At 38.5% G+C, this 72,089-nt stretch overlaps 1 pseudogene; it reads left to right on the top strand.

Moving 5' to 3' along the window:
• Positions 1-38,803: 38,803 nt before the first annotated feature.
• On the top strand, positions 38,804-40,020 carry Rpl3-ps4 (ribosomal protein L3, pseudogene 4; annotated as a pseudogene).
• The last annotated feature ends 32,069 nt before the right edge of the window (positions 40,021-72,089 follow it).

Raw genomic sequence — 72,089 nt, 5'->3', positions numbered from 1 at the left:
CTATCCTTCCACCAGACAGACTCCAGGAAGAAAACTCAGCTTGCCTGTAAAAACTTGCTCATTAATCTCCAACAGATACATTTGAGAAATGTTTTCTTGCTGGTAGATTATGTTCTCCAAATTAATACTCCATGCTTCTTTTTTCCTTTCACTTTCACTTATGTCTTTATAATTCATAAAGATATACACTTCTGAATCCTTCCAATAGTTTTCATACTAAAGGGCTTCAGTTATTATTTAAGGAATCCTATTTTCTAAGATTTCTTTGAAAATACCTGCAGGAGAAATTTATTTCCTTATTTATCAACATGTTCTAATTTATTTAACTAAAATTCATTGATTTTACACTTTAATGACAATACCTTTTATCTTGCTATAGTTCAAATCCTACTTTAGAAATCCATTTGACAAATTAATAATAGATTAGAAGCTATATGAGATATTAGAAATTTAGCAATTAACTAATATGAAAGCTACCTTAAAAGACTGTTGACCATACAGTTAAAAATACAAGTAATAAAATATTTTTTTCCAATAAAAATTATGTGGTAAATCAGATGAGCACATAACTATAGAAGAGTATAACATGATGTGACATTCTAGAAGTTGTCCTTGAATGGGATTCTTGAACAAACCAAGTTAAAGTCCATTATGGTAGAGAATTTAATCTTTTTCAGCCATGGATGCTTACATTGACCTCTTCAAAGATAAATGTTGAGCTCATAATTGAGCTTAATTCAGAATTTTGGGGAAAATGTGGCCTGTAGAGTCATGTGTATACTTCATTGATTAGAACACATCCTTTGACAGTATCATAGACAATGTGTATATTTAAAGTAAATTAAGCAAATACAACCTATTTTCCATAAAATCCTGGTAAAGGTTTTGAAAGAGTCAAATCACTCTTTTTATATGGCTATGAATTCGGGAGTTCTGAGATATTAGTGTGTCCCATCATATGACCTGATGTTTCATTTCACTGTCAACCTGACTGGATATAGAATTACACATCTGGCTGTGTCTATTAAGCATATTAGCCATATATATTTTCTAGTTACAATTAGTTTAGATGTGGTAAGACATAGTCTAAATGTGGGTGACATCATGCCAAAGGATGGGGTCCTAGAGTGCATTAAAATGGGAAAGACCCTTGAGCAGTGGGATTCATTTCCCTCTGCTTCCTGACTTGTAGATGCTATGTGATCAGGTGCCCCCAGTATTGCTGCCTCCATACTTGCCTTGATGGCATGAACCATGTCCTCCAATTGTAAGCCTAGTAAATCCTTCCTCCTTAAGTTGTTTCTTATCAGATATATGATCTCATTAATAAGAAATAAATAATACACATATATAATGACTGAATGGCATATTGTGTATATAACAGGCTCAAGGAACAAAAGGAGGACATTAATGAAAACTTGATAAAGCATATGTGAGCTACATTTAAATACCAATGTTTACACAGCAATGTAAAACCAAGACTATTAAAGATACCCCATGATGATACAAGGTATCAAATGTAAGGATGAATGAATAGAAGATATATATAGGTTCTATTTTGTATGTGCAAATTTTCTGTATATCTCACATTATTCCAAAACAAAATCTTTCGATTTTTGACTAACATACAAGATACATATAATCACAATACACAACTAAAATTGATGTTTAAAAAAATTAAGTGAATATCAAATCTTAGAAAATGGTTTGGGCATGGAAAAGATAGGTCATCATAACAGTTAAACCTTAATCCTAATTTTTAATATTTAGTTAAAATATAATTCCATATTTTTCTACATCTCCTGTCTTCTGCACCTCCCATGTCCACCCCAAAAATGTATGTTCTCTTTTTGCTATTGTTGTTAAATATGCATATAGACAAATCCTCATATAAATGCAATGTGCTGAGTCTACTCAGTGTTTCCTTGTTGTAATGATTTCTAGGGAGGACCACTCAGTGCTAGATAAGCCCAGGTAATCACCCGGGGAGAAGACTGTATCTCCATCATTCAGCAGTTGTTAACTGCCTGTAGCTTCTTTATCAATAGGTGGGGCCCTGTGGGAAATTCCCCATCTCCATCAAAATGTCCTCCAAACCAGCACAACAGTCTCTATATGCTAATAAAAGAAGCAAGTCTTGGAGAGCACAGTTGCTCAGACATTACAAGATCTAGAAGAAAGATATCATGTATTTAAATTAGAATGACATTGTTTGTGTTGATGATATCAAGACCTAAATAAATGTCTACCTACCCACCAAACTTATATAAATAAAGCAAAATTTTCCAGGGCCAGAGAGTCCCTGGTTTATTGTGGTTGACCTTTATCATGGAATATAAATTGGTCGAATATCATTAAGGAAGTTCAATTTTCTTTATTGATTTTGAAGAAGCTCTTAAATTCACCTTTAAATATTCGTCTCTCCTTGCATTATAAAATTCTAAAGGTCTTTAGGGCTTGATTTTCCCCTTCTGTGTAGCATTTAAAGTCTAATAACATTCAGGCCACTGACAATCCCACAAAAACTAACCTATTATCACACATGGCTGTTTTTCCCCAAATATGTGCTCTGAACAGGATCTGACTGCAATCCAAGAACAGTTATGTCCTGCAGTGTAAATCTGAAATGCCAGCCCTGTTCTCACAGCCTGCCTTCTGTAGGTCCTTAGGTATTCTGATCAATATCTGAGTAATTAAAATTACTCATGATCAAAGTTCTGACCTGTGACTTGGTCTTGCTTATCAGTAAAAAACATGTCTTGATCTTGTTGTCCACAGACATAAGAAGGTTTATATAGCAATATCACTAAGCTCCTGCCTCTTCTTCCTGTCCTTGACCTTGGCTCATGCTGTGTCTGCAGCCAAAGCCATGGTGTAAGTTCTCTTGGCTGCCTCAGCTGATTTCCATCCAGCTCTAACCTCCCCTTCCTTAGCTTCTGTTTCTAATTTTTTTCCTATCATCTTAAGTTTGCAAATATTTTACTACTTCAGCCCTATCTCGTTGGCTTCTCCCTTTTAAACGCTTAAAAATTGATGACTAAATTCAACCGTTTATTGGTACATTTCAAGCATTTGTAAGGAAAATGTGTCTCTTGGTTTACTCAGAGTCTCAGAATCATCATTGTCCTCTCCTGTTCAGTGAGTCACATTGGTCTATGAGCCTCCACTTTCCCATCCATAAAAAGTAATAAATACAGTGCAAAATGTCTCGGATTACTGATTAGGGTTCCATTTCTTTCGCTTGCATATACATGCCTATCAAGTTACTCCACCACACTATGAATAATGCAACATGAAGAAGAATCAAATAGAAAGACATTCTACTGTTATAACAAGTCTTAACCTAGTAGGGAACAAAAAGGACATTTTCAACAACCACAACAAGAAGTCACTTAAGAGAATGGCTCACGGCTTTATGCTGACATGAAAGAACATCCTACTTAACAGTAAGTTGAAAGAAACTTGTCTGTTTTGAAGTTCAGAGGATCTATTGCTGTCTGGAGCACAAAGCACAAAAACATTCAGTAGACTAGTGTCTTAGGGTCTCTACCTGATTCCTAGGTACACAAAGATCACAGCTGTAATCCTTAAAACCTAAAAGCCTTTCTATGACCACCATTCAACAAAAGTGAGAGAGGAAGGAAAAAGAGAAGGGGATGGAGAGAGAGAGAGAGAGAGAGAGAGAGAGAGAGAGAGAGAGAAAGGAAGGAAGGAAGGAACAAAGAAAGAAAGAAGGAAAGAAAGAAAGAAAGAAAGAAAGAAAGAAAGAGAGAGAGAGAGAGAGAGAAAGGGTAAAATCATCCAGTGTCTGACAGTTTCTTAGAGAATTAAATTCAGTGTGTCATCTAGACACCACCAACATGTATTGCTTCTAAGAGCCAAGTGCTGTGGTGGCATATCTATCAACTTCATTCGTTTTCTCATCTGTACTAACAAGAAATATCACAAAAACCACTAGTTGTATCTCAGTCACCAACGCGTGTCTCTTTCATTATACTCCAACTGACTATGTGATAGATATTTAGAATACTATGAATGCTTAAGTATTATATCATATTAATGTAATACTATCAACCAAATTCATGGTAACCTAAATTTTTCAATCAAAGCAAAACTGATAAATGTAATCATTAATGCACCCTGTAGAATCATGAATGCCAGAAAAAACATTGTTTATAGCCTAATCTGAGAAAGTGATACAAGCCCCCCCCCCAAAAAAAAGGTTTTAAAGCTATTCAGTGTCACATACTCAATAACACTCCAGAAACTAAAATCATTATACCCCCCCTTCCCAGGTGTTAAAGGGCAAAAAATGAAAGTCTCAAATATTTTCTAGGTTATTCCCCTAAAGATACCATTCCATATATGGTTAAACTATGTAAGCTATTATCGTGTGTGTGTGTGTGTGTGTGTGTGTGTGTGTGTGTGTGTGTGTGTGTGTATGAATCATAGCATAACTTGTTCAGCAGATAATAGTGTTAAGTGTTATGGTAGCAACTAATGTTTTACTTCTTAGATTCATTCATGTCTGTCAAGGTGAGATAGCACAAAGTTTGCTAAAAATGTTACTGAGTTTATAGACTTAGAAAAGAGAAAACAAAAGTGTGCCAATTTGGAGAGCTGGCAATTCCTACCTTGTTTAGGTTGCTTTTGCATTTCAGGATTACTGAGCAGGCATTTTACTGACATCAACTTTTCACTCAGAATGAACTTGCATACTGAAGCATCATAAATAATATAGAGTTACTTAATCATATCATAGTAGCATAAAGATCAAAGCCTAAAGAAAGATCTGTCCAGAATTCTGCATAATACTATTAATCAAAGTTGAAAATATAAGATAGTTGTGTTGATAAAAGAAGCAGAACTATATTCATATGTTGTATTCCATTTAATCAATTATATATTTTGTCTTTTAATCCAACAGACTTATACATGGAAGAAAATCATAACATGCTACCTTTAAATACAAGATGGGAAATAACATTAATCAAGTTTACATCTAGGAAGATAAGTTATGAAGATGTTCAATAATAGTCTGTAGTTAAATAAATAACAAAACAGTTATCCAAGAGGGAACACAAATCAGACCAGTTCCAAACTCATTGCTTAAGCATTATATCAGACCATGGCACTTATTATTTCCCAGTTTCACAGCTTTATTTTTTACTTTGTTCTCTTTAGTCTGGTCTATTTGGTGTTATGTATGCTTCTTGTATATGTATGGGTGTGTCTTTCCTTAGCTTCTATGATCTTGTGGAAGATCTGGCCTATGGATTCAATTGAGATTTTTCTCCCTTAATCTATGCCTATGTGACAAAGGTTTTGTCTTTTCATGGTATCCTACATTTCCTCTATGTTTCCTTCCTGTATTTGTGGGCTTTTTTGAATCTTTCATATTCCCTTTTTATTGGTTCTAAATCTGCCATATAATCAAGTCCTGATACTCTGTCCTCTCATTGATTGATTTATTTTATTTCCAAGGCTTTCCTCTCAGTTTTCTAGGTCAACTATTGGGATTTTTAATTCTGTTTTCATTCAAGCTTGAGTCCTCCACCTCGTTTCTAAGATTCTATTGAATTCCATGTAAAGCCCTGGGTTGTCTTTTTCCTTTCCATCAGTTTTCTGTTTGTGCTTTCTGGGGCATTGCTCACGTGTTTATTCCCCTTCAGTCCACTGAGCTGCTTCACTGTACTGTCCTTAAACTCCTTGAAGTCTTTGATGATGTTTATGAGAGTTTTAAACTCATTCTCTGATCAGGTTTCTATCTAACTCTCACTAACAAACATTTCAATAGGACGAGTAGATTTTGGAGAGAAAATAGGAGTTTCATCTTTCATAAATTTTTTTGTAATTTTTCTATGAGAACTGAGCATGTGACTTTTAAATTTTCTGAACTTCACCGGTCTTCTTGAAAGTGTCTTGCAAATAGGTTTAAAAATCAGTCCATAAAGTGTCAAAAACAATAAAGAACTGAAATGACAGTACTCACAAAATAGCAGTTATTACACTTTATGATAAATATAGAAATTAGAGGAGTTTCATAGATGATATCTGATTTAGCACCTTAACTTAGTGAAATAAGTTGCTTTATGTGAACATGTCATGGGAAAAGAAACAAAACTGCACAAAGTCATGCCACCTGTTTATAGCTAAACAGCTGTAAGTAGTTGCATGGGTCACATAGTATACTAAATATACTAGCTCAAAACCCAGGTACTGTATTGATAGTGAATTATGTTAAGTGTTAGTAATTATTTGTTCCCATTCTTAATTCCAACGCTATAACAATTTTTCTAGCAGCTTATAATGGCAGAGCCCCACTGCCTATTACTTAAAAGTTACTTAATGCTGAAATATGAGGACATCAGAAATCCCCTACTCCTTGTGTAAGCTCCTTACAACAGTCCCTATATGTCACTTTGTTGTAGTAGTTATGCTTAATAAATATATTTCAAATCTGTCTCCTTTTCTAATTGTATTACAAAATAACCTTGTTGTTATCATCCATAGACATGTGTATATATTAATTTCTTTTACTGTGATAACAAATTGACACAGATTTGGGAGCTGAAAGAAACACAGATTTTTATATGATTTTATGAATAACCCATTGGTTTATGGAAAGTGGCAGTAGTAGGTTATCCTGTATGGGTCCATAACTTTACCAGTCACAGATAATTTGCTAAATTTGTATTAATAAACAAACTCCCTTCTATTGAGTGGACCTTAAATACAACTAGATACAAAATCTTTCAGGAGTCTCCCTTAGTCTAAATCAAGTGATCAGCAGGACTATGTTCCTTCATATAGATTCCATTTCTATATCTCTTTAACCTTCTTAAGACTACTGGTATTTATGGATTGAGGTCTCCTTTTCAAAATCACAGGTGAAGCATCTCTAACTTGTTTTGTTCCTAGTGCATTTTTCTCTCACTATGGCCAAGAAAATTTCTCTACTTTAAAGTATCCATCTGATTAGATCAGCCCAGTGGAATTGTCTGAGACAATCACACATTCCAAGGTCCTTTAACTTACTCTTCTCTGAATTCTATGTGCAACTGCAACAGATTCATGGAATATGTCTTAGCTATGGAGAGGTCATTAATCTAGACACTGTATCTAGATTAGTCAATGGTCTCTTAATTGATATCTCCTCACTCCAATGTATGTACCTGCCACAAAATCCTCTTGCCTGCTGAAAAGAACGGCCTAAAGTCTCTCAGAAGGCTCAGTAGCTTTGGACTAATATCAAGATACAGTACCAAATAGAGCACTGAGCTCAGAAGGGGAGCACCCAGTGGAGTCATTTGGCCAACACTGCATAGTCATTCAAATGCTTAAATTTATTTTAAATGACCAAATAAGATGAATTCTGTTTTTAATTTGTCATAAGGTCATTATTTGCCAAAATGAAGCTCTTAAGTTAAATAGCACTTTGATTGTAGTTTTAAAATATTCTTTTTTTTTTATTAACTTGAGTATTTCTTATATACATTTCGAGTGTTATTCCCTTTCCCGGTTTCCGGGCAAACATTCCCCTCCCCCCTCCCCTTCCTTAAGGGTATTCCCCTCCCAACCCTCCTACCATTGCCGCCCTCCCCCCAACAGTCTAGTTCACTGGGGGTTCAGTCTTAGCAGGACCCAGGGCTTCCCCTTCCACTGGTGCTCTTACTAGGATATTCATTGCTACCTATGAGGTCAGAGTCCAGGGTCAGTCCATGTATAGTCTTTAGGTAGTGGCTTAGTCCCTGGAAGCTCTGGTTGCTTGGCATTGTTGTACATATGGGGTCTCGAGCCCCTTCAAGCTCTTCCAGTTCTTTCTCTGATTCCTTCAACGGGGGTCCTATTCTCAGTTCAGTGGTTTGGTGCTGGCATTCGCCTCTGTATTTGCTGTATTCTGGCTGTGTCTCTCAGGAGCGATCTACATCCGGCTCCTGTCGGTCTGCACTTCTTTGCTTCATCCATCTTGTCTAATTGGGTGGCTGTATATGTATGGGCCACATGTGGGGCAGGCTCTGAATGGGTGTTCCTTCAGTCTCTGTTTTAATCTTTGCCTCTCTCTCCCCTGCCAAGGGTATTCTTGTTCCCCTTTTAAAAAAGGAGTGAAGCATTCACATTTTGATCATCCGTCTTGAGTTTCATTTGTTCTAGGCATATAGGGTAGTTCAAGCATTTGGGCTAATAGCCACTTATCAATGAGGGCATACCATGTATATCTTTCTGTGATTGGGTTAGCTCACTCAGGATGATATTTTCCAGTTCCAACCATTTGCCCAAAAATTTCATAAAGTCATTGTTTTTGATAGCTGAGTAATATTCCATTGTGTAGATGTACCACATTTTCTGTATCCATTCCTCTGTTGAAGGGCATCTGGGTTCTTTCCAGCTTCTGGCTTTTATAAATAAGACTTCGATGAACATAGTGGAGCATGTGTCTTTTTTATATGTTGGGGCATCTATTGGGTATATGCCCAAGAGAGGTATAGCTGGATCCTCAGGCAGTTCAATGTCCAATTTTCTGAGGAAATTCCAGACTGATTTCCAGAATGATTGTACCAGTCTGCAATCCCACCAACAATGGAGGAGTATTCCTCTTTTTCCGCATCCTTGCCAGCATCTGCTGTCACCTGAGTTTTTGATCTTAGCCATTCTCACTGGTGTGAGGTGAAATCTCAGGGTTGTTTTGATTTGCCTTTCCCTTATGACTAAACATGTTGAACATTTCTTTAGGTGTTTCTCAGCCATTCGGCATTCCTCAGATGTGAATTCTTTGTTTAGCTCTGAACCCCATTTTTTAATAGGGTTATTTGTCTCCCTGCGGTCTAACTTCTTGAGTTCTTTGTATATTTTGGATATAAGGCCTCTATCTGTTGTAGGATTGGTAAAGATCTTTTCCCAATCTGTTGGTTGCCGTTTTGTCCTAACCATAGTGTCCTTTGCCTTACAGAAGCTTTGCAGTTTTATGAGATCCCATTTATTGATTCTTGATCTTAGAGCATAAGCCATTGGTGTTTTGTTCAGGAAATTTTTTCCAGTGCCCATGTGTTCCAGATGCTTCCCTAGTTTTTCTTCTATTAGTTTGAGTGTGTCTGGTTTGATGTGGAGGTCCTTGATCCACTTGGACTTAAGCTTTGTACAGGGTGATAAGCATGGATCGATCTGCATTCTTCTACATATTGACCTCCAGTTGAACCAGCACCATTTGCTGAAAATGCTATCTTTTTTACATTGGATGGTTTTGGTTCCTTTGTCAAAAATCAAGTGACCATAGGTGTGTGAGTTCATTTCTGGGTCTTCAATTCTATTCCATTGGTCTATCTGTCTGTCTCTGTACCAATACCATGCAGTTTTTATCACTATTGCTCTGTAATACTGCTTGAGTTCAGGGATAGTGATTCCCCCTGAAGTCCTTTTATTGTTGAGGATAGTTTTAACTATCCTAGGTTTTTTGTTATTCCAGATGAATTTGCAAATTGTTCTGTCTAACTCTTTGAAGAATTGGATTGGTATTTTGATGGGGATTGCATTGAATCTGTAGATTGCTTTTGGTAAAATGGCCATTTTTACTATATTAATCCTGCCAATCCATGAGCATGGGAGATCTTTCCATCTTCTGAGGTCTTCTTCAATTTCTTTCCTCAGTGTCTTGAAGTTCTTATTGTACAGATCTTTTACTTGCTTGGTTAAAGTCACACCGAGGTACTTTATATTATTTGGGTCTATTATGAAGGGTGTCGTTTCCCTAATTTCTTTCTCGGCTTGTTTCTCTTTTGTGTAGAGGAAGGCTACTGATTTATTTGAGTTAATTTTATACCCAGTCACTTTGCTGAAGTTGTTTATCAGCTTTAGTAGTTCTCTGGTGGAACTTTTGGGATCACTTAAATATACTATCATATCATCTGCAAATAGTGATATTTTGACTTCTTCTTTTCTGATCTGTATCTGCTTGACCTCCTTTTGTTGTCTGATTGCTCTAGCTAGAACTTCAAGAACTATATTGAATAAGTAGGGAGAGAGTGGGCATCCTTGTCTAGTCCCTGATTTTAGTGGGATTGCTTCAAGTTTCTCTCCATTTAGTTTAATGTTAGCAACTGGTTTGCTGTATATAGCTTTTACTATGTTTAGGTATGGGCCTTGAATTCCTATTCTTTCCAGGACTTTTATCATGAAGGGGTGTTGAATTTTGTCAAATGCTTTCTCAGCGTCTAATGAAATGATCATGTGGTTTTGTTCTTTCAGTTTGTTAATATACTGAATCACGTTGATGGTTTTCCGTATATTAAACAATCCCTGCATGCCTGGGATGAAGCCTACTTGATCATGGTGGATGATTGTTTTGATGTGCTCTTGGAATCGGTTTGCAAGAATTTTATTGAGTATTTTTGCGTCGATATTCATAAGGGAAATTGGTCTGAAGTTCTCTTTCTTTGTTGGGTCTTTGTGTGGTTTAGGTATAAGAGTAATTGTGGCTTCATAGAAGGAATTCGTAAGTGCTCCATCTGTTTCAATTTTGTGGAATAGTTTGGATAATATTGGTATGAGGTCTTCTATGAAGGTCTGTTAGAATTCTGCACTAAACCCGTCTGGACCTGGGCTCTTTTTGGTTGGGAGACCTTTAATGACTGATTCTATTTCCTTAGGAGTTATGAGGTTGTTTAACTGGTTTATCTGTTCCTGATTTAACTTCAGTACCTGGTATCTGTCTAGGAAATTGTCCATTTCCTGCAGATTTTCAAGTTTTGTTGAATATAGGCTTTTATAGTGAGATCTGATGATTTTTTGAATTTCCTCTGAATCTGTAGTTATGTCTCCCTTTTCATTTCTGATTTTGTTAATTTGGACACACTCTCTGTGTCCTCTCGTTAGTCTGGCTAAGGGTTTATCTATCTTGTTGATTTTCTCAAAGAACCAACTTTTGGTTCTGTTGATTCGTTCTATTGTCCTTTTTGTTTCTACTTGGTTAATTTCAGCTATAAGTTTGATTATTTCCTGCCTTCTACTCCTGGGTGTATTTGCTTCTTTTTGTTCTAGAGCATTTAGGTGTGCTGTCAAGCTACTGACATATGCTCTTTCCTGTTTCTTTCTGCAGACACTCTGAGGTATGAATTTTCCTCTTAGCACAGCTTTCATTGTGTCCCATAAGTTTGGGTATGTTGTACCTTCATTTTCATTACATTCTAAAAAGCCTTTAATTTCTTTCTTTATTTCTTCCTTGACCAGGTTATCATTGAGTAGAGCATTGTTCAATTTCCACGTATATGTAGGCATTCTTCCCTTATTGTTATTGAAGACCAGATTTAGGCCGTGGTGGTCCAATAGCATGCATGGGATTATTTCTCTTTCTATACCTGTTGAGGCCTGTTTTTTCACCAATTATATGGTCAATTTTGGAGAAAGTACCATGAGGAGCTGAGAAGAAGGTATATCCTTTTGCTTTAGGATAGAATGTTCTATAAATATCCGTTAAATCCATTTGGCTCATGACTTCTCTTAGTCTGTCTACATCTCTGTTTAATTTCTGTTTCCATGATCTGTCCATTGATGAGAGTGGGGTGTTGAAATCTCCTACTATTATTGTGTGAGGTGCAATGTGTGTTTTGAGCTTTAGTAAGGTTTCTTTTACGTATGTAGGTGCCCTTGTATTTGGGGCATAGATATTTAGGATTGAGAGTTCATCTTGGTGGATTTTTCCTTTGATGAATATGAAGTGTCCTTCCTTATCTTTTTTGATGACTTTTAGTTGAAAATTGATTTTATCTGATATTAGAATGGCTACTCCAGGTTGCTTCTTCTGACCATTTGCTTGGAAAGTTGTTTTCCAGCCTTTCACTCTGAGGTAGTGTCTGTCTTTGTCTCTGAGGTGTGTTTCCTGTAGGCAGCAGAATGCAGGGTCCTCATTGCATATCCACTTTGGTAATCTATGTCTTTTCATTGGGGAGTTGAGGCCATTGATGTTGAGAGATATTAAGGAATAGTGATTATTGCTTCCTGTTATATTCATTTTTGGATGTGAGGTTATGTTTGTGTGCTTTTCTTCTCTTTGTTTTGTTGCCAAGACGATTAGTTTCTTTCTTCTTCTAGGGTATAGCTTGCCTCCTTATGTTGGTCTTTACCATTTATTATCCTTTGTAGTGCTGTATTTGTAGAAAGATATTGTGCAAATTGGTTTTGTCATGGAATATCTTGGTTTCTCCATCTATGTTAATTGAGAGTTTTGCAGGATACAGTAACCTGGGCTGGCATTTTGTGTTCTCTTAGGGTCTGTATGACATCAGTCCAGGATCTTCTGGCCTTCATAGTTTCTGGCGAAAAGTCTGGTGTGATTCTGATAGGTCTGCCTTTATATGTTACTTGACCTTTTTCCCTTACTGCTTTTAATATTCTTTCTTTATTTTGTACGTTTGGTGTTTTGACTATTATGTGACGGGAGGTGTTTCTTTTCTGGTCCAATCTATTTGGAGTTCTGTAGGCTTCTTGTATGCCTATGGGTATCTCTTTTTTTATGTTAGGGAAGTTTTCTTCTATGATTTTGTTGAAGATATTTACTGGTCCTTTGAGCTGGGAGTCTTCACTCTCTTCTATACCTATTATCCTTAGGTTTGATCTTCTCATTGAGTCCCGGATTCCCTGTATGTTTTGGACCAGTAGCTTTTTCCGCTTTACATTATCTTTGACAGTTGAATCAATGATTTCTATGGAATCTTCTGCTCCTGATGTTCTCTCTTCCATCTCCTGTAATCTGTTGGTGAAGCTTGTATCTACAGCTCCTTGTCTCTTCTTTTGTTTTTCTATATCCAGGGTTGTTTCCATGTGTTCTTTCTTGATTGCTTCTATTTCCATTTTTAATTCCTTCAACTGTTTGTTTTCCTGGAATTCTTTCAGGGATTTTTGTGACTCCTCTCTATGGGCTTCTACTTGTTTATTTATGATTTCCTGGAATTCTTTCAGGGATTTTTGTGACTCCTCTGTATGGGCTTCTACTTGTTTAATTATGTTTTCCTGGAATTCTTTCAGGCATTTTTGTGATTCCTCTCTGTAGGCTTCTACTTGTTCTCTAAGGGAGTTCTTCATGTCTTTCTTGAAGTCCTCCAGCATCATGATCAAATATGATTTTGAAACTAGATCTTGCTTTTCTGGTGTGTTTGGATATTCCGTGTTTGTTTTGGTGGGAGAATTGGGCTCCAATGGTGCCATGTAGTCTTGGTTTCTGTTGCTTTGGTTCCTGCGCTTGCCTCTCGCCATCAGATTATCTCTAGTGTTACTTTGTTCTGCTATTTCTGACAGTGGCTAGACTGCCCTATAAGCCTGTGTGTCAGGAGTGCTGTAGACCTGTTTTCCTGTTTTCTTTCAGCCTGTTATGGTGACAGAGTGTTCTGCTTTCGGGCGTGTAGTTTTCCTCTCTACAGGTCTTCAGCTGTTCCTGTGGGCCTGTGTCTTGAGTTCACCAGACAGGTCACTTGCAGCAGAAAAGTTGGTCTTACCTTTGGTCCCGAGGCTCAAGTTTGCTTGCCGGGTGCTGCCCTCGAGCTCTCTGCGGCGGCAGCAACCAGAAAGATCTGCGCTGCCGTTTCCGGGAGCTTCAGTGCACCAGGGTTCCAGATGGCGTTTGGTGTTTTCCTCTGGCGTCCGATATGTGTGTGCAGAGTGCAGTCTCTTCTGGTTTCCCAGGCGTGTCTGCCTCTCTGAGGGTTTAGCTCTCCCTCCCACAGGATTTGGGTGCAGAGAACTGTTTATCCGGTCTGTTTCCTTCAGGTTCCGGCGGTGTCTCAAACGCAGCAGTCCTGCTGCTCCTGGGCCCTCCCCCATGGGAACCCAGCGGCCTTATACAATTTCCTCTTGGGCCAGGGATGTGGGCAGGGGTGGGCAGTGTTGGTGGTCTCTTCCGCTCTGCAGCCTCAGGAGTGCCCGCCTTACCAGGCGGTGGGGTCTCTCTCCCATGGTGTCTGGGAGCAGAGACCTGCTGCGGGCCGGGATCCGCTGGTGTGGGACTCCTGGTAAACACAGGAGGTGCCCGGTCCTAGAGGAATTCTGCCTCTGTGTGTCCCGAGATCACCAGACAGGTCTCTTGCAGCAGAAAAGTTGGTCTTACCTGTGGTCCCGAGGCTCAAGTTTGCTCTCGGGGTGCTGCCCAAGAGCTCTCGGCGGCGGCAGCAACCAGGAAGATCTTTAAAATATTCTTGCCCCATCCTGCTGGCCTTCCTGCCTAGGCAGACTTCTAACTAGTCTGCAACTCTGAAGGCACCACAACCTGAGGCATCTCAGGAGAGCAAGTGTACTGCACATAGGGCGACTAAGTAACGGATCACCAGCTCATTGGCTCACCTGGAGACACCATAGCTTGAAGGCATCCCAGAAGTTCTTCTGTACACATGGAAACTGGACAACCAGTACCACAGTCTGAGGTGCTCCCAGTGGCTGTGCAGCATGCAGGACACCTGTCCAACAGACTGAAATCCTCCCTGGTTTTCTGCTGCACACAGGGGAACAGAAACCATAGTCTGTAGGCTCCCCTGGAGAACAGATTCATACAGAACAAGAGCTTGACTGCTCCTATAAAGATCCAAATGTCTGAAGGCCTCCCATGAGATCTGCTGCAGCCAAAGCAACGGATCAACAGATTCTCTGCCCTTCTGAAGACCCCACAGTTGAAAGGCCCCACATGAGGTCTGCTACTGCCAGGGCCACAAGCCTACCAGGAAACCTGAAGCAAATTAGAGACAAAAAAGGAAGACTCCAGACAGAGTCGCCAGGACCAGGAATAACCAGATGGCTAGAAGAAAGCTCAAGACCATAAGCAACAGAAGCCAATATATGTGGGATTCATCAGAACCCAGTTCTCCCACCACAGCAAGCCATGAATATACTAACACACTTGAAAAATCAGGAAGCTGACATAATTCCTATCTCATGAAGATAATAAAGTCCTTTAAGGAGTGCATAAGTAACTCACTAAAAGAAATACAGGAAAACACAGGTAAACAGGCAGAAGCCCTTAAAGAGGAAACAAATAAAGTCCTTAAGGAAATACAAGAAAATACAATCAAACAGGTGAAGGAGTTGAATAAAGTGGTCTAAGACCTAAAAGTGGAAGTAGAAACAATTATAACACACACACACACACACACACACACACACACACACACACACACACAAATAAAGGCAAACCTGGAAATGGAAAACCCCAGAAAGAGGTCAGAAATTATAGAAATAAGAATCAACAAAAGAATACAAGGGATAAAAGAGAGAATTTCAGGTACAGAAGATACCTTAGAAGAGATTGACAGAATTGTCAAAGAAAATTTCAAAACAGATTTCTGACTACGTCTGGAGCTGAACCAGTCCCACAGCCCCCTAACCCAAATCACATGGGGAGAGAGCTGGACCCTCAGAAGTACAGGCAATCCTGAGAGCTCAGGGGAGATGACCACTTCTGCTCACATTCCTGGCCCAAGAGGAACCTGCCTAGTGCCCTCTGGATAAGGAATATAGGAGAAGTCAGCAGCAGGAACTTGCTGCCCCAGAACAGAACTGAACTAGTCCTACAGCTCCCTGCATCGAAATCCCATGGATTCTCACAATTGCAGGCAATCCTGAGAGTTCAAGAAAGACAACTACTTCTGCCAATATCTCTGATTCAAAAGGAACCACGTAATACCCTCTGGGCACAGGGACCTAGGAGCAGTCAAGGGAATGACCCCTCAGGTTTCTGACTACACCACGAGAGGAAAGCCAGCCACTAGGAGTTCCTACACACCTGAGATCAGAGGTAAGACAAATTCTTCTGTGTCAAGCAACCTGCCTAGAGGCATTAGGTCACACAAATCCAGGAGCAGCTCTCTTCCCAGATCCAGCTGAAAAAAAAATAGGTCTACAGGAGTGCTAACACAGGCCTACAGGAGTGATAAGCCACTGTCAGAGAGAGCAAAACAAGCTAAGACCAGAAACAACCTGATGGTAAGAGGCAAGTACAGGAATCTAAGCAAGACTATTTGGCATTATCAGAGCCCAGTTCTCCCACCAAAGCAAATACTGGATATCCAAACACACCAGAAAAGCAAGATTTGGATTTAAAATCACATCACATGATGATGAAAGAGGACTTTAAGAAGGACATAAATAACTCCCTTAAAGAAATACAGGACAACACAGGTAAACAAGTAGACTCCCTGAAAGAGGAAACAGAAAAATCCCTTAAAGAATTATAGGAAAACAAAACCAAACCGGTGAAGGAATTGAACAAAACCATCCAGGATTTAAAAATGGAAATAGAAACAACAAAGAAAACACAAAGGGAGACAACCCTAGAGATAGAAAACTTAGGAAAGAGATCAGCAGTCATAGATGCAAGCAATGCCAACAGATAGAAGAGAGAATCTCAGGGGCAGAAGATACCATAGAAAACATTGAAGCAACCATAAAAGACAATGTAAAATGCAAAAAGTTCTTAACCCAAAACATCCAGGAAAATCAGGACACAATGAGAAGATCAAACCGAAGGATAATAGGTTCAGAAGATAGTGAAGACTCCCAACGTAAAGGGCCAGTATATATCTGCAACAAAATTAAAGAAAACTCACCTAACCTAAAGAAAGAGATGACAATAAACCTACAAGAAGCCTACAGAACTCCAAATAGATTGGAACAAAAAAGGAAGTCCTCCTGTCACATAATAGTCAACACACCAAATGCACAAAACAAAGAAATAATATTAAAAGTAGTAAGGGAAAGAAGTCAAGTAATATATAAAGGCAGACTTATCAGAATTATACCAGAGACTACAAAGGCTAGAAGACCCTGGGCAGGTGTCATACAGACCCTAAGATAACATAAAGGCCAGCCTAGGCTACTGTATCCAGGAAAATTCTCCGTTAACATAGATGGAAAAATCCAAGATATTCCATGACAAAATCAAATTTACACACTATATTTTCACAAAATCCAGTCCTATAAAGGATAATTAAAAACTCCAACACAAGATATGAAATTACACCTTAGAAGAAGCAAAAAAGGGGGATAGCTAAACCTTCAGAGGGGGAGACACACCTGGGAAGCCAGAAGAGACTACACTCTGCCCACATTCTTGACTCTAGAGGAAAACACCTAACACCATCTGGGACCCCTGTGTACAGGGGCCCAAAAAAAGGAGGGGCAGGCCCTTCTGGTTGCAACCCTCACGGAGAGGTGAAACACAGCCCTCCAGGAGCAACTTCAGGCCCTGGACCAGAGGTAAGATCAACTTTTCTACTCCAAGTGACCTGCCTGGTGAACTCAGGACACATGTCCACAGGAACAATTAAAGACCAGTAGACAGGAAAGACTACATGCCTGAAAGCAGAACACTCTGTTCAAATAACTGGCTGAAAGAAAACAGGAAAACCGGTCTACAGCACTCCTGACACACAGGCCTATAGGACAATCAAGCCACTGTCAGAAATAGCAGAACAAGCTAACACCAGAGACAACCTGATGGCAAAAGGCAAGCACAGGAAGCCAAGCAACAGAAACCAAGACTAGATGGCATCATTGGAGCCCAATTCTCCCACCAAAGCAAACACTGAATATCCAAACACACCAGAAAAGCAAGATCTTGATTTTAAATAACATTTTATCATGATGATGGAGGACTTCAAGAAAGACATAAAGAACTCCCTTAGACAAATGCAGAAAAACATAAATAAACAAAGAGAAGCCTATAGAGAGGAATGACAAAAATCCCTGAGTGAATTCCAGGAAAACACAAACAGGTGAAGGAATTAGAAATGGAAATAGAAGCAATAAAGAAAGCACAAAAGGAGACAGCCCTGGAGATAGAAAACCAAAGGAAGAGACAAGAGGCCATAGATACAAGTATCACCAACAGAATACAAGAGATAGAAAAAAGAATCTCGGGAGCAGAAGATTCCACAGAAATCATCAACACAACTGACAAAGGAAATGGAAAATGGAAAAAGCTACTGGTCCAAAACATACAGGAAATCCAGGACTCAATGTGAAGATCAAACCTAAGGATAAAAGGTATGGAAGAGAGGGAAGACTCCCAGCTCAAAGGACCAGTAAGTATCTTCAACAAAATCATAGAAGAAAACTTCCCTAAACTAAAGAGATGCCCATAAACATACAAGAAGCCTACAGAACTCCAAATAGATTTGACCAGAAAAGAAAATCCTCCTGTCACATAATAGTCAAAACACCAAATGCACAAAACATAGAAAGAATATTAAAAGCAGTAAGGGAAAAAGGTCAAGTAACATATAAAGGCAGACCTATCAGAATTAGACCAGACTTCTCACCAGATCATGTGAAAGCGAGAAGATCCTGGACAGATGTCATACAGACCCTAAGAGAACACAAATGCCAGCCCAGGTTACTGTATCCTGGAAAACTCTCATTTAACATAGATGGAGAAACCAAGATATTCCATGACGAAACCAAATTTACACCATATCTTTCTACAAATCCAGCCCTACAAATGATGATAAATGGTAAAGCCCAACATAAGGAGGCAAGCTACACCCTAAAAAAGCAAGAAATTTGTCTTGGCAACAAAACAAACAGAAGAAAAGCACAAAAACATAATCTCATATCCAAATATGAATATAAAAGGAAGCAAGAATCACTATTCCTTAATATCTCTCAACATAAATGGACTCAACTCCCCAATAAAAAGACATAGATTAACAAACTGGATATGCAATGAGGACTCTGCATTCTGCTGCCTACAAGAAACACACCTCAGAGACAAAGACAGACACTACCTCAGAGTGAAAGGCTGGAAAACAACTTTCCAAGCAAATGGTCTGAAGAAGTAAGCTGGAGTAGCCATTCTGATATCGAATAAAATCAAATTTCAACCAAAAGTCAACAGAAAAGATAAGGAAGGACACTTCATATTCATCAAAGGAAAAATCCACCAAGATGAACTCTCAATACTAAATATCTATGCTCCAAATACAAGGTCACCTACATACATTAAAAAAAAAACTTACTAAAGCTAAAAGCCCACATTGCACCTCACACAATAATAGTAGATTTTAAGACCCCACTCTCATCAATGGACAGATCATGAAAACAGAAATTTAACAGAGACATAGACAGACTAAGAGTAGTCATGAACCAAATGGACCTAACAGATATTTATAGAAGATTCTATCCTAAAACAAAAGGATATACCTTCTTCTCACCACCTCATGTTACTTTCTCCAAAATTGACCATATAATCGGTCATAAAACAGGCCTCAACAGATACAGAAAGATAGAAATAATCCCATGTGTCCTATCAGATCACCACAGGCTAAAGCTGGTCTTCAATAACAATAAGGGAAGAACGCCCACATATACATGGAAGTTAAACAATGCTCTACTCAGGGATAACCTGGTCAAGGAAGAAATAAAGAAAGAAATAAAAGACTTCTTAGAATTTAATGAAAATGAAGGTACAACATACCCAAAATTATGGGACACAATGAAAGCTGTGCTAAGAGGAAAACTCATAGCTCTGAGTGCCTGCAGAAAGAAACAGGAGAGAGCATGTATCAGCACCTAAAAGTTCTAGAACAAAAAGAAGCAAATACACCCAGGAGGAGTAGAAGGCAGGAAATAATCAAACTCAGAGCTGAAATTAATCAAGTAGAAAAAAAAGTACTATACAAAGAGTCAAAAGAACCAAAAGCTGGTTCTTTGAGAAAATCAACAACATAGATAAAACCCTTAGCCAGACTAACCAGAGGACACAGAGAGTGTGTCCAAATTAACAAAATCAGAGATGAAAAGGGAGATATAACTACAGAATCAGAGGAAATTCAAAAAATCATCAGATCCTACTACAAAAGGCTATATTCAACAAAACTTGAAAATCTGCAGGAAATGGACAATTTCCTACACAGATACCAGGTACCGAAGCTAAATCAGAAACAGATAAACTATTTAAACAACCCCATAAATCCTAAAGAAATAGAAGCAGTCATTAAAGTCTCCCAACCAAAATCAGCCCAGGTCCAGATGGGTTCAGTGCAGAATTCTTTCAGACCTTCATAGAAGACCTCATACCAATACTATCCAAAATATTACACAAAATTGAAACAGATGGAGTACTACTGAATTCCTCCTATGAAGCCACAATGATTCTTATACATAAACCACACAAAACCCAACAAAGAAAGAAACTTAAGGACAATTTCCCTTATGAATGTCGATGTGAAAATACTCAATAAAATTTTTGCAAACCGAATCCAAGAGCACATCAAAACAATCATCCACCATGATCAAGTAGGCTTCATCCCAGGCATGCAGGGATGGTTTAATATATGGAAAAACCATCAACGTAATTCACTACATAAACAAACTGAAAGAACAAAACCACATGATCATTTCATTAGATGCTGAGAAAGCATTTGACAAAATTCAACACCCCTTCATGATAAAAGTCCTGGACAGAAAAGGAATTCAAGGCTCATAACTAAACATAGTAAAAACCATATACAGCAAACCAGTTGCTAACATTGAACTAAATGGAGAGAAGCTTGAAGCAATCCATTAAAATGAGGGACTAGACAAGGCTGCCCACTCTCTCCCTACTTATTCAATATAGTTCTCGAAGTCCTAGCCAGAGAAATCAGAAAACAAACGGAAATCAAAGGGATACAGATTGGAAAGAAAGAAGTCAAAATATCACTATTTGCAGAAGATATGATTGTATGTTTAAGTGATCCCAACAGTTCCACCAGAGAACTACTAAACCTGATAAACACCTTCAGCAAAGTGGCTGGGTATAAAATTAATTCAAATAAATGATAAACCATCCTCTACACAAAAGAGAAACAAGCTGAGAAAGAAATGAGGGTAAGGACACCCATCCTAATAGTTCCAAATAATATAAAATACCTCGGTGTGACTTTAACCAAGCAAGTGAAAGATCTGTACAATAAGAACTTCAAGCCTCTGAAGAAAGAAACTGAAGATCTTAGAAGATGGAAAAATCCCCCATGCTCATGGATTGGCAGGATTAATATACTAAATATGGCCATTTTACAAAAGAGATCTACAGATTCAATGCAATCCCCATCAAAACTGCAAAATCATCTGGAATAACAAAAAACCCAGGATAGCTAAAACTATCCTCAAAAATAAAGGGACTTCTGGGGGAACCACTATCCCTGAATTTTAGCAGGATTACAGAGCAATAGTGATAAAAACTGCATGGTATTGGTACAGAGACAGACAGATAGACCAGTGGAAAAGAACTGAAGACCCAGATATGAACCCACACAACTATGGTCACTTGATTTTTGACAAAGGAGCCAAAACCATTCAATGATAAAAGATAGCATTTTCAGCAAATGGTGCTGGTTCAACTGGAGGTCAGCATGTAGAAGAATGCAGATGGATCCATGCTTATCACCCTGTACAAGGCTTAAGTCCAAGTGGATCAAGGACCTACACATCAAACCAGATACACTCAAACTAATAAAAGAAAAAGTGGGGAAACATCTTGAACACATGGGCACTGGAAAAAATTTCCTGAACAAAACACCAATGGCTTATGCTCTAAGATCAAGAATCAACAAATGGGATCTCATAAAATTACAATCCTTCTGTAAGGCAAAGGACACTGTGGTTAGGACAAAACAACAACCAACAGATTGGGAAATGATCTTTACGAATCCTACAAATGATAGATGGCTTATATCCAAAATATACAAAGAATTCAAGACTGCATGGAGACAAATAAACCTATCAAAAGTGGGGTTCAGAGCTAAACAATGAATTCACAGCTGAGTAATCCTGAATGGCTGAGAAATACCTAAAGAAATGTTCAACATCTTTAGTCATAAGGGAAATGCAACTCAAACAACTCTGAAATTCCCCCTCACACCAGTCAGAATGTCTAAGGTCAAAAACTCAGGTGACAGCAGATGCTGGCCAGGATGTTGAGAAAGAGGAACACTCCTCCATTGTTGGTGGGATTGCAGACTGGTACAACCATTATGGAAATCAGTTGGAAGTTCCTCAGAAAACTGGACATTGAACTACCCGAGGACCCAGGTATACCTCTCTTGGGCATATACCCAAAAGATGCACCAACATAACAAAGATACATGCTCCACTATGTTCATAGCAGCCTTATTTATAATAGCCAGAAGCTGGAAAGAACCCAGATGCCCTTCAATCGAGGAATGGATACAGAAAAGATGGTACATCTACACAATGGAATATTACTCAGCTATCAAAAACAACAACTTTATGAAATTCATAGGCAAGTGAATGGAACTGAAAAATATCATCCTCAGTGAGGTAACCCAATCACAGAAAAACACACATGGTATGCACTCATTGATAAGTGCATATTAGTTCAAATGCTCGAATTACCCTAAATGCACAGAACATATGAAACTCAAGAAGGATGACCAAAATGTGGATGCTTTACTCTTTCTTTTAAAAGGAAAAGATACCCTTGGGAGGGAAAAGGTAGGCAAAGTTTTGAACAGAGACAGAATGAACACCCATTCAGAGCCTGCCCCATATGTGGCCCATACATATACAGCCACCAAACTAGATAAGATGGATGAAGCAAAGAAGTGCAGGCTGACAGGAACCGGATATAGATCTCCCCTGAGGGACACAGCCAGAATACGACAAATACATAGGCGAATGCCATCAGCAAACCACTGAATTGAAAACGGGACCCCCGTTGAAGGAATCAGAGAAAGGACTGAAAGAGCTTGAAGGGGCTTAAGACCCCGTACGAACAACAATGTCAACCAACCAGAGCTTCCAGGGACTAAGCCACTACCCAAAGACTATACATGAACTGACCCTGGGCTCCAACCTCATAGGTAGCAATGAATAGCCTAGTAAGAGCACCAGTGGAAGGGGAAGCCCTTGGTCCTGCCAAGACTGAACCCCAGTGAACATGATTGTTGGGGGAGGGAGGAAATGGGGGGAGGATGGAGAGGGGAACACCCATACAGAAGGGGAGGCGGAGGGGTTAGGGGGATGTTGGCCTGGAAACCGGGAAAGGGAATAACAATTGAAATGTAAATAAGAAATACACAATTTAATAAAGATGGAGAAAAAAGCAAAAAATGTAAATAAATAAAATAGCCAAGAAAAAGAATACATGATAAAAAGTACATCACAATTTCATATAAAAATTCAAATCATAAACTGAAATAGAAGTTTACAACAGAATATTTACATGCATATACATTAGGAATAATTATCTGGCTAAACATCTATCACCTGTCACAGGTTCACTGAAGGTTTAAAACCATAACTAAGTTATTAGTGAAGTTTTGTATTGATAAACCCAGTAAATATATATATATATATATATATATATATATATATATATATATATTTTAATGAACATGAGGTGTATTTGAGGAACCAGAGCTCTGGGGACGACACCTATCTCACACAGGAGACAGAGGAGTCGACCCAGAGCCCAATTTGGGGAAAGTATTTATAGGGAAAATTACATAGGTAGTTGGCAACAGTTACACAAAGCAAAGCAATTTCACTGGTTTGTTTACATTGGAGCACATGATCTAGCTTGGGCTCAGTCCAACTCCAGGCCACCCTGCTTCTGGGGCAAGCTGACCCCAACTCTTTTTCCTCAGGACTGGTAAGTCAGGCCTTATTGAGGCCAGGTGGTCTACGGCTAGGCTACTTCCCCATAACATGTGATGTTATTCTTTTGTGAGGTGCACTGGCCCTCACAGCAGGGGTAGTGGGGGGATAGTTTAAAAATCTTTATTCTTTGAAATGCAGGACCTCTGGAGGAGCAGTCAGTGCTCTTAACCACTGAGCCATCTCTCCAGCCCAGCCTGGTCAGCTTTCTTATACAACCCAGGACTACCTGCCCAGGGCTGGTCCCTCCTACATCCATTAGGAATCAGGAAAATTCCACAGGCCCATGATGTGAGGTGGTCCCTCAGCTGAGTGTCTCTCTTCAGGTTCATATTCAAGAGCCTCATACTCCCTGTTTGAGCTCAGACTGGTGAAAGACCTCCAGAGAGGACCTTTCCCTCAGGAGGAGACCCCAAGTGCCCAATGACCGAACCGAGGCCACTCGGATGCAATCAGCAAGAGGGTTTATTGGAAAACACAGGTACCTGCGGGCACACAGTCTCTTTGGAGGACTTGCGCACCCAGCAGCTCCAGCATGGGGCTGTTATAGGGTTTGGGGAAGCAGAAGCGGGCGTACAGAAGCAGATGCATAGTTATGGGGATTGGTGGATTTAAACGAGGCATATAGACATGTTCACATATGATTGGTTATTTCACATGATGAGGTAATAAGGTATAGCTACACACATTGGCAGGTTTGAATCATATTCGAATGAGGTTGTAACATGGTAAAAGAGTACGTGCAGGCTGGGACGTCCTGAATGTCGGGGGCTAGGGGCTTATCCCTTCCTGCCAGATCCGGTACTCCTAGTCTGTTCTGTATTCCTTTCCTTTTATGGTCTGTTAGTTTTAGCGGCGACTCGGCCCTAGGTATCTGGGCGTGCCTGGGCTCATTCAAGCCTGTTGCAGCTCTGAATTAAGACTCATGGGGTGGTCTTTCATTTTCCCCCATTTTCTTTTAGACTTGAGTAAAATCCTTTACTCAAATCGAATTCTAAGGAATCTCTTCCTGTTGTCTTACCCTCTGGTATTGTTGGGTGAGAACAAGCGTCTGAATGACTGAGAGTCTGTTCTTTATGAACTGCATCAATCTGTTTAGAATGCAGGGGCCAAAGAGGAGGATTAGGAGGAGGATGATTAAGGGTCCCATCAAGGTGGACACCAGGGTAGCAAACCAAAGGGATCGGTTAAACCACCCCTTGAACCAGCCTTGTTGGGAATCAAACAGCTTCTGTCTCTGGGCCAAGCGTTCTCGGAGCTTAGCCATGTTATCTCTCACTAATCCTGTATGGTCTGCATAGAAACAACATTCTTCTTTTAGAGCAGCACATAGCCCTCCTTCGCGAAGGAACAGCATGTCTAGCCCTCTCCTATTTTGTAAGACTACTTCAGACAAGGATGTTAAGGACTTTTCTAATGCACTCACGGATTCCTCGATAGCTTTTAGATCTACATTCATGGCCGCTTGTAGCTGACGAAAGTGACCCGTCTCGATGAGGGCGGTGGTCCCCGTCCCTATACCTGCAGCCATTCCTCCTAAGGTGATTCCTCCTAAGAGTAGAGTTAGGGTCATGGTGATTGGTTCTCGCCTGAATTGAGTCAGCCCCTCAAAATGTGAGTATATGTACTCGGCCCCATGGTAGGTGACCTTAGGCCAAATTTCTACCAGTACACAGTAGTCTGAGGATCTGCGGAGGATTGCGGCGGAGATACAAGGTGTCAATCCAGTGTTACAGGCCCAATAGGTGCCTGTAGGAGCTGCTAGGTAGTAGCTTCCAGTGGGGATCCTCTTGGTGATAGCGCAGAGGACCTGGTGAGTGGGGGGTATGGTCCCTATACAGAGTCCCTGTCCTGAGACTTCCGGCAACGTCAGCCTATGGCTAGGGAGGGTTGTGCAGCTGGCCGGAGCCGTGGTCTGATTAGTATAATTCCCCATGACTGCCACACCCTCATAATAGGGCGGGCTAGAGACCAGGCACAGCCAGCATTCTTGGGTCTTGTCAGGTTCTGAATAATTGAGTGCCAAGTATGCCCCGGTCACTAAGTTGATTAGCCGGTCTCCTGTTCCTAGCAGCCGAGGGGCCGGTGTGGAAGGGTCCCTAGTTGGGGAGGGAGTTGTCAAGATATCACCGGAGTTCTGAGTGGTGTTTAGCCATAGTGGGGGTCCGACCGGGGGCAGTGCCGGTGCTGGTCGGGAAGGGGGCTTTTGATCCATGAGGACTGGGTTTGGACCAATCTCTTGTCTGACCCGTTCTCTCAGCAGTTGGAGGGAGAACAGGAGTCCTGGGTTAGTTTGGCCAGGGGTATACAACCGTATCCCCCACCTACGCCCCACCTTCCAGTCTGTGTTTTTACCTTGATCCGTGAATTCTATTGTAATTCGAGATTCGCCTGGAGTCTCAGGGGAGAAGGCCACTAAGTCCCCCTTCTTGGTCCCCCACCATCCTCGAGTGTAAGTCTCACACCCCCACTTAGCGCAGTAGAAGGTCTCAGGACCTCCGCACTCCCGTGTCCTCTTACCTCCGGGACAAGTATACCAATCAGAGTGTCTGCAGGGTGGGTATGAGTTGTGGGGAGTCCGCTCAGTATGCTCCCAGGAGTCCTTAGCCAGTTGACAAAGGTCGAAAGTCAAAGGGGGCCACTAGGTTCCTTCAGCGTGCTTACCATTAGCTAGGACTTGAGACCAGCCCGTCTCTAAATTAGTTATTATCCAGGACATATTATATACCTGGTGGGGGCTAGCCCCCAGACTCGCCCCACCCCTAGTCCATAAGACAGTTAAGAGCAACAACGTGAAAATCTTAGCTTTAGGGGGTTTTGAGTGCGTTGAGCCTTCCATGTCTGGGGCCCGATGTTGTGATCTGCCGTTTGCTCAGGTCGGGCTGCCTTGGCGTGAGACTCGTGGATCCAAGCTGCAATTCCGTCTACCTTCAAGGCTGTCGGGGTAGTCAGAACTGTATAGGGTCCTTTCCACCGAGGCTCGAGATTCTTGGTCTGATGTCTGTGTACCCATACGGTGTCTCCGATCTGGAACGGGTGCGGCACCATCGGTTGTTCAAGCCTGTCTTGGTAGGCTGCGGCTAGAGGTTTCCAGATGTCTCTCTGCACGATTTGTAGGGCCTGAAGATGTGCTTCAGCCGTCGTGAAATCCCAATCAGGTCTCGTAAGTGGGAATGCGTCATCGATCTCTTCCGGGAGCAAGGTGGGGCGTCCATTGTCCCCCAAAACATGTTTCCTGGCCTCTAAGAGCACTCTCTGCTTCTCCTCAGAGGTCAGGAGGGCCTGTAAAATTTGCTGTATATCATCCCAAGTGGGCTGATGGGTAAGCAAGACAGATTCTATCAGGTCGGTGAGAGCCACCGGATCCTTAGAAAAGGGGGGGGTTGTGTTGTTTCCAGTTATATATATATATATATATATATATATATATATATATATATATATATATATATATATATATATATGTCGGCCGCTGAGAACGGCCAGTATTGCGTCTGGCCGCCAGCTTCTTGTCTAAGCGGAAAGGCCTGGGAGGTGGAGTCTGGCGCCACCTGGCGTCGTCCCCGCAGTCTTCCAGCCACAGGGGAAGGGGCCGCCTCGTGTCGAGGTCTAGCAGGCAGCTCCACTTCCTCTTCTCTGGGCGGGGCTGTAGGTACAGGGTACAGAGGAGGTTCTTCCAACAGGAGATCTATAAGGGGGGAATTTGGGTCCTCTGGGAGGACAGGTTTCGGGGGAGGGACTTTGGGAGACTCTTCCTTAGTTAGAGCAGGATAGAGAGAGGAAGAAGCAACCAAAGGGTCAGGTGGGCTCGGGGAAACAGGTTTAGGGGAAACAGGAAGCCAATTCGGGTCCACAAAAGGTTCTGCCCAAGGAGGAGGGCTAAATGCCAAGCTCTCCCAGGTGACAATGTAGGGCACCTGGTCAGGGTGTCCGTACAGCTTCTGGTGGAAAATCAGGTCCTTAACTTGCAAAATAGTGGTCTTGTTAAAAGTGCCGTTCACCGGCCATCCCACATCGTAAGTGGGCCACTCGGACGTGCAGAGGGTCTGCCATTTTCCTTTCTTGATCTCGACCGACTGATTACGTGCTCGGTCTCAGACATCCTTCCAATGGTCTAGAGTGAGACTCAAGGGGGTTGTTAGCGATTGTCCCATGGTAGCTCCCGGTGGGTGGTCGGTGATCTCTGGGCGGAGGATCTCCAGATCCCGGACGAGCCCCCAAAATGAAAGACCTCCAGAGAGGACCTTTCCCTCAGGAGGAGACCCCAAGCGCCCAATGACCGAGCCGAGGCCACTCAGATGCAATCAGCAAGAGGGTTTATTGGAAAACACAGGTACCTGCGGACACACAGTCTCTTTGGAGGACTTGCCCCCAGTAAATATTTTATTTTCTTCCCTAGCACCTATAATAAATTGTTAGTTCCCTTTTAATTATCTTTGTTTAATTGCTTTACAACCTCTTGGAATGTACTCTGAGTAGAAGAAAGTCTGGTTACCGTCTAAGAGCAATTAACTGGTGACACTTGGGAGACTGACAGAGTTCTCATTGCAGTTTTGACTATCAGAAAAGGATCTAATAGCAGTCCCACTATAAAAAAAGCTTAATAATCACTGATATAATAGTAAGAATTCTTATAGGATCATCAATAAAACTTAAAAAGTTATCTATTTGTCTAGATAGCATCACTACAAGTACATGTTTGTAGATTTGCAGAGATCTGCTCAAACGTGGTGGGCTAATACCTAGTTATATATGCTTATATGTTATATATGTTTTAAATGTTTAATAATAATAGGAAAGCATATTAATAGCATGAATCTTTCCTAAAATGAATTGTCTTATGACCTTACTTAATAAGAATGAATCTGTCGCAGATAATATAATAATCCAAAGCAGAACATCTCAGGAAGATCACCTGCTAGTATTGTCTTATTATGGCTCCAGAAAATTTCCAATTTAGAATTTATATTTTGGGGGTATTATCAGGGTCAAGATTTGAAATATCATAAAGTCCTAAACTGTAAAAGTCAATGTGCAAGAGCATTGCTTAATGACTGATGGAGTCTGAAGCATCAAACACGGTGCCTACATAGGTCCATATCAAGTCTTCCCCCCACATCTGTGTGTGTGTGTGTGTGTGTGTGTGTGTGTGTGTGTGTGTGTGTGTTTCAGTTTAGTTTTATGGGACTCTAGAATTTGTGAATGAAGGGGTCTCTGGTTCTTGTGCCTTCTCTTGGGGCTCATTTCCTTCTGTTGACTTGGCTTGTCCAGCTTCGATGTAATGTTTTTGTTTAATCTTATATATTTTATTTTGTTTTAAAAAAAGATGATTTAGGGTTGGGGATTTAGCTCAGTGGTAGAGCGCTTGCCTAGGAAGCGCAAGGCCCTGGGTTCGGTCCCCAGCTCCGAAAAAAAGAACCAAAAAAAAAAAAAAAAGATGATTTAGACAAAAGTCCTCTAACCTTTTTTTGATTCTCAACAACAGATGACAATTATGTTTGACTAGAATTAGGCATGTGAAGACAGAACTGAAGCAAAGGAAGAAATAGGCAGATAAAACTTTCTAAGCATTTGTGTTTTAGAATAATAATTGATTGTTATTTTCCTTTCCACAACTTTCTATCTTTCTATCTTGAATAAATTTTCTATTAATGTACTTAAAATAAAAAAATGTCAATACTAATGGAAATGTCATAGAAATAGATTTCAAATGCTTGAGATTTGTCTGACGTGCAGAAAGGGAGATAGTATAATTTTGTTTTTATTCTTTCTCTTTGCTTTCATAGTACCTGCCTTGAAAACATGTCCCCTATTCCTTCTAGTCCACAGGTAAGCACTCCTCTATCCATAGGCTAATATTTTTTGTACTTTATTAAGATGCATTGTAATTGCAATCTCCTTAATTGCTTCCTAATTGGTTCTTTCCTCCCCTTGGTGTATTTTTCATGCATTATTAAATTCCAACTGGCTTTCTGGAACTCATTTTGTATTCCTTCCAGACACTCTCTTCCAAAGTTAAACTGTGTGTCTTATGGTCCCTTGATTACAGAAGAAATGGCACTGTATCTCTATTGAAAGTATCTCTATTTGGAAACTGTGATTTTTTTTTAATATATATAGCAACAGGAGACATGGTACCATCAACTATCCTGGTCATTTGCTTTCATTCACAGTAGCTTTCATGTACAGAAATTGTTTGATACCATTTTCTTACAAAACTATTTTGATAACAGTTCCTTATAGTTGTTACTATTGCCATTCAGCATGGAAAACATCTAGGGTCAGAATGGCCTGGACCTAGATCTAAATCTCTATGCTGGTCCGTATTCTCCATCCACTATCACTCACTTCACTTTTTGTATAATAATACAAATGACAAGTTCCTGTAAATGTTGCTTTTATTTCCTCAGATGAGGGAATGAGACCTGTGCCTGAGCTGTACAACTACAAGGATTGAACTGAGTCTTTTCTTCTCTCTTCAAACTATTCCTAAGGCCTACATCTGGAGACTTCTAGCCTCCTCTGTACCATCTAATCTTCCAAGCTGATTCAACTTAGCTTCTCTTAACTTCTGACTAAATTACTTTGTATGGCCTTTTACTAACCTTGGCAATAGGTTCTAGTCTTCTGGATCCTTCCCATTCTCTGGCTTTTTCTGTCTTCACCTGTGTCTATCTTCTTCTCTCTGTAAAACTGTCACATACACACGCCACCACATGCCACCTGTGTCTCCTCTATTCTCTCTGACTGAGCTGCTCCTAAGTAGCCTATCTTTACTGTGCTCTTCTCACGGAAGAGTTGGGCATATCTTAACTCAGATTCGTTCTGTCAAATCTTTGATTCATCACATTGTCTGTTTCTTAATTAGACTTCATTGAAAATTAGACATTTTCAAAAATGGCTGCTTCCTTGACAAATTAACCTCACCTTCATTGTTAGAGATTAAAGATGTGTACTAAGGTCCTGTCTGTATTCCAGTCAGATCATACAATAATCCAGGTTGTGTCTGCATTCCAGCTGGATCATAAAGATCTAGAAGGTCTTTGGATGTGATCTCTTGCCAGAGCAGACATGTTGCTGGATTAAAATTCCTCTGCAGGTTTCTAGCCATGTAACCTCATTTTCTGGCCTACATTTTTCTCAGGAAAGTATTTTCGTTTCAATCACTAAATACTTTAGTAAAGAAAATGTGTCAGAGAATGATTAATTATCTTGAATGAGGTCTGATCTGACCATTGCTTCTCCATTTGTAAAGCTAATTATGATCCTACCTTCTTCACTGAGATGTTCTAAGCTTCTAATATACATAAACTATTTTTATAGAGATAGAATTTATAGGGGTCAAGATTGTTGAATTATATATTCAATATACATGTGTGTGTATGTGTGTATGTGTGTGTGTGTATGCATGTGTGTGTGTGTGTGTTTTCTCACAAGTATGTTTGTGTACTGACATATGGCTACCTGTGGAGGCCAGAGAACAAGCTTATTTGGCATTCGTCAAGCACCATCACCTTTCTATTGAGTCAGTCTTTTATTGACATGGCACTCACCAAGTAGGACAAGCTCAGAGGTATCCAAAGACTTTCAGGGATTATCCTGACTCTGCCTCCTAAAGGATGGGATCAAAATTGCTCGCCAGCATGCCTAGATTTTGCGATGGGAATAATTAGAGTTGAATTTCAGTTTTTAAAATTGTAAAATATGCACATTAGTGACTGAAGCCATATAAGTGTTGAGATGTATCCTGAACAACTGTGATAGTGCATTTGTAATAATTTTAGCAAATTAAGCATTTGAATCACATTCATCCTTTTTCCCAAATTATCTTTGCCTCCTCTGTGGGGTAAACCGTATTAAAATGAATAGGTTTTACATTATTGACAATGACAGTGCAAACTTACCGAGTTCTTTGTATTTAATAAGTAAATTTTGTCACTGCTTTATGCACTATAAAAAATGGTGAAGGAGAGATGTCTTATCAGGTGAGAGAATTTGTTTGCCTTTTGTTTTGTTTTGATTTGTTGTTTTGCTTGTTTGTTTGTTTCTAATTAAAGATATATTCTTCTCTCCTACAATATAGACTGTCCACAGTTCCTCCTCCAATCTGTGTTGCTTCCCCCCGCCTCCACTCTCCCCCACTTTTCCCTTCAGAAGAAAGCAGACCTTATAGAAACAACAATCAAACACAACAGGACGAGATAAAATAAGACAAGGCAAAAGAAGTCATGTTGGGGCTGAACAAGGCAACCCAATAGGAGGAAGTGAGTATCAAGAGGCAGCAAAAGAGTCAGAAACAGAACCTCTTGCACTGTTAGCAATTCCACAAAACAGTAAGCTAATAGCCAGAACATATGCAGAGGACCTGATGCAGACCCTTATAGGTCCCATGACTGCTGCTTCAGTTTCTGTGCGCCCTGCTTAGTTAATTAGTGGACCATGCTCTCTTGGTGTCCTTGATCCCTCTGATTCCTACAATCTTTCCTGCACTTCTATGACAAAGTTCTCTGAGCTCTGAAGAGAGGGACCTAAGGAGACCTCCAATTTAGACTCTTGGCATATTACCCAGCTGTGTGTATCATTTCCTCATGGGACTTGTTCTAATTACCACTCATAATGTGAGAATAGCACTACTTTCTCTATTGGAGATTTCAAATGATACTTTGGTGAACTTACCACATTTCTGTACCAGTTGGTGATAATTCCAAATAAATAAATAAAATACATATTTTGCAACATGTCCTTGTCCTAAAATAACATTCATAAAAGTAAACAGAAAATGTTCATTTGATATTTTTATGCTGATTTTAAGTAAATACTTTGTTGTCGAAATAACACACAAATACAGCAAACAATTTTGCTATTACTTCCCAAGTTGTATTATGGATGCATGCATGAGCCCCTGTGGATTTAATGAGCCTCAGTTCTTGGGTTGTTGTCTTGTATGTTCCAACTGTTTTTCCTTCAGTTGCCATGAGCCCATTTAAAGAAACCCTTGATGGTTTACAAACTTCTCAGAGCTGAGAGCATCTTACAAGATATTTTAGGATCCTTGCCAACATTCCCTGCCCCAGAGAAAGCTTTGCTCCTAGTTTCCTTGCATCTAAAATACTGTTATAAATCACAGAGTCACAAGACAAAGTCAAGAAATAAACATTTTTTTTAAAAGCCATAAAAACATTGCTTACACTTTTGCCACAAAAAGGTTATAGAAACGCTCCTATTTGACATTTGCGTTTTTGTTATGTTGATAACTATTGCTGCTAATATATCAATAAAATAACATAAAACTTATTGTGCTTCTTAGTATCACTAAAGAAAATTTAAGATTTTTACTATTGTTTTTCATACTTAGTATATGTCAAAGCATAAGCATTAACAACATTTAAAAATCATTCTCTTATGAGTTCACACGACCAAACATGCATTAGTAGACAAACAGAGGGATAGATAGATTTTACTTTCCAGCTATGGAGATATTTTTTGAAATTTTATTTTTTTATTAGATATACTTTATTTACATTTCAAATGGTATAAAATGCCTTCTCATTTAACTTGGTTTTAATTATACTAAATTTTTACATGGCTCCTACACCCATACTACCATCATTTTCTCCTATTTTAAACTTACAATAAAGTGTTTCTATTTTGAAGATAAAACTTCCTTTGGAAAAAATAATTAATACTATGTTTTGACCCCAAAACAGTATAAGCACTTTTTTTGAGTTTGTTAGAAATGTTTTCTTTTTTATTGGTTATTTTTTATTTACATTTCAAGTGCTATCCCAGTTTCCCATCCATAAACCCTCTCTCCCCTCCCCCTCCCCCTTCTTCTATGAGGGTGTTCCTCCACCCATCCACTCACCCCTTCCTGCCTTCCCACCCTGACATTCCCTTACACTGGGGGGTTGAGCCATGGCAAGACCAAGGGCTCCTCCTCCCATTGGTACCATAAGCACTTTAAAAACCCTTTAATACACAATTCTTTGTAACATATGTTTAAATCATATTATATATGTATACACATATCTTCATTTTATATTTCAAACAAATTCCAAATGTTTCGCCATAATCACAATCAAGCACAGATTTACTTCTGACAGTTTCTGACACTGGACTACAGAACTAAATGGACAAGTTCTGAGCCCCACTCATATTTATCCTACCTGTTTCATTGGCTGGTTTAGTGGATCTCCAAAAATATAACTTGTATTAGAATTCCATGCCCCAGAACAAGAGTGATGCCAAGTAGTGTTCAAAACCCGAAAAAATCTCTTGAGACAAAAATCTCATCTTGAGGCTGGCAGGAATAAGAATTGTTTTCTCCCCATTTTTGGCCTGCATGCCCTGGTACACTCAGTCCCATGACCCTCTCCATCCTTCTTTTTTTTTTATCTTTATTAAATTGAGTATTTCTTATTTACATTTCAAATGTTATTCCCTTTCCCGGTTTCCTGATAAACACCTTCAGTAAAGTGGCTGGGTATAAAATTAACTCAAATAAATGAGTAGCCTTCCTCTACACAAAAGAGAAACAAGCTGAGAAAGAAATTAGGGAAACGACACCATTCATAATAGTCCCAAATAATATAAAATACCTCGGTATGACTTTAACCAAGCAAGTTGAAAGATCTGTATGATAAGAACTTCAAGCCTCTGAAGAAAGAAATTGAAGAAGATCTCAGAAGATGGAAAGATCTCCCATGCTCATGGATTGGCAGGGTTAATATAGTAAAAATGGCCATTTTACCAAAAGTTATCTACAGATTCAATGCAATCCCCATCAAAATTCCAATCCAATTCTTCATAGAGTTAGACAGAACAATTTGCAAATTCATCTGGAATAACAAAAAACCCAGGATAGTTAAAACTATCTTCAACAATGAAAGAACTTCCAGGGGAATCACTATCCCTGAACTCAAGCAGTATTACAGAGCAATAGTGATAAAAACTGCATGGTATTGGTACAGAGATAGGCAGATAGACCAGTGGAATAGAATTGAAGACCCAGAAATTAACCCACACACCTATGGTCACTTGATTTTTGACAAAGGAGCCAAAACCATCAAATGGAAAAAAGATAGCATTTTCAGCAAATGGTGCTGGTTCAACTGGAGGTCATCATGTAGAAGAATGCAGATCGATCCATACTTATCACCCTGTACAAAGATTAAGTCCAAGTGGATCAAGGACCTCCACATCAAACCAGATACACTCAAACTAATAGAAGGAAAAGTGGGGAAGAATCTCAAACACATGAGCACTGGAGAAAATTCCCTGAACAAAACACCAATTGCTTATGCTCTAAGATCAAGAATTGACAAATGGGATCTCATAAAGCTACAAAGCTTCCATAAGGGGAAGGACACTGTTGTTAGGACAAAACAGCAACCAACAAATTGTGAAAAGATCTTTACTAATCAATCCTTCTCAAGGAAGTCACATAGCCTCTTGGCCAGATCACAGGTTTCAGCACCCAGAAACTCTCTTCATGAAAATCAAAGCCCCAGCACCTCAGCAGCAACCAATAAATTACACTCCCTTGAAAAACATCTACCACTCTCCAAGGTTTATAAAACTCTTGTTGCCCCTCAAATAAAAAGAGCTGCTACTGCAGTCTAATAGAGCTGTTTCACTGAATAGTGTCTGGAAGAGTTGGTTCACTTTCCACGACAGAAAAGAGCTATAACACTGAAAATTCCCTCAGAGAAGGCATACACTCAGCTACACAGAGACCCTGCTCACCCATGTGACAATCGTTTGATTCTGGTAGCTCACAGAAGTGCCTGAATACCCCAACGGAAGAAGCAGAGCCAGGACCTCAAGAATGTCCAGGAGAAATATAGAATCATTTCTCACCTTGTTACAAGGGAGTTCTAGTTAAGCACCTGTGAGTTCTCATCAGATCGCTTCCCCCTAGAGTCAGTACCCAGACCCCTTCATAGCTTTACTCCACATATGAACAGCTAATATAACCTGTGAAAATCAACAAGGAATTAGCCTATTACTTTATAATTTGAATAAGCAATAAGAGACGGATAAACAAGCACCATTTTACCAGATCAAATTAGCCAGATTGTAGATAGAAACAAACTAAAATTGCCTAAATAAAATCTTTATTGCTGACCCACTCATCCATCAATTCAAAAGCTATTCTTGTGCTCCAAGGTAAAAGAATCCATAGATCTTCACTGTGTGGTTAATTCTATAATTCACAAACAGCCCACCCATTGCTTTTGTTAAAACAGGAACCCTTTCCACTGGTCTATGTTCAAACAGTGCAAGAGAAAATCAAAATGTGTGTACCATGAATGGAAAAATGGCAATTTTTTTTACCAAGAATGAACTAAAATCCTACATCACTGAGCTAGCAAACAGAAACACACTACTGTCTGTTGCTTATATTATTTGAAAATTTAGATCTAAGAGAAAAGAAGCTCATTGGGATATGTTTCAAATACTAATAATAATATTAGTACTAATAATAATACAACCCATACTGTAACATTTATTTAATGATCTGTATATAGCATATTTTTCACACATGTGCTTTAAATGCTTCTATGTATTTAATCTCAAAAACTCTGTGTGGTAAAATGTTAATTAGAATTTACAACTAAACAATGAACAAAACAATATCTTATAGCAAAGAAGTGATAAGGCTAAGCAGGGTGGAGAATGAAAGGCCTCAGGCTTCCATTAATGTAGAAGAATGGTCCACCAAGTTCTGATAATAAAAAAAGATAATATATCTTCCAGAAATGTTCTCCTTTTGCAAACCTTGTGCATGCCATTTATGCCTAAGCTTTTACTTTTTAAAAGTAGCCTTATCAGGTTCTCTTGTTCAAAACCCTCATTTAAATTGAAGTCCGTGAGAGTAAAGAATAATCTGTCACTTATAGCTGTGTCCATGACAGAACCAGAACAAATCACTTCTACATTCTTATGCCCACTGTCTTATCTCAGTACACCATTCCCTGTCATCTCTCTCCTTTCCTAAAGAATCACTATCTATAGTCCCCATAGTGCAGAGTGTTGGGGAGAAACCAGTATTCATAATAAACATCCTCATATGCTAATCATGAATCTTCTACCAAATGCTCAGCCTTTCTGTATAACCATTTGTACAAGTTGAATCCATGAGATGATCTTGCAAATTTATCCAAGGTGTGTAAATAGTAAATGCCTAGCATTAACTTGGCACTGATTTAATTCTTGATTCATTCTCCCTTCAGAGCTCAAGCTGTTCAACTATATGAGATTTAGCAGTCTACCCTCCTGATAGTTCCCAAGAAAAAAACACAGACCCTACGCATGCTACTTAGTTTCTCCTGATCCCTGCTTAATATCTTTTGCATCTGTGAAGGCGTATGTTCCTGTCATTACCTGTATCTTATTATCCACAATCATTCTTTGAAGCATCTTGGTGCTTACCTACCAGGAGAATTCCTTACTACATGATATATTAATTGATGTCAGTCCTGTTATGCTCATGTTGATTTCTAAATAACTTCATATATATTATTTGATAATTCAAGGGCAGAGGTAAAAAAAAGTGAATTTTCTTCTACCTGGTTTTTGTTTATTGTAAAACAAAAAATCATGTGAAGATATGAACTTTCAGGTACGGTAAGTTGAACAGTCTCCCTCTGTCCCTACATCATCCCAAAGGAAGGCTCTCAGGGCACACAGCACATCACAGCCTCACTTCTCACATGGCTGCTTACTAACTCTTCCATCCTGTTATCCTTTTTAATATTTTTCTGTTTAATTTGTGCTGTGTGGGACACTGTTTCTCTGGCTACCTACAGCCTCTCCCTTTACCCAAAATTCACATTCATCTTGGATGACATCTTGAACCATTTCCTAGAGCCCTGACCAGAACAATCCAACTTTATGGCAAGAAAAGAAAACTGAATGAAGGAGACTTAACCAAGAACAGAGGATGCTATGGATCGTTGGGCATACATAAGCTGATGTCTATAATGCATCTGCTGTTGCTACATTAAGAACACCCCCCTCCTCTTATACTGTACAAAAATGCTGTTATAATTTTTTTAAAGATTCAGGTAGCTGTGCATGATAGCTCAAGTCTGGTATCTGAGGACTTCAGAGACTGAGGAAGATCAACAAGGGCTGCAGATCAGCCTGGACTTCATAAAAATCCTGGGCTGTGTCAAAACAATACAAAACGTTAAAATAATTACTTTCTGATAAATGTATAAGCTGTCTATCCAAACTTCTTTTTTTAAAAAAGGCTTCATTGGTTTTTAAAACTTGCATTTCATTAACATTCATTCCCTATTCCTAAAATACAACATCTTATTGTCATAGCTTTATATGATCAGCCTCCTAGTAATTTCACCTCTTTCATTAGATGATGAGCTATTGAGGATAATAATGTGTTCTTGTTCATATCCACACCACTTGACTTCATTGTCTAACCACACAAAGAAAGTCCCAAGCACTTGTCAAACATGACAGAATGTTAATAGAATGTCAACTTAGAGAATTAAAGAGCAGCAAAAAAAAAGGCCCACAGACAAGCCAAGTTAAAGCAGGAATGCCCAATTCATGTCCAATCCTCCGCTGAACATGGGTGACACCAAAGACAAGCCAAACATGAAGAAGCTCCATATTAATACCCATAACCTGTATAAATTCATATTTTCTCTTACGAGAATTTTCATGTTGAACTGCACCAAATCTTGATATTGTTTCCTTGATAAATCAAACTCTGTGCAACCTAATCTCAAACAACGCTCCCTTCTCTCTATGAGACGTATTGGTATTTCCCCAACCTTTAGATAGCACAAACTTCATAATTATAATTATAGCACTGTGGTTGGTCCTTCTGCTTGATAGACCCATTCTTATTCCTTTTGGGCATGAATGACATCTTAGTATCCATACATTCTCACAGAAGTTTTTTTTTTTTTCTGACCATTAAACTCAAACTACTGCCTGTTACCATGCAACATTTTGTGGCCTACTTTTAATATATTTACGATAGGTTGAATAATAATACCACAAATCTTCGCATATGTATCCTCAAAGTCTATGAATATGTCATCTTATATGTTAAAAATCTTTGAAGATATGATTACATTAAAAGTTTGGAGGTAAGAAGATGATCCTGGCTCTATCGGCGGTGTGTGGCGGCGAATGGTGGCGAGATGTCTCACAGGAAATTCTCAGCTCTTAGGCATGAGTCCTTGGGCTTCTTGCCTCGGAAGCACAGCAGCCGGCATCGTGGGAAAGAGAAGAGCTTCCCTAAGGATGACCCTTCCAAGCCTGTTCACCTCACAGCCTTTCTAGGGTAAAAGGCTGGCATGACCCACACTGTCCAAGAAGTTGACCAGCCAGGTGAACAAGAAAGAAGTGGAGGCTGTGACCATTGTGGAAGCCCCACTCACGGTGGTTGTGGGCATTGTGGGATATGTAGAAACCCTACGAGGCCTCCGTACCTTCCAGGCTGTATTTGCTGAGCGTATCAGCGATGAGTGTAAAAGGCGTTTCTCTAAGAATTGGCACAAATCTAAGAAGAAGGCTTTTTACCAAATACTGTAAGAAACGGAAAGATGACACAGGCAAGAAGCAGCTGGAGAAGGACTTCAACAGCATGAAGAAGAATTTCCAGGTCATCTGAATAATTGCCCAGATGCGTCTGCTTCCTCTGCGCCAGAAGAAGGCACACCTGATGGAGATCCGGGTGACTGGGGGCACTGTGACTGAGAAGCTAGACTGGGCCCGAGGCTGGAGCAGCAGGTCCCGGTGAACCAGGTGTTTGGGCAGGATGAGATGATTGATGTCATCGGTGTGACAAAAGGCAAAGGCTACAAAGTGGTGACCAGTCGTTGGCATACAAAGAAGCTGCCCCAAAAGACCCATCGAGGTCTGTGCAAAGTTGCCTGTATTAGAGCTTGGCACCCTGCCCCTGTAGCCTTCTCTGTGGCTCGAGCTGGGCAGAAAGGCTACCATCACCGAACAGAGATCAACAAGATTTACAAGATAGGTCAAGGCTACCTCATCAAGGATAGTAAATTGATCAAGAACAATGCATCTACTGACTATGACCTGTCTGACAAGAGCATCAACCCACTGGGTGTCTTTGTCCATTGTGGTAAAGTGACCAATGACTTCATCATGCCCAAAGGCTGTGTGGTGGGAACCAAGAAGTGAGTGCTTACTCTTCGGAAGTCCTTGCTGGTCCAGACCAAGAAGATTGACCTGAAGTGCATTGGCACCACCCTCAAATCTGGACATGGTCATTTTCAGACCATGGAGGAGAAGAAAGCATTCATGGGACCACTTAAGAAAGATCGCATTGCCAAGGAGGAAGGTGCTTGATGCCAGGAGTACTTTGTGCAGCTGGTGGGGTCTCATCAATAAAATGTTTCCAGTAATAAAAAAAGAAGAAGATGATTCTGAATTTAATGGCATCTTCACGATAAGGCATAGGCAGAAAAGCAAAAGGCAAAGGAAAAATGTATAAGATCCTATGCTTTTGCTTTGGAAATAGAGTAAGGGTTCATGAGCAAATGATTGCAATTTATCTTTGGACCTAGAAAGTGTGGGAAAGAAAATTTTCTCTAACTTCCCTGAAGAATGCACCCTTACCGTTACTTTTACTTAGTACTTCTGACCTCCAGAAACAATAAAGTTTTGTGACTTTATATTATTAACTTTATGTAGTAGAAGCCTAATGAGACTATACAAGTTTTCACAACTGGAAAAAGACTGCTGCTATAACAGAAAACAAACAATTTATAAACGGCTTTAGAATTGAGCAGTGAGTGAGTGGAGGATGAAGGGATTTCAGAGGTCATAATGGTAAATCCAAGAACTCCAGCCTGATAAATTCTGGCTCCTTTATTTAACAATATGTGACTAGAATGTTACAAACTCAAGAAAATGTCGAGCAAAGAAAAATATGATATGATGAAATGGGAAGTTCTCAACCTATCCAGACTGAAAAATAAACTAAACTTTAAAGATTGAATGTCAGGAATTTTTTTTCCCTGGGAGGAAAGCTAAGATAAGGTTGGATGACCTATTGCTAGTACCTTGGAAGAATCAAGGCCCAGAGCAATCAATCACACAGAAGAGATGAGCCATGCAGCTCATGGGTTCTCTCAGACCTCTAAAGATAAACTAGGAACATATATGAGATCATCCAAAAAAGATTCATGAAAAAGCTCCCTGTCCGGAGGGTGGAATCTATGAGATGCCATTAAATGCCTGGACGTTCTTGAGACTGTTGATTCAGAAGAAAAACTGCCATTTTGGAATATATATATATATATATATATATATATATATATATATATGCATATATAAAGGATAAAATGAAAAGAAAAGACTGTGAATCTCTTATAATTCTACAGTTATGAAACCATTCATAAAATTTCTCCACTGCATTCCCTTTTTATCATTAATAATAAAGAACAAAACATTAAAAAAGGATAGTCACCAGGTCCAACAGTAAATAAAACATGGAGTAGAGTACTGAGCCTAGAAGCTGTGGCAGCTTCTTACAATGGCAATGGGATGCAATAGCTCACAGACAGTGAGCTCTGCTAAAGATCTTACTTGACTTAATCAAGTAAACACCACATGCTTAGTATGCTAATGAGTGTGATATGTTCACATGTATAACTATGAGAATATGTGACTGCCTATGACTTGCAGACAATTCTCATGTTTAATTCTAAACATTTCTGTACATCTCTAAATGGTATAGGAAAACATCTTCCCATTACAGAAATACCTATGATGTTATATTATGCTAAATAATTTGTTTTCAAACAAGTTCCTCACGTGTAACATTAATATTTAATCCTAAAACAACTCAAATTTGGTCAAGATATAGAGACAAATAACTGATACATCACTATAAAAGAACACCTATTCATACTTTGGACGTCATAAAAATTAATGAGCTTTGTTGATTTTAATTATCAAAATGTCTTCGGTCATTCATTGCTGACATGGCAATTTTTTATACTATGAGAGTTTTAGATTTTGACTTTCTGTTGTGTGGTAACCAGAAATAAGCTGAAAGTTACATCATTTTAAACCTTTCCATTCTTCTCCCAAAATATATGTTTAACCAGGTCTGTGAGCCCAACTTGATTTTCGAAATCTACTAGCTCCATCTGTGGGTCACTGTTTAGAAATGCCGCTACACTTTGTACATACAAATCACACCAAGTCATTCCAGAGATCAGGCCTACCTTGAAATAGATAGATAGATAGATAGATAGATAGATAGATAGATAGATAGATAGATAGATAGATAGATGATAGATAGATAGATAGATAGATAGATAGATAGATAGATAGATAGATAGATAGTAGATGAGAGAGAGAGAGAGAGAGAGAGAGAGAGAGAGAGAGAGATGGATGGATAGATAGATAGATCTGGCATACTCCCCCACTGAGAAAATCATTTAGTTGTGAAAAGGGATTTGATGGAATGTTCAATTAATTTATGACACATATGGGAAATTTTTCCTAAGGATATAGAAAAATGTGTTTTAATAAAGAATTGGTTTTGATTTCTCATCGATGGTTCTAAAAATCAGATCAGAATAAACCACACTAGGCGTCCAATGACAGATAAATAGATAAGAACAATGTGATGCATATAAGAATAAAGCTTTGGAGGTTGTAAGAAAATGGGTGCAACTGGAGATCATCATGTTAAGGAATGGAAGTTGATTGCAGGAAGACAAGAGTCACATTTCCTCTCATTTGCACTTCTGAAATTGTACATAGATAAATAAAATCATGAGCATACATACCCTAAAAATGAGTAAAGCTTTCTAGGAGGACAAAGAGAAACAACAGGAGAATGGAGGGGAGGGAAACAGGAGGCATAAAGAGGGAATGTGCTCCACTAACCTCAGATATTTTCTCATTTGAGTATATCTTTTATTTTTGCCATGATAAGAAATTACATAATTTCTCACTCCTATTTCCTCCCTTCAAGCCCTCCCACAGACCCTTCCCTGTTTTCTGTCAGATTCATGGCCTCTTTTTCATGAATTGCTGTTGCAACCAGATGTGTCTACGTATATGTGTGTGAGTGTGTGCATGCATCTGTATTCCTAAATATGACTTGTCCAGTCTGCATGCTACCTGTATACATGTTTTCAGGGCTGACAATTCTCTATTGGATAAGAAAATAGTTTCTGTTTCTGTTTAGGTTTTGTTTCTTTTTTTTTTTCAAAAAATTCTCTCTCTCTCTCTCTTTCTCTCTCTCTCTCTCTTCCTCTCTCTCTCTCTCTCTCTCTCTCTCTCTCTCTCTAGTAGAACATGGGGTAGGTAGATGAACCTTATTTTGCATTTCTTCTGTATATCCTCATTAAAGATTCAGTGAAAGAAAAGAGGATCTGTCTTAGCCGAATCAGTCTTAGAAGGAATATGATAATGACTCTATTAATTATCCATCCCCGAGATACACTAAACTCCATCCAGAATCTTCCTAAAATCAATCTATCTGTATTTCATGTGTATGAATGTTTTTCCTGCATTTATTTATGTGTACCATGTAAATGTGTGATGCCCAAAAGTTTAGAAGAGTAGTTGGGTCTCCTGGAACTAGAGTTACTGCTACAGATGTTTATGAGTGTCATACGGGTGTTTGGATTGGCCATGGGTCCTGTGCAAGAGAAGCAAATGGTCTTAACTAATGAATAATCTCTCCAATAACACGTTTAGCATCTTAAAACAGCAGAGTCCTGAAAATGTAGTTCAGTAGTAACATACTTGCCTAACTATAGGTTCCAACTCCTGGTACTGCATGGAAATATAACTATCAACTTACTCTTTCTCTGGTTTGGGTGTCTAGATGTACAGATGAATGCCTGCCTTAAGGTCTTGCTCACAAGTACTGACACTCAGAGTCCCTACATTCACAGAATCTATTCTATTGTCCTTTCCTATGGAGAACCATATATCCCTCATTGAGCCCTCCTTGTTTCTTAAGGCATCCCTGGGAGTGTAGATTGTATCATGATTATCCTTTACTGCACAGCTAACATTTACTTTTTTAAAGAGGTTTATAATCTATTTTTGTATTGGATCTTTCTAATTTATATTTCAAATGTTATTCTCTTTCCTGGTTTCCCTGACATAAGCCCCCTATCCCATGGCCCTCCTATGGCCTTCTTCTATAAGGGTGTTCCCCTCCCCATCTACTATCTACTGCCCCTTTCTGCACCCCCATGACATTCCCCTACACTGGGGGTCCAACCTTGGCAGGACCAAGGGCTTCTCCTTCCACTGGTGCCCAACAAGGTCATCCTCTGCTACCTATGCAGTTGGAGCTATGGGTCAATCCATGTATAGTCTTTGGGTAGTGGTTTAGTACCTAGGTGCTCTGGTTGGTTGGCATTGTTGTTTTTATGGAGTTGCAAACCCCTTCATCCCTTCAATCCTTTCTCTAACTCCTCCAACAGGGGTCCCATTCTCAGATCAATGGTTATTTGCTAGCACTCACCTCTGCATTTGACATGCTCTGGCTGTGCCTGTCAGGAGACATTTATATCTTGTTCCTGTCAGCATGCACGTCTTAGCTTCATCAATATTTTCTAGCTTTGGTGGTGGATATATATATGGAGAGAGAGAGAGAGAGAGAGAGAGAGAGAGAGAGAGAGAGAGAGAGAGAGAGACCACATGTGGGGCAGACTTTGAATGGCACATATATTCAAACATGCACATTCACACTTGCACACATACACACCTATGCACACACTTACACACAATAATTGGAGTCTATCTTAAAGGCATCCCACAACTTATTGCTCAAATTTGTGGTCCTTTTGACTAATATTGTCACGAACATCACTGGGTTACAGGGACCAAGTGCTCTCTAATTGCATATTAGTCTAAATGTTATTTTCAAGTTGTTTTGATAAAATTAACATTTTTATCAATTTACTTTAAGTAAAGCAATAATCTTCATAATGTGAGAGATGCAATCATTTAAAAGGCCTTAAAGGCCAAGACTGAATTAACCCAAGGAAAGGATTCCACTCTACTACAGCAGCACAAAAAAAATCTGTTAGTGTTCCCAGGCCTCAGCCTCAGACTCTATATTATAATGTCTGCTCTCCCCTGTGTCGCTAGCAGCCTTACTTACTCTGTAAATTCTTGTCTCACCAGATACTGTAATTAAGATTTCCCTCCCTCTCTTTCTCCCTTACACCTTCCCTTATTCCTTCTCTCTCTACCTCTTCCTTCACTATAAGTAAGTAGATATAAAGACAGACAGATGAGAGACAGGGAGACCTGACTAATAACTGTCACCATGATGCTGATAATACCTCATCCAATCACTCAAAATGACTGAAGAACTGTAATACGCTAGCATATTCAAAGGTGAAGTAGGAAATCAGAGACCTGCATCTAGAACTTGCATATTTTGTGCTAATATGGTTTCTCTAACTTGATGTAGGCACCTAACGTTCCTGAACATTTTAGGAAAATATAAAAGAAGATAATGGCAGGCACTTGATCAGAGTTATAAATATTTGATTAGCTCCAGCCAAGTAGCTATTGTCAACTGATAGCTGCTAGGAAGGAGAGAGTGAGCTTTCCTTAAGATTGAAGTCTGTGGTAAATTTACCATGAGTCAGTGGAAGGTAGGTAACATCCAAGAGTATATGCTACTGCAAACTGGTTTAAAATAAAAGAAGATAAAAAGTTAGATGCATAAAGAATGGGGTTGATCTGGGAGGAGTTAGAGGATGGGGCAAGTATAATCAAAATTTGATAAAAATTTTCCAAAGAATTACTATATATTTAAGTATAAATAAGCATTTTATTACCAAACATTGCTAGTACAATTATGATTTCAATCACCACTATCCTTGCTATTATCATAACTTTTCATTTACAATTAGGACAGATACTATGTGAGCAAAAGAAGATAATGCTACTTCTGTATTTGCTATTTATACCATGTTTTCTACGATCTGAAAATACAAAAGTTAACAGCAAATAGGGCACTTTGAGGTGGAAAGAATAAATTACAATTTAAATCAGCCAATTTGATCATTTCCCTTTAAATCAATGTGCTCTCACACTTGTTAATGTGTTAATTATTCTGGCAAAGCTTTTCAAATTAGCCTAGTAGATTTAGACACATTTCAGTCCAGATGTGTGTTAGCTTAAGATGTTTTATATGTAAATATTGACAATATTTCTTTGGGGGCATTTTAGCAATGTTATGCATCAGTTTCATTTAACAAAGCATTTGTTCACTTCTCCTCAGCTTAGATAGTGAATGCCAGCATTAGCTTGTAAATCATTGTGTGATGTGATAAGAGCAGGAGGGTAGATAGGAAAGTAAGACTGTGAAATACTTATGCTTTGTCTATTTGGTAAAAATGAACAGCCTACCTGAGGAAAACATTTAAGATCCTATCTTAATGAGCATAAGTGCCTAGCCTATGCTAGGAACTATGTTGTTTATGAATAGATTAGATAGATAAGTGTAAAATTTCCTTAGCATTCCTGACAGGACACAACATGAAAGACCAATGTAACATTGTAGAGATGTAAATACCAGGGTACTGAAGTTGGAGTTTTATGGTTGTTGCAGTTTCCTGTTTGTTGCCATGTGATCTTGAAACAGTCATTTAACCTGTCTTGAGCCTTAACTTTTTTCAGATAAGTCAAGTAAAACAAAATACTTCTATGAAACAAAGGATAACTAAACACAATGTTCTGGGCCTGGAGAGATAGCTCAGTAGTTGAAAGCACTGACTGCTATTACAGAGGATTGGTTGCCAACATAGTAGTTCACTACAATGCTCTGTAACTCCATTTCCAGAAGCTGATGCCCTCTTCTGGTCTCTGTAGAAACCACACACACAAAGTGCAGAGATGTGCATGCAAGCAACACTCAAGGACATAAAATAAAATAAAATATTTTAATCCATTTCAGTGCTGTATTTTGCAAAACATACTTCCCAAGTAAATGTATGTTAACTCTTATGTTAATTTATGTTTGCCATTAGTGACTAGATATAGAATAAGAGGCAACATATTTATGAATTATCAAGATAGCACTGTAGAAAAATTCCAAGGAAATTAAAAAAAATTGGTATTTAAAAGTAAAAGATGAATAAGGAAAAAGACCAGGGACAAACTACATGTTCAGTACTATAATTTGAAAATAAAGTGTATAATTTCTCAATATTTATCAGTACCTCACTTAACTAATTACATTTCAAGTTCTGTTCAGAAATGAGAGACACTATGTGTGATCCTAAAGAACCCCAATCTTTAGAATCAGATTTCATAACATATAGCATGAGGTCAGAGCTGCGAGAATTGCAACAAGGCATTATTCTGCAAAACTGTGCTAAATGTTCCATTTCCAATAACGCCAGATTTTTAAGTGTGATAAAAGTTGTTTTATTTTGTTTTGTTTTAAATTGAGCCTGGGAGATAGCACAGTGGTAAAGCATTCACCACTCAAGCCTTAGGACTTGAGGTCAAATTTTTGCAATGCACATAAAGCTAAGTGTAATATCGTTCACCCATAGCATCAGTGCTTCAGTCTGAGATATGAAGCAGAGATAGGACAATCCCCAGAAAACATGGACCAATTATACCAGAGTAAGCAGAAGGAAACAGCAAGGAATTCCATCTCAAACACACTGAAACACTTAGACTAGCATCAGAAGTATTCTTCCACATCCATCAGGGTACTGAGGCACATTCATAGCAGTGTATGCATGCATAAATGACTGTGTATCACGCACACAGATTTATACACACCATACATATAAAGGCACTATCAGAAATTTTAACCTCACCCCAGAATCTTTTCAGGTTTACTATTAGCCAAAAGTCCATAGCAGTTTAAAACAAACAAACAAAAAAAACTTCTGAAACATTGAAGTTATATTTTCCTCTTTAGGTATTGTCCGCAAATGCTATCCTCCAAGGAGTATTATCTGTGTGTTTGTATTATATGATATATGATTCTGTTTTAAACATTCTGATGGACACTAACCAAGATTTTAAAAATGAAATCTAGTTGACCATAGTAATGAATTTTAACACTCACTGGACCATTGCCTTGTCACTGTAAACGGTAGATTACCACCTCTAACCTCTGACAAAAGCAAGTAGATCTGAGCAGTCAGAGCCTACAGCCTTGAATGTTGTCTCTGTTCCAATTCCAGCCCAGACACTAAGTGAAGATACTTCTTTCTATACAGCCTCTTTATTACGGTCTCATGAAACAAGAGGGAGAGGCCTCACTTGTGCTCCCAGCTGTGGCCTCCTCCTGTAGTAAAGTTACCTGAGGGTTTGAATTCCATTATGTTTGCTAAACCATTAACGAAGTGAAACTCTAGTTGGCTCTTACTTTCTGACATATGTTACCTTGTTAGGAAACCCAAGGTTGGAAGAAATTGAAAGCATATCATTCAAGCATCAATCTCCATCCACTACTCTAAACTATCCTTCTGTCAAATGTCCATGGTGTTACTATATGATCCTCTTATGCCTCCTTGTAAAGTCCTCTGTAATAAGAACTTCTTACAAAAGCAACTGCATTGATTGTTTCTGGCCAGCAATGATCACCTCATCTGGATTCTGGTAGTTGGAACTGAGTTGATTATGATTAAGTACATCTATTTTTTTCTTGGAATGTGCACAATTCTCTGTAAAATTCATTTAAATTATTTATAGTTAAAGATATTTCTGGGTAAGTTATTCAACACTGTAGGCAGAATGGTTGATGTATTTGTTCAATCTCTTTGCTTATACTTCTGAAAGTAATAGGTAAATTATAGTCTCATAATTTTAAATTATATAAAGATAAACAAAAATATAGTACCATAAATTTCTTTAATGCTTTAGAGCAGTCATTCTAATCACCAGGCAAAAAGACAAATACTTGTCTGTGATGATTTTCTAGTCTACAATTAAATGAGAAGAAAATAAATAGATGGAACAATATTTTCATTTTTGGTTGGGATGTTAAAATAATGAATGGAACCTGAGCAAAGCAAGAAGTGTAGGCTTACTTTTTAGGCTCCTTATGGTATCTATGATATGAAAATGAATAAATGAACAAAAATTTAAAAGGAGCTATTTTTCTAATAAAGAGATTTTTTAAGAGAAAACAATAACTGCATCACATATACAGAATACTGTTGGTGTGGGAAGTGGCAACGTAATGTAACATTAGCATATGATTTAGGATATTGGCTATAGTCCTGCAAAAAGTCCTAGGCTTGGGGAAAATTCCATATGTATGTCTGCCAATTATTTTTCAAGAGACCTTCAGCATTTCTGGTATGTGAAAAACCAGAAGTAGTAGAGAGAAAGAGGAAGGAGAGAGACTAAAATTAATGGTAAATTTGACAGATGGAGGTTTAAATGCTACGCATTTTAAAAGCTTAAATAAAAAGACTTGATGCCTTCAAACACCATAAATTTCTAATTCTATTAGTTTATGTCTCGTATACAAGAAATTTTTAGATGTAAAACTCAATTGTGCAAACTTGGCAAAACTTGTTTATTTTAGGGATCTCAGAACAATGTTTTATACAATATCTACAAATACAATTTCATTATTTGCAAAACCATTTGTATTTTTGTGTTTTCAATATGTCTATATTAATATCCTTCTAGCACTATGTTCAAAAGCAGACATGAGATAGGAGACCTTTATGATTTTACTAGGGAAAATTCTAAGGGCTTCATCATTTGAGGACAGCATGGGCTATTTATATATATTCATTTTCCAGTTGAGGATCACCCTCCCCCCACCATTTTTTTGATTGCTGATCATTTTATTATTTTATCAAGAATTGGTATTAAACTTTCTAAAGTGCTTTTTTTACTATTCACACATAATTTTTCTCCTCCATATAATATGAATATGGTGGATTATATGGACTGATTTTCAAAGGTTGAACCAGCCTTGCATGCCTACCAGGAATATGACTTTGATATTTTATTAAGTTTTTTCATATATTGTTGTATTTCATGGGCTGAGATTTTGCTGAGTATTTGTGTAGAGAAATTTTAATTGAGCAACATGGCTTCTCTGGCTGGAATACAGGCATGCCCTGTATAGTATATACATCTTTAATTCCAAATAATGTAGGTAAGGCTAGTTTGTAGAAGGAATCAGCAATACAGCCATCAAAACTAGATAAGATTGATGAAGCTAAAAAATGCATGCAGAAAGGGACCGGATATAGATCTCTCCTGAGAGACACATCCAGAGCATGTCCAATACAGAGGTCAATGCTAGCAGCAAACCACCAAATAGGACCCCCTTGGGGAGAATTAGAAAAAGTATTGAAAGAGTTGAAGAACTTGCAACCCCATAAAAACAACAATGCCAACCAACCAGAGCTTCCAGGGACTAAACCACTACCGAAACACTATACATGGACTGACTCAGGGCTCCAACTGCATACGTAGCAGAGAATAAACTTGTTGGGGCACCAGTGGAAAGGAAAGCCCTTGGTCTTGCCAAGGTTGGACCCCCAGTGCAGGGGAATATGGGGGAGGGCAATAAGGAGGATGTATAGGGGGAAAACCCACATGGGGAGGGGGAGGGGAAGGTATGGAACTTATGGACAGGAAACCAGGAAGGGGAATAACCTTTGAAATGTAAGTAAAGAAATATATAATAAAAAATTTTAAAAATAGATATGGAAGAATAAAAGCTTAAAAATTATTTTTTTAATAAAAGATAATGAGTTCTATCAGAAAAAAGAAATCAAAGGGACTTCTCATTGATGGGCAGGCAAAGTGACAAATCAGAGAAAGATTGGACATAATTAGCCAGAGATAGGATATATGTAACTCTCATGAGAACACAGGAAAGGGAGCAATACATACGGAGGGAGAGGAGAGAGAGAGAGAGAGAGAGAGAGAGAGAGAGAGAGAGAGAGGGAGAGGGAGAGGGAGGAGGGAGAAGAGAGAGAAGAGGGAGGGGGAGGGGAAGGGGGAGAGAGAAGAGGGGGGAGGGGAAGGGGAAGAGAGAAGAGGAAGGGGGAGGGGGAGGGGAGGAGGAAGGAAGGGAGAAAGGAGGAGGAGGAGAAGGAAGAGGAGGAGGGGTAGGAGGAGGGGGGTGAAGAGGAAGAGGGAGAGGAGGAAGTGTTTACTGGGACAGTTTTACAGACATGTTGCAAAGAGAGCAAGCTAGGCAAAAGTGAAAACAGAATGAGCCAGAGACGGAGAAGCCAGAAGATTGGAATAGTCTGTTAAAGTAAGTTTTAAGGCCAAGGAGAGCAATTCAATCAGAAGCTGCAGGAAGCCAGATGGAATCCGTCATCTTGGAGAGGAGTTTGATCTGCAATAGTTAAACTGAACCTGCCAGCCAAAATTTAGAACAAATTAGAAAGGGTGAAGTTATTTAGCAGTAAGTCTCCTAGATGAAAATTACACCAAGTGAATAAATGTATAGTTACAGGTTTCTGAAACAATATTTATTAGATTTATCTATCTGTATTCCTTTTTGTAGCAACTTTATTGAACTTTGGTATTAGAATGGTATTTCTTCTGCTTCTATCTTCTGGAAAAGGCTTACAGAGGTGGTTTAATTCTTCCCTTAGTGTTTGTACATGTACCAATGAATTTATTTGGATATAGTATTTTCTCTATTGGAAAGTTGTTTATCAAGATTTAATTGATATAACAAATATCCACCTATTATCATCATCATCACTTTTCTTCATCATCATTACCTCTTTCTTCGTGTGTGAGCTTAGAAAAAAATTGTAAGGAATGGGTCCATTTTATATAAGCCATCAAATTTTTATTCAGAAAACTTTAACAGTGTTATTTTATCTATTTTCAGTATCTACTCTTGGAGGAAGACATCATTATATACAGCTGAGTGCTCTTCAGGTCAACTGGCTTTTCTCTTGTCTGATGAATTCGGTCTATTTCCAACACACCATACTGAAGTCTCCAAAAAGAATGTGTTCCTCTTGCTTCCTTTTCCCTCTTTTATTGAAAATAGATTCTCTTCCCATACAATATATCCTGATTATAGTATCTCCTCTCTTTACTTCTCTAAGTTCCCCCTACCTCCTCTCCCATAGAAACCCACACCCTTTCTGCCTCTCAAATGTTTCATTAATTTTACATATCTAGACACTGTAGTTTGCTAGATTTACTTTGGGGACTGATAATCCTTATGCATTACCAACCTTTTTATCTTTAATATTTATTTTTTGAAAAAGGAACAAAAAGAAGAAAATTAACAAAACCAAAGGCTAGGTTTTTGTGAGAAAAACGTAAACCAGAAGTCAGACCAGTGAAGGGGATGTGTGTATAATGAAGATGGATTCTATAAAATAACAATATGGAAATAAAAGGTTATCACTCCTCTTTCTGGGGAGATAAAAGGATTTCATAGCAATATTATGAAATATTAATAAGAAGGCACATAGAGCAATAATCTCGTTTGCCTCCATGATATACACTGAGTAAATTCTTATATTAACTTATTTTCTTTTAAAATACACATATATGATGAACAATTATTACCCTCCTTCCATAACTCTTTTAGCTCCCTCTCAATCTGATCAATCCCCACTCTTCCCTCCAAATATCTTTCTCCCATTCCTATTTGTTTTGTGACCCACTGAGCTTACCCAGAGTAATCTCAGTGATTATGAGTCTGGAGCTGTACTCTGGAGTCTGAAAGTAATGACTTCTGCTCTTACAAAATTCATCCATAACTAATAATGTAGCAATAAAGAGAAGGGATCCATGATCTGTCCTGCATGGATGATGGATTGTTGACAGGGCCAACCTTTTGTAGGTGTAGTGCAGGTGTCCACCAATGCTGTGAGTTCGTGAGTGCAATAGTTGTTGGTATCTACTTTCCAGTTCTTACATTCTTCTCACCCACTTCTGCAATGCTTTACAGCGGTATGAGTCATTTTGAGCTGAAGAGATGGCTCAGGAGGTGAGAGTACATATGATATTTGCAGATGCAGATCGTCAGTCCCTGTCACCCACATCAAGTGGTTCACAATCATCTCCATTTCCAGCTCCAAGGAATCCAATTCCCTCTTCTGGCTTTAAGGGCATCTATACTTGCATGCACATAACCACACACATAACCACACAAGAATTACATAATTAAGTAAAACTAAAACTTGTAACACCTTTTTTATGTCACCTTTTGTCAATCAACCATAGATTATCTTAATTTATCAGTTGTTCTTATTTTGGTAACTTGAGTCTAAACATTAAATAAATTCTTAGTTCCCCTCTGAAGAACAAAGCACTGGTCTCTGGTGGTCTCACTGGTGGGGTCTACCAAGCATTCAAAGAAGACATGGTTCTAAATATCCACATTTTCTCCACAAAATGAAAGTGTTAATAGCTGCTAACTCTTTCTAAGATGATCATTGCCTAATGCTCCAAAAACAAAGGTGTTCAGGAAAACAAAAATACAAACTGATATCTCTCAGAAAAGTACAAACTGATATGTCTCGTGAACACAGATGCTTAAGTAACACTTAGTTTTAACTAATTAATTATAAAATGTATAAATGAAAATGATTAAACACTGTGAACAAGTATGATTTATCACAGCATGCAAAGTTAATTTGACATTAAACATGAACATCTATAATCAACTCTATCGACAGACTAAAGAAATCCTATTGTCGCATCAATCAATAAAAAAATCTTGTTGAACAAAGCAGCACCTATTGCTGATAAGTTTCTTCAATTAGGAAAGAAGTGAATTCTATCATTTGATCACGAGGATTTATTAGGAAAAAAAACACCCTATAAATAAAGCTCGCAAGTTGTAAGTGGAATAGTTTCCCACTAAGACAGGAAACAAGATAAGGCTGTACTCACTCTCCAGTTCTGTTCAGCACTGCACTGGATAATTCTAATACAATTAGACAAGATGACAAAAACAAAGGATGGATCCAAGCTGGTAAGGGAAAGGGGAAAGAACTTTGATCCACAGAAGATATGGTCACCAAAGTAGAAAGTCATATTTTAAAATGTCTTAAAACAAGAAGGGAGTTTAGAAAGTATCCATAATGCAAACATAATATGCAACTGTCCATTTTATTTTTGTATATCAGCAGTAAAAACTCACAGTTTGAAACTAAGAAAGCAATACCATTTACAATATCACAAAGAATGAAGTTTGCAGCTGTGATAAAGCAATGTGTATAAGAATCTGAGTTTTGTTTTTGTAAAACAAAACAAAACAAAACCACAAAAATGTGGTGAGAAAAACTCAAAGGTATTGAAATAAAAATGTTCCATGTTCATTTATGTAGCTTTAATATGATTAAGTTATTAATTTTGCTTAGTATGATCTAGTTAAACACTGTAATACCAGCCAAATAGTAGATAAATATTGTGCTGGTAACTATAAATTATTTCGTAAGTTATTTTTAGGAATATATGGGAGCTAAATATGCTAAAGAACAAATCCAGAGGACTAATACCACAAAATTCAAAGACGCTCTGGGACTCTACAGCAATCCAATTAGAATAACATTATGATAGGAAGGAAAGGGTAAACAGAGAGCAAATAACTGGATAGAAAGCCCAAACCCACACCAGGAAACATAATCGAGAAATCTTTGACAAAAGAACAAAGCAATTCAGGGCAGGTATTCTTTTCAATAAAGTGTTCTAAAATAATTGAACATCTTTATGCAAGCAAATAGTCACAAGAATAAACACATACTCATGTGCGCTGATACCTTTCAGCTTTCACAAAGTTAATTTGAGTAGCTCATGCCCCAAAATGTAAAACACAAATATAAAACGTCTGAATAAAAGCAAAGAAAAAAGTCAAAGTGCCTTTGTATTCTGCAACAAAGCTTTAGATATAATAGCAAATGCACAGTCTTTGAAAAATAATAAGCTGTACTTCATTAAAATTATAACCTCTGCCAAATATAATAAAATTAATTAACACCACAAGTAGGTAAATGCCAAATGCCATATGGTTCTAAATTACTGCTATCCAAAATACACAGAAAAAAACTTTTAAGTTTCTGTATTAAATGAAAAACCAAGCTTTAAAATTAGGAAATAACATGGACACCTCAACAGAGGCGTACACAGAGGGAAGCTAAAGATGTGAAAGGATGCTCATTTCTATTTATCACTCTCAAATACTATTAACAGCAGCAATTGCTAACTGCTACCCACCAATGAGAGTGTCTTACATTTAAATCACTAACTGAACAATTGCGGAGGGTATGCAGAAGGCAGGATTTCGCACATCGTTAATGGGAGTAAAAATATAAGGCAAACACTTAGAACATTTAAATACAAGATTAATCTACTGTACTCCTGACTGGTTTCAAAATTATAAGTACACAAAATCCTGCCTAGAATTTACTTATTTATAATATTATAATATTAATAATAATCCCAGAAGTAATCAAGATGTCCGTCAACAGGTGACTGGAAAACAAACTGTGATGCATTCATGCATTTGTATATTATTCTGTAGTAAAAAACAAATGGACCACCAAACTATTTAAAAAATAGAGAATATATTTCAAAGAACATGATAAGTGAAGTAAATCATTAAAATAATAAATAAATTTTTAAATTAATAAAATATGTAAGAACATAGACAAATCAGCTATAGCACACAGCACTATATACTATTTGATGGAATTTTTCCATGAGAATATATATTGACAATTTTGACACCACTACCTGTAGATACATAGTTAAACAGTTAAATGGGTGGCAGATGGCTTGAGTGAGGTGTCTCAGAGGAGAGAAGGTTTGCACATAAGTAAGGGAAGGAACAGGAAGGACTTGTGATAAAATTGGAGGCATATAGGGAACTCATGTTTAGACATATGTGTATGTTTTTCTGTATATAAATATTTATAAGTTCATTTATATTGCTGTGTAATGTAAGACTAAATACACATACTTATTTGTTATGTAAGCTGAAAGGACTTAAAAAAAATGACACCTCCACAGCAGAAGCACCGTGAGCTGCTCTCCCTCAACTGACAAAAGAGACCATGATCTGTGATAAAATAGTTGACTCCATGACTTAAGGAGGAAATTGAAATTAAAAAGTGTGCATGTGTATGTGTGTGTGTGTGTGTGTGTGTGTGTGTGTGTGTGTGTTTCAATGTTATAGAGAACACAACAAACAACTGAATTTTTTCCAAAAACTAGACAAAAACAAAAGCAATTTGACACAATCACTGTCATTTAAAAACAATAAAAGTTCAACTTAGTCTAGGGATTTCACCACAACTCATGAGTTCATTGAGGACTTCCTATTTCGAAGCTTGATTTTTCCCCCATGGACCAGTGTCATGGCATTTCCTGCCAGGATGAGCTACTGGTCACCTGTCATCTTCTGAAAGTTATCTTCAGCATAATCCCAAACTACAAAGTTCTGTGTTGCTAAACTATGATATTTTCAGCTTAAGTTTATTAAATACATTTCAAACACTAATATTTTCAGTGTACGTTTGGTTTAGGAGCAAGGTCATAATCTCATCTTAGGTCAAGCAGCATTTGTATCCAAGGGCTATGCAACCATAAGTAATTAAACAACTTTAAAATGGGGAGATAGCCATACTATGCAATTGCATTCCAAGTAACTGTGCACATAACTCTGGATTCCTTATTGTGCAATGGTGAATATACTTTATCTCAAGTAATGCATCACAGAAAGGACAAAGGTAGGAAGTGTGTGAAGAAACCTGGTAAGGAACACAGTAACTCATTCTGGTCATGTAGCAAAAGGTTAATATTAAAATGGTAAATTTTGAAGAAGTTGCCTTGTAAATTTATCATCTGGAACTGGGCTTCACAACGTTGCAGCTTGATTGGTTGTGATATTCTGTAATGTTTTCTATTGCAGAGAGAGAATGTACTGAGAACTACACTTACCTGTGGGTGTAAGGAAAATACTTCGAATGCATTTCTAAATATAGGTACTTATTTAGTAACACAGAGGGTTGAAGGTTCTCCTCCAAAAGCCCTCATTGTTGGCTAGGTTTCCAGTATTAGGTACAATTCTCCGACTGTCTAGTGACTTAGAAGTCCACTTACAAAGCTGTTGGTTACTGCAAAGGTGTGTATGCCACTATTTAACCTTTGTGTATCGTGACATGCTTGTCTTTGTTGTGTCATAGCTGGATAGGGATTGTTGGTTGCTATCCTCTTTTGTAAGCTTCCTTTGTGCCTTTCGGCAGCATGAAAGACAGTCTTCCTGGGAGACAGGCTCTCTCTGGAGTGTGGTTGGCAGGGCAGGAGTACCTGATCTGCCCCAGGCAGAGTTGCAGACTGGAAGGAAGACTGGAAGGGTGCACAGGTCCCACATCTGCTGGGCTCCATGGGGGTCAAGTGGGTCCCAACTGGGACAACTAATGGGTCAGGGGCACAAAATAATCACAGGAGGCAGAAAGGGAGGGACTTGGATGAGAGGGGGGGACAAATGGGGATGGGGGGCAGAATCAAGCATCAAGGAAAACAGGAGAGGAGCCCAGAGGGCCAGGAGAATAAATTTAAACATGCAGCAGTGTGGATTGGGGAACAGGGGTGCGGCGAGGATCACTAGAAAGGCCCAGACACCAGGGATGTGGGACACTCCCAGGAACCAATGGGGATAACATTAGCCAAAATGCCCAACAGCAGGGAGATAAAACCTGAAGAGACCACCTCCAGTAGATAGGCATGGCCCCCACTTAACTCAAAATTGCTCCTACTAAAGGAAATGCAGAGACAAAAAGGCTGAAGGAAAGGCATCCAGAGACTGCCCCACCTTTAGATCCATCTAACACGCAGACACCAAACCCTGACACTATTGCTGATGCCAAGATGTACTTGCAGACAGGAGCCTGGAATGTCTGTCCTCTGAGAGGCTCTACCATTACCTAACTGAGAAAGATGCAGGTATTTACAACCAACCATTGGGCTGAGCCCAGGGATCCCTATGGAAGAGTTAGGGGAAGGAAGGACTGAACGAGCTGAAGAGAATTGCAATCCCATAGGAAGAACAGTCTCAACTAACTGTACATCTCAGAGCACCCAGGGACGATGCGGCCAATCAAAGCCCATATATTGGCTAGTCTGTAGCCACTGCTACATATGTAACAGAGGACTGCCTGGCATTCCCTACACTGGGGAAACAAGCCTTCACAGGATCAAGGGCGTCTCCTATTGATGCCAGACAATGTCATACTCTGTGACATAGACTGCTGGAGCCAAGGGTCCCTCCATGTGTATACTTTGTCTGGTGGTTGAGTCCCAGGGAGATCTGGAGGAGGGGGTTCTGATTGGTTAATATTGTTGTACTCCCTATGGGGTTGCAAACCACTTCAGCGTCCTCGGTCCTTTCTCTAACTCCTCCACTGGAGTCTCAAAACTCAGTCTGATGGTTACTTCCAAGCATCCTCACCTGTATCAGTAAGGCTCTGGCAGGGCTTCTCAGAATGCATCCATATCAGGCTTTTGTCAGCAAGCACTTCTTGGCATGAGCAATAGTAACTAGGTTTAGTTGCTGCATATGGGATGAATCCCCAGGTGGGGCAGTCTCTAGGTGGCCTTTCCATCAGCCTCTGCTCTACTCTTTGCCTGTATTTTCTCCCATAAGTATTTTGTTCCTCATTCTAAGAAGGACTGAAGCATCCACGCTTTGGTCTTCCTTCTTTCTTTATATGGTCTCTGAAATTTTTCATGGGTATTCTGAGCTAATGGGCTAATATCAGTGGATGCATACCATGTGTGTTCTTTTCTAACTGGGTTACCTCACTCAGGATATTTTCTAGTTCCATACATTTGCCTATGAATTTCATGTAGTCTTTGTTTTTTTTTTTTATAACTGAGTAGTATTGCATTTTGAAAATGTACCACATTTTCTGTGTCCATTCCTCTGTTGAAGTACATCTGGGTTCTTTCCAGCTTCTGGTTATTATAAACAAGACTTCTGTGAACATGGTGGAGCACATGTCATTGTTATATGTTGGAGAATCTTTTGGGTGTGTGCCCAGGAGTGGTATAGCTTGGTCCTCAGGTAGTACTATGTCCAATTTTCTGAGGAACTGTTCCAGAGTGGTTGTACCAGCTTGCAACCCCACCAATAATGGAAGAGTGTTCCTCTTTCTCCTCATTCTCACCAGCATCTGCTGTCATCTGGGTTTTTAATCTTAGCCATTCTGACTGATGTGAGATGGAATCTCAGAGTTGTTTTGATTTGCATTTCCCTGATAACTAAAAGCAGTGAACATTTCTTTAGGTGCTTCTCAGTCATTCGGTATTCCTCAGTTCTTTGTTTAGTTTTGTACCCCATTTTTAATAGGGTTATTTGGTTCTCTGGAGCATATCTCCTTGAGTTCTTTGTATATATTAAACATTAGCCCTCTAAGGGATGTAGAATTGGTAAAGCTATTTTCCCAATCTGTTGGTTGGCATTTTACCCTATTGACAGTGTCCTTTGCTGTACAGAAGCTTTGCAATTTTATGAGGTCCTATTTGTCTATTGTTGATCTTAGAACATAAGCCATTGATGTTCTATTCAGGAAATTTTCCCTTGTACCTATGTGTTCCAGACTCTTTCCTACGTTCTCTTCTATTGGTTTCAGTGGATCTGGTTTTACCTGGAGATCTTTGATCCATTTGGACTTGAGCTGTGTACAAGATGATAAGAATGGGTCAATTTGCATTCTTCTACATGCTGACTTCCAGTTGAACAAGCACCATTTGTTGAACATGCCATCTTTTGGCCTGTGCCAGGAGCTGACCCAGGCCACAACTCTCTGTACACAGATTCCGCTGGGAGAAAACAGGTATACAGGAGTGCAGACACACAGGCTTACAGGAGGGTCAAGCTACTTTCAGAAACATAAGACCAGCTAACACCAGAGATAACCTGATGGTGAGAGGCAAGTGCAGGAATCTAAGCAACAGAAGTCAAGAATACTTGGCATCATCAGAACCCAATTTTCCCACTAAAGCAAATATTGGCTATCCAAACAAACCAAAAAAGCAAAATTTGGATTTAAAGTCACATCTTGTGATGATGATAGAGGACTTTAAGAAGGACATAAATAACTCCCTTAAAGAAATATAAGACAACACAGGTAAACAAGTAGAAGCCCTTAAACAGGAAACACAAAAATCCCTTAGAGAATCACAGTAAAACACAAGCAAACAGGTCAAGGAATTAAAACAAACATCGAGGATCTAAAAATGGAAATAAAAATAAAAAAGAAATCACAAAGGAAGGCAACCTTAGAGATAAAAAACCTAGGTAAGAAATCAGGAGTCATAGATGCAAGCATCACCAACAGAATACTAAAGATACCATAGAAAACACGACACAACCATGAAAGAAAATGTGAAATGCAGAAAACTCCTATACCAAAACATCCAGGAAATTCAGTACATAATGAAAAGATCAAACCTAAGGATAACAGGTATAGAAGAGAGCAAAGCCTCCCAACTTAAAGGGCCAGTAAATATCTTCAACAAAATTATAGAAGAAAACTTCCCTAACCTAAAGAAAGAGATGCCTATAAACACACAAGAAACCTATAGAACTCCAAACAGACTGGACTAAAAAAGAAATTTCTCCTTTCATATAATAGTCAAAACACCAAATGCACAAAACAAAGAATTTAAAAGCAGTAAGGGAAAAAGATTAAGCAACATATAAAGGAGACTTCTCACCAGAGACTATGAAGCCAGAAGATCCTGAGCAGATGTCATAAGAGAACACACATGCCATCCTAGGCTACCATATCCAGCGAAACTCTCAATTAACATATATGGAGAAACCAAAATATTCCATGACAAAAAACAAATGTATACAATATCTTTCCACAAATCCAGCCCTACAAAGGATAATAGATGGAAAACTTCAATACAAGGAGGGAAACTACACCCTAAAAAAATGAAGAAATGAATCTTCTTGGAACAAACCCAACAGAAAAGACACACAAACATAATTCCACCTCTAAAACCAAAAATAACAGAAAACAACAATCACTATTCCTTAATATCTCTTTACATCAATGGACTCAATTCCCCAATTTAAACAAAAAATAGACTAACAGACTGGTTAATGAAAGAGGATCCAGCAAAATGCTGCATACAGGAAACACATATCAGAAACAGACACTACCTCAGAGTAAAAGATTGGAAGACAATTTTACAAGCAAATGATCCCAAGAAAAAAAGCTGTAACAGTCATTCTAATATCAAATAAAATCAGCTTTCAACCAAAAGTTAATTTAAAAAGATAAGGAAGGATACCTCATATTCATCATAGGAAAAATCTACTAGGATGAACTCTCAATCATGAATGTCTATAACCCAATTGCAAGGGCACCTAAATTGATAAAATAAACCTTAGTAAAGCTCAAAGCACACATTGTACCTCACAAAATAATACTGGGAGATTTCAACACCCCAACTCTCATCAGTGAACAGATCATGGAAAAAGAAACTAAACATAGAAATAGAGAAACTAACAGAAGTTATGAACCACATGGATTTACAGATATTTATAGAACATGTCAACCTAAAACAAAAGAATATACCTTCTTCTCAACACCACATGGTACCTTCTCCAAAACTGACCATATAATTGATCACAAAACAGGCCTCAACAGATACAAGAAAATTGAAATAACCCCATGCGTCCTCTCAGCTCACCACGTACTAAGGCTGGTCTTCAATAACAACAAAAACAAGAGAAAGCCCACACACACACACACACACGGAAGTTGAACAACACTCTACTCAATGATAACGTTGTCAAGGGAGAAATAAAGAAAGAAATTAAGAAGAAATAAAAAAGGAATTAAAGACTTTTTAGAATTTAATGAAAATGAAGGCACAGCATACCCAAACACGGGATAGAATGGAAGCAGTGCTAAGAGGAAAACTCATAGCTCTGAGTGCCTCCAAAAGAAGCATTAACAGCTTGACAGCACACCTGAAAGCTTTAGAACAAAAAGAAGCAAATACACACAAGAGTGTTACTCTGCGGGAAATAATCAAACTTAAGGCTGCAATAAACTAAGTAGAAACAAAAAGAATTATAAAACGAATTATAAAGCCATGAGCTGGCTCTTTCAGAAAACCAACAAGATAGATAAACACTTAGCCAGACTAACCAGAGGGCAGAGTGACAGTATCCAAATTAACAAAATCAGAAATGAAAAGGAATACATAACCAAAGAAACTTAGGAAATTCAAAAAAATTATCAGTTCCTGCTACAAAAGTCTATGCTCAACAAAACTGGAAAATCTGGAAGAAATGGAAAATTTTCTAGGCAGAAAACAGGAACCAAATTAAATCAGGATCAGATAAACCGTCTAAACAGTCTCGTAACCCCTAAGAAATAGAAGCAGTCATTAAAATTCTCCCAATCAAAAAAAAAAAAAAAAAGCCTAGGAGCAGATAGGTTTATTGCAGGATTCTATCAGACCTTCAAAGAACTATGCAGGGATGGTTCAATATACTGAAATCCATCAACGTAATCCACTATATAAACAAACTCAAAGAAAAACCTCTATGTCTCTGTTTACATTTTGTGCCCATGATCTGTCCATTGATGAGAGTGGGGTGTTGAAGTCTCCCACTATAACTGTGTGTGATTCAATGTATCCTTTCGGCATTAGTAAAGTTTCCTTTATGAATGTGGTTGCCCTGGCATTTGAAATATAGATGTTCAGAATTGAGATTTTGTCCTGGTAGATTTTTTTCCTTTGATGAATAGGAAGTGTCCTTCTTTATCTTTTTTTATATATTTGGGTTGAAAGCCTATTGTATTGGATATTAGAATGGCTATTGCAGCTTTTTTCTTGGGTCCATTTGCTTGTAAAATATTTTTTCTAGCCTTTTACTCTGAGGTAGTGTTTGTGTCTGTCACTGAGATACGTTTCCTGTATGTAGCAAAATGCTGGGTACTATTTGTATATCCAGTCTGTTAGTCTATGTCCCTTTCTTGGGGAATTGAGTCCATTGATGTTAAGAGATATTAAGGAATAGTGATTGTTGCTCCCTGTTATTTTCGTTGTTAGAAGTGGAATTATGTTTGTGTGTCTCTCTTCTTTTGGTTTCATTGCAAGGAGATTACTTTCTTGCTTTTGCTAGTGTGCAGTTTCCCTCCTTATGTTGGAGTTTTACATCTATTATCCTTTGTAAGGCTGGATTTGTGGAAAGATATTGTGAAAATTTGTTTTTTGTCATGGAATATCTTGGTTTCTCCATCTATGGTAATTGAGACTTTTGCTGGATATAGTAGCCTGGGTTGGCATTTGTGTTCTCTTAGGATCTGTATGACATCTGCCAAGGATTTTATAGCTTTCAGAGATTCTGTTGAGAAGTCTTGGGTAATTCTGATAGGTCTGCCTTTATACTTGACTTTTATGCCTTACTGCTTTTAATATTCTTTCTTTGTTTTGTGCATTTGGTATTTTGACTACTATGTGATCGGTGGAGTTTCTTTTCTGGTCATTTCTTGTACGTTCATAGGCATCTCTTTCTTTAGGTTATAGAAGTTTCCTTCTATAATTTTGTTGAAGATATTTACTAACCCTTTAAGTTAGGAATCGTTACTCTTTTCTACACCTATTAACTGTAAATTTGGTCTTCTCATTTTGTTCTGGATTTCCTTGATGTTTTGGGTTAGGAGTTTTGGTTTCTGTTGCTTTGTTTCTTGGGCTTGCCTCTTGCTATCTCATTATCTCTGATGTTAGTTGGTCTTGCTGTCTTGACTGAAGCTTGTTCCTACTGTGGGCCATTGAGCTTGTGATCTTAGGAGTGAAAGCATTCCTGGAAGACCAGCTTTCTCTGGGCAGGTTTTGGGTCAGAAGGGCTGTGAGAGAGCCTTATCTCTGGGCACAGATTGAGACTGGAAGAGTCCTGTCCTAGATTGTTCTTCGGTTCCTGTTCCCTATGGGCTCCTGAGGGGTGGGGGGGGGGGCTCTTAGCACAGTTAGTAGAGTGAAAGTTAGGTTTCACCTGTGGGCTTAGGAGTGAGATCACTCCTGGGAGACTAGGGCTCTCCTGGCCAATTTTGGGTCCAGAGGGCTGTGGGACAGCTTTAACTCTGGGTGCAGTTGGAGACCGACTGAAAATTTTGAATGGATGGGAAAAATTATCAATGTTATGACAAACTTAAAAAGCTCCTACAACCAAAAGAAACCTACAGCCTATTGAAAGACTAAAGGTAATGGGTCCTCTTGGATGAAATCTAGGGCCTTTAATAAAAGGGGACATTAGGAAAAAAACTAATGAAATCAGAATAAAGCACTTTACTTTTATAACATTTTACTATAATAATATAGTAGTGATTGTCCCTTGTTTATAATAAATGTGCCATTCTTATGCTAAATTCAGTGTATAGAAGAAACTGGTTACGAAATAGACTGGAAATCTTTCTGATTTTCACAATTTCTGTCAGCATAATAGTAGTACAATGTTTTAAGGTTTTTTTTTTAAGGCAATGAATGAACCCTATCACCATGAAATTTCCCAACTTTTAAATGTATTATTGACTTAAAATATCTCAAGCAACAACGTTTCTTCATTTGGAACTTTTAATTATTTTGTAAAATCTTTTTTTTTTCAAATGATAGTTGGGGGAGTTGTTTTCTTTTGTCAGGTTTACAATAAAATAATTAGTATTCTGTTTTATTATGGATAGAGGAATTGGGGTATGTACACTTGACTGGGGGTCTCCTTGGAGGACAGAAGCATTGGATTGCTATAGCTGAAAATACAGACAATTACTGGGTGCTAGAAACCAAACTTTGGTCTCTTCTGAGCACTCTGATGTCTCTAACACTCATTATAATCCTCTGGTACATCTTGACTAGGTCCTATTCTTGTGTTATAACTTTATTTTTTTTGTGATGAATTTGTTTATATTGTTTTATTTTTACTTGAGTATTTCTTATCTACATTTCGAGTGTTACTCCCTTTTTTAACTTTTTATTGACTCTTTGTAAATTTCATATCATGCACTCCAATCCCACTCATTTCCCTAACCTGTTATATCTTCCCACCACCCTTGAAACCTCCATCACATAAGAAAACAAAACCAATAATCAAAGAAACAATCAAACATAAAACCTGTCTAGCCACAGAGGCTGCAATGTGTCACATTTTGTTCCACAGTGTACCCAAACAAGGCCCTCAGTGGCAGAATGGCCATGGACATCTTGACTTCAAGTGGCAGCACAGGCTTCTCATGTCAGACTGTACCTCACCATCTTCTCATCGGCAGTTACTCCTCTCTTCATAGTACTCAGAGTCCATTTTTCTTTCTCTCTTATCTCTCCACTGCATGCTTGCACCTTAGGGATACCCATTATGGGTCTCTTAGTGTCTTCTGCCCACCTGAGCTGTGGTGCAGTGGTGCAGGTAATTTACCTTAAGGAAACTAAGTACACCTGAGGGTGATGCTTTGCATACATCACAGATGCTACAATTAAGGCTTCTGTGCTGTTCCAAAGGTGTAAATGCTACCACCCCAATAGCCTTAATCTGTGGCAGGTTTCATTTGTCTTTTTGTCCTGGTTGGTCTCTTCCTGTCACTGAGGTCATGAACAGGCTGCATCTCTGTGTCACTACTCAGAGAAGAAGCATGGTCTTCAGTGTTGTGAAGCTGCTTCTGACCTCCTGCGCCACCCTCTGACCAGCCCTCCACTGCTGGGATTGAGCTCTGGCCACCACTGCCACAGCAGTAGCAATAGACAATTCTTCTTGTATGGGGGTTTGCTGCTGGTTGTAGTGGTGGCAATAGTGATTTAGTTTCCAATATCTAGAACTAAGATAGCCCACAAAAGTCCAGATTCCCTGCTTTCCTTAAAAAATTCAAGATCAATGATGAAAAAATATTCTTCAAGAACTGAGAAAATAACTGTCCTTTACCTTTTCCCATTTCCATATTATATATATATATATGTATATATGTATATATTTCCACATTATATATATGTATACATAATGTATGCACACTCTCCTTTTTAATGAAAGAACATAGTGTGTCCTATTTTATACTGCCTACTACTGTACTTTCATGGACAACTGAATCCATTTCTATCACATATTAGATTCCACTGATATATGCCTTTTTGAATCCTCCTCTAAAGTACAAGATCATGTGGGTGGTACTTTGTTTTACTTCAATTTACTTTTTTTTCTGATGCATAGTATAACAAACAACCATGAGTAAAAGCAATATACAGAGAAGGGTTCACATTCCAACTCCTCATTTTAGTAGTTTTATGACGAATGTAATGTTTCTCTCTTGTCAAGTGGAAATAGCCATTGCATCTATTTGATAGAATTGCTGTGAATTAGATAACATTATGCAAAGTTCAGAAATATAGTAGGCACTCAATCTATGTTCATTTATCATTTTTATTTTTACTTGATTGATTTCAAAAACTGCAAAGAAAAATGAAGCCTAGATCATCAGGCCAGCAAGAGACACATTAAACAGATGGCAAGGCAACAAGGAGATGAGCCATGAGAGAGCAATTTGAAGAAGCCAGGAATGGTGATGTTTAATCAATATGGAAATGTGGGCACAAAAGAACCTGGATGATGCTGAATACATTTTCTTCTCCAATAATGAGGACAGAAAGCCACCCCAGCAGGCTGTGCAGATCTCCTGGTTTATTATACCAGGACTGTTCCCACCCTGAGCTAGCATGTAATTTGCATGGCAAATGAAAGTAGAGTCTGAAATAGGGACAGAGAGCCTGCTGGGGCTGGTGCATTCTCACAGCCCAGGTGGGCATGCCCATCTGGAACATTAACAGTCTCTCACCCTCTATCTCTGATCCCTACAAAGACAATGACAGCAAACATACAATGATTATTACTACATTTTATTTAGCTACCACTCTTATTTTAATTTGTATTGCTTATTTAAGACATATTGAGCCCTTGTTTTGATTAGATTCTATGATCAATGCTTCATATATTTTCCTACAAAAAATGCTTTGTGCAACTCTATAGAATAACTGAGAAGGCAGAATACTTTTATCTGTCCTTCATAGAGAATCTGAGCTGTTAACATGAAATTTCTCATATTGTTGGTGATGATAATGATGAAAAATGAGTATTTTCTGTCTGGTTTCAAGAACCCTGTTCTAAAGATGAGCTGTTAAGTGATAAACCTTGATGGAATTATCACTACATCCATAGCTGTCTTTGTTCATTGTTAGCAACTGTAGTTATTACTTTTGCTGGTTAGCTGGTTGATTCAAGAGGAAGGACAGTAATCTGGTTAAAAGCTATGAATATCCTGCTTTTTCTTTGTTCAATATTATAGGCTTAATAACCATGCAAAAAGCCAATCTTCCTTTCTATGTCATTCCCTGGTTCTTAAAGCTTTTTTCCAAGTAAAGGCACTAATGTCATCAATAAAAAGGCTACCCATTTTTTTGAGTCAATATTAGCCATGATGGCGGTTACCAAAGTGAACATTATTCATTACTCACAGTCATTTCTTACATATTAAGAATGCTAAGCTTTCTGTCTCCATCTGTGTCCTAGAGCTAAGGCTGTCGCACAGCCCTCCTGACCCAAATCCTGCCTGGAGAGAGCTGGTCTCCTAGGAGTGCTCCCAGTCCTAAGCCCACAGATGACTTCCCAGGTACACTCCAATAACTGTCCAAAGACAGACCTGGCAGAAGTGGAGAGGGCCCAGGAACCACAGAGCAGCCAGGGACAGGATCCTTCCTGGCTCCATCTTTACCCTGGAGCTAAGGTTGTCCCACAGCCCTCCACAACCAAATCCCACCTGGAGACAGCTAGTCTCCCAACAGTGTTCTTACCCTTAAGATCACAGGCTCAAAGGCCCACAGTAAGGACAAGCTCTAGTCACAGACAGCAAGATAAAATAACACCAGAGATAGCCAGGTGGTGAGAAGAAAGTACAAGAAAAGAAGCAACAGAAACCAAGGCTACTTGGCATCATTAGAACCCAGTTCACCCACCACAGCAAGTCCTGGATAACCCAACTCATGAGAAAAGAAATATTCTGATTTAAAAACACATCTTAGGATGATGACAGTGGACTTTAAGAAGAGCATAAATAACTCCCTTGAAGAAATACAAGGAGATCATAGGTAAATAAGTAGAAGCCCTTAAGAAGGAAACACAAAAATCCCTTACAGGGAGTTACAGGAAAATACAACAAACAGGTGAAGGAATTGAAAAAAACCATCCAGGATCTAAAAATGGAACTAGAAGCAATAAAGAAATCACAAAGAGAGACAACCCTGGAGATAAAAAGACTAGGAAAGAGATCAGGAGTCATAGATTCAAGCAACGCCAACTGAATACAAGAGATAGAAGAGAGAATCTTAGGGGCAGACGATAGCATAGAAAACATTGTCAAAGAAAATGCAAAAAGCAATAAGCTCCTAACACAAAACATTAAGGAAATCAAGGAAATGAGAAGGTCAAACCTACAAATAATAGGTTTGGAAGACAGCAAAGATTCCCAACTTAAAGAGCTAGTAAATATCTTCAACAAAATTATAGAAGAAAACTTCCCTAACTTAAAGAAAGAGATGCTCATGAACATACAAGAAGCCTACAGAACACCAAACAGATTGGACAAGAAAAAAATCCTCCCATCACATAATAGTCAAAACACCAATACACAAAATAAAGAAAGGATATTAAAAGCAGTAAGGCAAAAAGGTCAAGTAACATATAAAGGCAGACCTAGCAGAATTACAGTAGACTTCTCAACAGAGACTATGAAAGCCAGAAAATTCTGGGCAGATGTTGTACAGACACTAAGAGAACCCAAATGCCAGCCCAGGGTACTATATTCAGCAAAGCTCTCAATTGCCATAGATGGAGAAACCAAGATATTCCATGACAAAAACAAATTTACACAACATTTTTCCACAAATCCAGGCCTACAAAAAATAATGGATGGAAAACTGCAACACAAGGAGGGAAACTACACCTTAGAAAGAGCAAGAAAGTAAGCTTCTTGCAACAATCCCAAAAGAAGAGAGCCACACAAACAAAATTCCACGCCTGACAACAAAAATAACAAGAAACAACAATCACCATTTCTTAATATTTATTAACATCAATGGTCTCAATTCATCCATAAAAGACATAGAATAACTAGATATGTAAACAGGACCCAGCATTGCGCTGCATAGGGGAAACACACCTCAGTGAAAAAGACAGACACTACGTCAAAGTAATAGACTGGAAAACAATTTTCCAAGCAAATGGTCCCAAGAATAATGCTGGAGCAGCCTTTCTAATATCCAATAAGATAGACTTTCAACAAAAAGTTATCAAAAATATAAGGAAGGACACTTCATACTCATCAAAGGAAAACTCTACAAATATGAACTCTCAATTCTGAACATCTATGCTCCAAGTGCAAGGACATGAACATTCTAAAAGAAACTTTACTAAATCTCAAGCATATATTGCACCACACACAATAATATTGGGAGATTTCAACAACCCACTCCCATCAATTTAAAAACAAAAATTAAACATAGACACAGTAAAATTAACAGAAGTTATGAATCAATGGGTTTAACAGATATCTATAGGACAGTTCAACTTAAAACAAAAGAATATACCTTCTTCGTAGTACTTCATAATACCTTTTCCAAAATTATCCATGTAGTCAGTCACAAAACAGGTCTCAACAGATCCAAGAATATAGAAATAATTACATGCATTCTCTCATATCAACATGGAATAATGCTGGTCTTCAATAACAGCAAATACATCAGAAAGCCCACATATACATGGAAGTTGAACAACACTTTATTCAATGATAACTTGGTCAAGAAAGAAATAAAGAAAGAAATTAAAGGCCTTTTACAAATTAATGAAAGTGAAGGCACAACATACCCAAACTTATGGGATACAAAGAAAGCCCTGCAAAGAGGAAACTCATAGCTCTGAGTACCTCCAAAAGGAAATTGGAGAGAGCATATGATAACAGCCTTACAGCACACCTGAAAGCTCTAGAACAAAAGGAAGTAAATACACCCAAGAGGAGTAGATGGCAGGAAATAATCAATCTCAGAATGATTTCAAAAGATTCCAAGTAGAAACAAAAAGAACTATACAAAGAATCAACAAAAAAGGAGCCAGTTCTTAAGAAAATCAGCAAGATAGTTAAACCCTTAGCCAGACTAACCAGAGGACACAGAGATACTGTGCAAATTTAGAAAATCAGAAATGAAAAGGGATATATAACAACCGAACCTGAAGAAGTTCAAAAAAATTATCAGCCCCTATTACAAAAACCGTACTCAACAAAACTGAAAAAACTAGAGGAAATGGACAGTTTTCTAGACAGATACTAGGAACCAAGTTAAATCAGGATCTGATAAACCATCCAAATAGTCTCAGAATTCCTAAAGAAATCTAAACAGTCATTAAAATTCTCCCAACCGAAAAAAGCCCAGAACCAGATGGGTTTAGTGCAGAATTCTATCAGAACGTCCAAGAAGACCTAATACCAACACTTATACCTAAACAACTAACAGACTCTACAAAGAAAGTGAACTTTACACCAGTTTCCCTTATGAATATCAATGCAAAAATACTCAATAAAATTCTCGAAAACTGGATACAAGAACACATCAGAGGGATCATTCACAGGATCAAGTAAGCTTCATCCCAGGAATGCAGGGATGGTTTAATATACAAAAATCTATCAACATAATCATTATATAAACAAACTCAAAGTAACAAACCACATGATCATCTCATTAGATGCTGAGAAAGCATTTGACTAAATTCAACACACCTTCAGAATAAAAGTCTTGGAAAGACCAGGAATTCAAGGCCCATGCCTAAACAGTTAAAGTAATATAAAGAAACCAGTAACCAACATCAAACTAAATGGAGAGAAACTTGAAACAAATCCCAGTAAAATCAGGGACTAGACAATGACACCCACTCTCTCCCTACCTATTAAATATAGGACTTGAAGTCCTAGCCAGAGCAATTAGACAATAAAAAGAGGTCAGAGGGATACAAATTGGAAAGGAACAAGTCAAAGTATCACTATTTGCAGTTAATATGATAGTATACTTAAGTGGCCCAAAAAATTCAACCAGAAAACTCCTAAACCTGCTAAACAATTTCAGCTATCTGGCTGGATATAAAATTAATTCCAACAAATCATTAGCCTTCCTCTATTCAAAGGATAAACAGGCTGAGAAAGAAATTAGGAAAAAAAACACCCCTCACAATAGTCACAAATAATATAAAATACTTTGGGGGTGACTCTAAGCAAACAAATGAAAGATCTGTATGACAAAAACTTCAAGTCTTTGATGAAAGAAATCAAAGATCTCGAAAGATGGAAACATCTTCATGCTCATGGATTGGCAGGATTAATATAGTGAAAATGGTCATTTTGCCAAAAGCAATCTAAAGATTCAATACAATCACCATCAAAATTCCAACTCAATTCTTCATAGAGTTAGAAAGACCAATTTGAAAATTCATTTAGAGTAACAAAAAACTCAGGATATGTAAAACTAGTCTAAACAATAAAAGAACTACTGGAGAGAATCACCATCCTTGACCTCAAGCTGAATTACAGAGCAATAGTGATAAAAACTGTATGGTATTGGTACAGAGACAGTCGGGATGATCAATGGAATAGAATTGAAGACCCAGAAATGAACCCACACACCTACGGTCACTTTATCTTTGACAAAGGAGCTAAAACCATCCAGTGGAAAAAGACAGCAGCTGGTTCAACTGTCCGTCAGCATGTAGAAGAATGCAAATCAATTCATTTTTATCACCCTTAAGTCAAGCTCAAGTCCAAGTGGATCAAGCACCACCACAAAAACAAGAGACACTGAAACTAATAAAAAAAAAGTGGGGAAGATACTCAAATACATGGGCACAGAGAAAATTTTCCTGAACAGATCATCAGTGGCTTAGGCTAGTCTAAGATCAAGAATTGACAAGTGGAACCTCATAAAATTGCAAAGCTTCTGTAAGGCAAAGGACACTTTCATTAGGACAAAGTTGCAACCAACAGATTGGGAAAAGGTCTTTAGCAATCCTACATCCAATATAGGTCTAATATCCAATATATGCAAAAAACTCAAAAAGTTAGATTCCACAGAATCAAATTAGGGTTCTATTAAAAAAATGGGGTACAGAGCTAAACAAAGAATTCTCAACTGAGGAATATTGGCTGGTTGAGAAGCACCTAAAGAAATGTTCAATATCCTTAGTCATCAAAGAAATGTAAATCAAAACAACCATGAGACTCCACTTCACACCAGTCAGAATGGCTAAGATCAAAAACTCAAGTGATAGCAGATGCTGGTGAGGATGTGGAAAAAGAGGCACACTCGTCCATTGTTGGTGGGATTGTAAGCTGGTTCAACAACTCAGATTCCACAAAAATAATGGACATAGTATT

The sequence above is a fragment of the Rattus norvegicus genome, chromosome 1 (assembly GCF_036323735.1).
Source record: "Rattus norvegicus strain BN/NHsdMcwi chromosome 1, GRCr8, whole genome shotgun sequence".
NCBI lineage: Eukaryota > Metazoa > Chordata > Mammalia > Rodentia > Muridae > Rattus > Rattus norvegicus.
The sequence above is the reverse complement of the archived record's forward strand: the minus strand, read 5'-3'. Positions and strand labels throughout refer to the sequence as shown.